This window comes from Perognathus longimembris, chromosome 8 (assembly GCF_023159225.1).
Source record: "Perognathus longimembris pacificus isolate PPM17 chromosome 8, ASM2315922v1, whole genome shotgun sequence".
In the NCBI taxonomy this organism is placed as follows: domain Eukaryota; kingdom Metazoa; phylum Chordata; class Mammalia; order Rodentia; family Heteromyidae; genus Perognathus; species Perognathus longimembris.
Window position 1 is genome coordinate 23,581,088 of NC_063168.1, and position 52,774 is coordinate 23,633,861.

A 52,774-nucleotide genomic window follows, 5' to 3' on the forward strand; every position below is an offset into this window, starting at 1 on the left:
GGGTGCATGTTGGAGTTTCTGTCTAGAATCAGTGGGGCAGTTTGCACTGGAATGCATGGAGAATGCGGTAAAGGAAGCCCTCTGACCTGTTATGCAGCAGCAGCAGCTCAGTAGCCTTAGATATGGTATATTCTCTTTAGATGATAGCTCAGATATAGAGCTGCTTTCTGGAAGGTGTCCCCAGCTCCCTATCACCAGCTTACTAGTGCAGGTGAATGGATCCAGATTTTGAGAGTTAAGAGAGAAAAGAATTTACAAAAGACAAAGGATGATTTGAGGTATGTATGTATTTATGAGATTTTATATATATATATATATACACACACACATATATAATGTCCCCTGCTGGAGTGCATATAGTATGTGCACTTGTATGCGTGCGTGCAAGTGCACAAATAAGGAACATGTGATCTATGTATCATTCCTCCTCCCCTTGTCCCCCACAGGCCTCCTTGAGTCATAGTTCTTCCTTCCCACAGAATTGTCTCACTTGGCCTATAAGGTAGTACTGAGGATCCTTTCTTCTTCTTAAGGCTACAGGAAGTTGAAACAGTAGGTGCCAAGAGGTATAGCCCATGGTTAGAGTTCCACAGTGACTCAGCTACAGTCATTCTTGAAAGCAGGCTCCAGAAGGATGTTCATTCTTCTACAAGCCTTATCATGAGATGATGGAGGAAGGGCTACCCACTGCTCCCAAGGGGCACTCTGATGCTCAGAAGCTGCCAGGTGCTGCCTGGTGCTTGCCCCAATACACTTGCCTACTCTGCTTGTCTTCAGCTATTTCAATAACACACTTGTCCTTAGAGGCTCTTCAGATGTTCCTTCTGTGTGGCTCAGAAAGAATCAAGAGAGCTGTTGTGAACATAACCTTGCTGTCCTGTCCATCAACCCACCCAAAATGCTTCTCAGGAGATTCTAGCCAGCTTTTGATGTCCTAAAAGTTTCTCACTCAAGCCAAGTTGCCCTACTCTTGGAAGGCAGCTATGCCCACCACTATACCACCAATGCCCTTACCCTATTCTTAAACAATAACTTTGTCCATTCCCATTTTCCATTCTTTGACTAATGAAATGTTTTCCCTGGTGAGGGCAGTGAATTGGATAGGGATCTGGGGGTCTTGGGTACCATCAGGAAGTGAGATGGTGTTGAGAAATAAGATGTGCCCAAAGGGAATATGCATGGGCTTTCTGACAAATTTAATATCAAATGGAGATGGGAAATGCATCAAAGGGCATGGAAAGATTTTGAATCTTGGACAAAGGTGCTGCACACATTTTCTTAGTGGTGCTTTAAACATATTTCCCATGTATTTTTGTTGTTATTGTTCCTTTCTGATAATAGAGAGTAGGTAAATGTTTGTAAGAGATGGCATAGAATCTGTATGTTCTCCATAGGGCTAAAGAAATAGCACTGTCTGTCTGGGCTTCCCTTGTCACCTATAAATGTGGAACAATGACCGCTTCAGCCATTTTGGGAAATCATATGAATGAAATGGTTTTAATTTATGCACAGTGAGATTATGCTATTAAGAACACAAAAATTTATAATCTCATTATGTCCAGCAAACTCATCTTTCATTTCCTTTTGTATCTCTTACTAGTTTCACAGAAAAGCACATTATGGGGCTTGAGTCTCACCTTCTTTGCTCCTACACCACCTGGTGGCCACTTTGTGAATGGCATACTACACTTAAAGGGTGGCAGACAGAAAGGAATTCTGAAAAACTTACTTGGAAAATTTACAAGAAAATGATTGGTTAATTTCCACCACCTTTGTTCCTAAATACATTGCATTGCTAGTCAAAAGCTCTCAGTAAGATGGTTTTGATCAAGAAAACATTAAATAAAAAATATAGAAAAATGAAGGAACAAAAAGAGACAATCAAATTTGGAAAATTAAGAAAGAGAAGAAGTAAAACAGGATAGCAACTATTATTATAGAAAGATGGCAGGTGACTGATAATCTACTTTCAGTATCTCCAATCAGGTGTCAAGAAGGAAACGCACAGCTTCGGTTAGGACATCAGGAAAAATATTGGCAGACAGAAACTACTAGAAATCAAAATCGTTGATTATTAAATTTCCAAAAGCGGGTTAAAAATACAGAGAAATCTCAAACTGAACCCAGCATGGAGGCACCTCTACAGGCACAGATACAGCCTCGAGAATGAGATGAAAGTCCTGAGTCTTCTGTGTTTTCTATTTTCTTTTTCCATTTAAGAGTTTTTTTTATCCCCTGGCATAACTCACACAACAGACACATTGACAGAAAACTGCAAGTCTGCCATCATGAAAACACAAGCAATGGAGCTGTGCCCAATGCAAAACAACATCCGGAAGTGATCACTGGAGGAGATCACTCTAGCTCCACAGTAATGCAGTAGCTCCATGAAAATAATAGCTAAGTAGCTGGGCTGAACTCCCTGATGGGTAACAGAGTAAGGCACAGCAGTAATTCCCCATGTTCCTACTGAAGCAAGCAAAAGCCTGCCAATCATTTCCATAATCCACCTCAACACTGGGAGGTTGGCCCACACTGACCCAGTGAGTCTGAGTGAGTGCAAGCAGAAGAGAAATTCAGCTAAGGCAGAGAGCGACACATGCATATGCATGAAAAGCAGTAGCTGATCAGAAGGGCACCTCTTGGCCTGGGACAATCTCAAACAGAGTGGTAGGGAAGTTTCTCCTCCCTAAAACAGTAGCATTAGAGACTTCCCAGTAATGTGTCTTATGCTGGGGTTCCATCAGGTCATGTTGCCTATGTTGCTTTGGATCTGGCTTACTTCACTTAATCTAATTTTTTCCAGGTCTTTCCATTTCCTTGTGAATGGGGCAATGTCATTTTTTCTGATGGAAGCATAGAATTCCATCGTGTATATATACCATATTTTCTTGATGCATTCATCCACTGAGGGGTATATGCCACAGAATTGATAAAAATAAGGGAAGGAATGGGTCAAAGGGGAGTGAGGGAAGATGTTGAACTGAAGACACATACACAGATCAAGATGCATTGTATGCATAAACTGCTTTGTTCAATGGAAAATAGTAAATACATCACCTAAAAATTAAGAACAGTGAGGGGAGGGTTGGGTTGGGAAGGGTGAGTGAGAATATCAAAAGGGATGACATTGGTCAAGAGGCTCTATATTCCTAAACCACTTTGTTCAGTGGCAACTCCTGTGGACAACTACTTAAAGGTAATAAAAATAGGATCAAAGTACATTGAATGCATGAAGAAAAATTAAATAATGAAATCCATTAAGTTGAGTGATTTCAAATAGAATAATTGAAAACTATTAAAGCATGATATGTATACAAATAATCTCAGCTACACAGGTGGCAGAGATCAGGAACATGAGGTCCAAGACTTGCCTGGTTAGTTCTAGGCCTTGAGATAGGGAGGCCCTATCTCAACAAACAAGCTAGGCAAAAGGTCCATATTTATAAATCCAGCTATGTGGGAAGATGTAAATAGGAGGGTCATGGCCTGAGGCCAATACTGAGCAAAAACATTAGCAAGTTTAAGGCCCAAAGTTGAAACCCTATACCACCAAAGTGCTTGTTTTTTTCCCCAGTGCTAGGGATAGAACCCATGCTTTGTCACTGAGCTACATCTCTAGTCATAAAGCAATTTTTAAAAATAAAAGGCAAGTTATTTGCATGATGTGTATTTGCCTGTCGCTGTCTATTCTTAGGCCACAGTTTTTGCCTTAAAGAGTCAAAGCTGGAAAATCTTGCCCTATAATCTGGTTTCTTCCTATTCTCTTAGAATCTGATTGTAGCAGGGAGTAAAACATGCAGGGCTAACAGAAACTTGTGTCCCTGCTCCTGTTCTCACTGCAGGGAGAGCCAGGCCTGCAATCTCCACTTCCTGGTCATGAGCATATGTCAGTTCTCATCAGCCAGATGGGTCAGCTGGCAGCTGACACCCTTGACAGTTGGTTAATCGGCAGCAGAGCTTAGCATTCGACTGTGTAATTGGGTTATTCTGTTATCTAGATTGAGGATTAACACTTCTAATGATTTGATGAAGAAAATCCCCCTTGACGAGCTCTTGATTTATCAAGAAGCCACTAGGATCTCACACACTTAGCAATTCATAGAAGTGTCTATGTTAATTTAAACCAGATAGACCCAGAGCCTATTCTTCTACCTGGCTTCAAGAGACTAAAGCAGCAATAACAACCCCCAGGCCTACCTGCATGCCCAAGTTCTGGCATGGATCTGAACACTGGTGGAACCCAGACCCCATTGTATCCCTCATCTCCTGGAAACAATAGCTTCTCTTCCTTTACACTCCCCAACTCCAACCCACCTATTTCCCACACAAGAGCAAGAAATGATTCTGCAAAGACTCTCAGGTAGCTTTTCACTGAAAAGATAATGGAAGACCTTTGCTGCCTCAGCCTGCAAGATTCTGGCCAGCTTATCTTGCTGCCTGTTCAGCAGAACACCTGCCCTTCTCCCAGCCTCGGAAAGATACTCCCTTCCCCTACCCTTCTTTTTCCTTTCCTTTCCTCCTTTCCCTTTCCCCAGAGCAACCATCTTGCATCACCTGCCACTTCCTTCTATCATTGGATGTCATATGCCTGGGAGACCCATCAGCACTGGGCAAATCCAGGTATCTTTCCAGGTATTTCTCCACCCCACTTCCACCCTGACTGACGATGCCATGCCAAGAATCTGGACGTTATTAGCCTAAGCACCTCTCCGGGAGGCCCAGCTCCTCTGCCCTCTTTACTTTCCCTCATCCCAAACTGGGTTCTGATTGCTATTCTCTCTGAAGATACTTGTTTCTTTTCTTCAGGGCTTTATTTATGTGTTCTATCATCCACAACCATTTATTATCTTCCAGTTACTATGCATTTATTGAGCTGGGAAGGAAGGAAGAAGCAACGTAGACCAGACCCCTATCTTTGTGGAATATATATCCTAGAGATATGGAAAGGCTCAACTGGTTGCTGGTTGTTCAGCAAGAAGCAGGCTGAGAACAGACCGTTGTAGTTACTGTTGAGGAGGTTATTAGATTTGTGGAATCCATAGAAGAGAGTTCCAATGGAGAGTTTGGGCTAAGTCTGATGGGTGGGTCCAAGGAACAGTCAGTACAGATCAGGCGGAATTCCCAGAGACTTCAGTGCAGACAGAAGGAAAGAATGGAATAGCACTGAGGGTGGAAAGCATTGTCTAGACAGAAGTTTGCTTTGGGGTATTTGTGTCACTGTTGTCTTTTTCTTTTGTCGGAATGTGGAAGGTGTAACAGCACAGAAATAATCTAGTAGAGAAGTGAAATTAGACCAAAGCAATGGAGACGAGTGTGTGTGAGGGAGAGAAGAAACAAGACGTAGAATCAAAGCAGGGTCACCATAAACTAGGAGCATAGAGAGCTGGTCTTTAGCAAGGGGAGAGAAGTTGGAATTCCACTCACAGAGCCTAGTAGTGAGTAGACATGGCGGTAGGAGTAACAGGAATATGGATCCCTGATCATGAGACACTTAAGTCATTATGGCACAATGGGGATGTTGTAAAGGAAATAGGAAGAGCATTAGTCCTCTTCTGTCTCCCGATTCCCTTTTGTAAGTCATCACATAGCTTTGCAAAGAGGTCAAATGTACTCCAATAAAACTACAGGGAACTTTGTGTCATCTCGTGAGTCAGATCTCCCAAGAGCCTACAAAAATAAGATTTCTGTTTGGTACATCATTAAAACTTTACCCAAATATTGACTTAGATGTCACACCACTTGGATGCATTAATGGAGACGAAAAAAATCAGATTATTTGAATTTCTAGTCATATAATAAGTATGATAATAAGATGATAAAGCTGTGTAAAATGTAAGATTGGAGACCTAGCAACATGGGGGCTTCTGGGGATGCTCGCAGTTTACTTACCTGAAATGGACTTAGAGATGCTCCTCGAAATGTGAGGAGGAGCTAGAAGACTGCATCTCCTCAGAGGTGCCTGAACGAGACTGGATAAGTATTAGAGTATGAGGTAACGGACAGGAGGAACAGACAAGGAAAGTAAGCTTGAAATAGAAGGGCTAAGAGGAGTACAGTAGGGTGAGATCCATTGATGGCCTAGGAGGTGAGATCCTGGGTTCCTGAACACATGTCCAAATGAAGGGTGTAAGGGGGTTAAGAGGAGAAAATCAGAAGGGTAGAAGCAGTCATAGAAAACAAATTATGGCTGACACACTTTGTGTCACTCTCTGTGGAAAGCATTAATTTAAAATAAAATGACAAAAAGAGAGTGTTCACAGCCATTAAAAAATTGAGTTGTTGACTTAGGTTTTATCTTTGCTTGGGAATGAGAGAAGCAGTCCAAGTAGAACATGGGCAAAGCTGAGTTGTTGTTTTTAAATCCTCAATGTGATGCCCATTGATTTCTGCAAAAGTTAAAGGAAATTAAGTACTGGTGCCATTGTAAGTATGAATGCAGAAGTCCGCATTTCAAAATGAAGCTAGAATGTATGAAATGAGAATATAGAAATTTCTGGTTTATAACAAAACGAATATGTTAAGGAGAAAATGAAAGCATGTTTAACAAACACCAAGCAGGACAAGGGATCCTGGTCAAGGAGTCTTGCTCGGGCCAAAGGCTCCAGGATGCAAGATAAAGGGCAAACAGCTGTTCAGATGTCAGGCTCTTATTTTCCTATTATTCATTTCCTACCCTCAATTCTGGAGACAAAAACACTAGTGATACCTCTGTGAACCTTAAATAAATATCAGTGGGGTTTATAAAGAAGGGTATTTTTCATTGTTTAACATACTATCCTGTTCAGATTTTGTCTTCCTCATTCATATTGCCATTGAACACTTGATAATTTTTTGCCACTATGTTTTTCAAATGTTTACTATATTCTGACTATTTACCAGACTGCTCTACGAAGTATTCCATGAGATACAGACATGAACAAGTCATCAGTGAAATATATTCATTCATTCACATGACATATTTATGTTATATAAACTCACATAATTTGCTTGATATATATGTTAAAATGCATAGTGCATTCTCTGTGTTTGGTACTCTTCTATGTATTTTATATTAGAGATGTAGCAGACAACAAAACAGTCTTTGACTTTATGGAATGTACAGTTAAATGACATATATTTACAGTATATTGGCATGATCACACAATGATATAAAGATATATATTTGTACACACAGTCACTCACAAAGACATAGTAAAGTATAAGAAGAGAACTGTGATGTTTCCAAATAAACAACACAGTGATTAGGAATGAAGGATGTGGAAGGGCAGATACCAGTCAAATTTGGCTTTAAGAAGGCACAGAAGGAAGTAGGGTAGGGAGTCTCCTGGCTTGAACCAAGCATGGGGTTAGCAAAGCCTGGGTCATATATGGGGAAGCATGGAGAGGCAGATGCAGATTTGGTTAGCATCCTGGGATAGTTTGGAAAGATGTGGAAGATTGGGAGGCAAAGTTAATTAATTGGCAGTCACATTATGGAAGGCTTGGGATAACTTTTTTTTTTATTTTTTAAAATTTGTATTGTAAAGGTGATATACAGAGGAGTTACCATTACATGAGTAAGGTCATGAGTACATTTCTTTTTGAACAGTGTTATCCCCTCCCTCATTTTCACCCATTTCTTCTCCCCACTCCCCTCATCCCTCAAGTTGTAAAGTTCAGTTCCAACATAGTAAGACTCATAATCTACAATTAACCACCAGAAACTGGAAGTGGAGCCGTCGCTCAAAGTGGTAGAGTGGCAGCCTTGAGCAAAATTGCTGGGGGACAGCACCTAGGCCCAGAGTTCAAGCCCCACAACAGATACACACACACACACACACACACACACACACACACACACACACACACACACACACTTAAAAGAAATTAGGGTTTTTCTCATTTTTTTCTTTTTTATTGTCAAAGTGATGTACAGAGAGGTTACAGTTTCATACGTTAGGCATTGGATACATTTCTTGTACTGTTTGTTACCTCCTCCCTCATTCCCCTCTCCCTCCCTCTTTCCCTCTCCCCCCATGAGTTGTTCAGTTGGTTTACACCAAGCAGTTTTGCAAGTATTGCTTTTGTAGTCATTTGTCGTTTTACCCTGTGTGTCTCGATTTTGGTGTTCCCTTTCACTTTCCTAGTTCTAATACCAGTATACACAGTTTCCAATGTACTCAGATAAGATACAGTGATAGTGCAGGTACAACCACAGGAAGGGGATACAAGAGGATCATCAACAATAGAAGCTACGTTTCACATGGGATGTTGAAAGTAATTACAACAGTGATATAACACTCGTTTCCATAACATGGAGTTAATTTCACTTAGCATTATCTTATGCATTCATGGGGAATAGCTATTAGGCTCTTGTGATCCTATGCTGTGACTAGCTAATGGAACTGGTAGCAATGGAAGAGTTTGTGAAATAGATATAAATAAATAAATAAATAAATAAATAAACCAGAAGAGTGTGTAGGGCAAAATATCAGTGTTATCTGAACTTTCTATACATGATAGGTAAAAGAAGACCTTAAAGATGACAGAGGTCAACTGGATCTTCATGGCTTTCTAATCCCTTGAGACTGCCTTCATTTCACTTTTTAGCCTGTCTCATTTATTTGCAGTCCTATCTAGATGCCCCGCTTTTACAGATCTGTCCATGATTAGAAGGTCATTTGGAGCCAGTGGCCTGTGCCTTGTCATTTCAGCTCCTTAGGAGGCTGAGATGGAAGAATCATGGTGCAAGAGCCTCTGTCTGAAAAAAAATCTAAAAGCAAAAAGTGCTGGGCATAGCTTTAGTAGAGCACTGCCTAGCAAATTCTAGGTGCATCAATACCACAAAAAAGGAAACTAAACAACTAATTTTGAATCAGCTGGGCCTCCCATCCTATGACACAGGTGCCTTGCAGGTGAACTTAGGAAAAAGGGAGTGGGGGTTGGCTGGGGCTTAAGTGACCACCAATCTATATTTGCATCGAGAGAAACTCCAACAAAATTAGTTATTCAGCACAGTTATCTGAGAACCAGAAAACTGTAAGTGCAGACAAAAAAAGCAGAACATTTGTTCCACTCAACTCTTGCACTTTTAACCTAACAGCATGAAGTCACTGACCCCTGAAGGGCAGCGCATTTATGGAAAAGATGCATGCAGTGGGAGCCTTTGGAGCCCATAGACTTAAGTTTCAGTAAATCTAAGAGAGAGATCCATGGAGGGAAAATAGGCAGCTCAGTCCTGACAGGGCTTTCTGAAAATGGGCCATGAAATATCAAATAGTTAGACTTTGTCTCTGAAAGGATTTTACTACAGATTTAAAAGATGAACATGATTGGTACTGTTGGCATGAAGAAGCAAATGAATTCCTGACCATGAAGTGATTTGTAAGTTCTAAAAATGAATGAAAGTGATTTGTAAGTTCTAAAAATGAATGAAAGTTCTAGCAGAGGATCACAATAACTCAAAAGCTATGTACATATGACCTTAGAAAATGATGCTAATCAAAATGAACTATAGATATGGAAACAAGAGGGTTTTTTTTCCAATTTTTTTCTAGTGTACTGTATAGAGTTGCTTTGTTATTGTTTTGTTTTGTTTTTCATTTTCCCACTTTGGCTTATCCTCTGTTGTCACCACTTTTGATTTTGATACCCCGTGTCCTCTATATATGTTTATCAGACTTGGAGATGGGAAGAATAATCACAGAAATGGTGATACAAAGGACAAAGTGTGAACCAATGCAACAGTGATACTCACAAGACACTGTGTTGGAAACGAACTTTACAAGTTTTGCGGGGAGGGGAGCCAGGGGAAAGGAAAGTGGGAGAAAATGAGGGAGGGTTATCACTGTTTGAAAAGAAATGCATTCATTTACCTTATTTATGTAACTATAAATCCTCTGTATATCACCTTTACTATAAAAAGTGAATGGAGGGCTGGGGATATAGCCTAGTGGCAAGAGTGCCTGCCTCGGATACACGAGGCCCTAGGTTCGATTCCCCAGCACCACATATACAGAAAACGGCCAGAAGCGGCGCTGTGGCTCAAGTGGCAGAGTGCTAGCCTTGAGCGGGAAGAAGCCAGGGACAGTGCTCAGGCCCTGAGTCCAAGGCCCAGGACTGGCCAAAAAAAAAGTGAATGGAAATGTGTTCGTATTTTTTATTTCATTTTCATGCATTTTATTGTTACTATAAAGGTGATTTAAATTTTTGTAAGATATAATCCCTCCTGGTTTTGTTTCTGCAACATTTCCATTAGAGGAGCCACATCACATTTAAAGATCCCTTCTGGTGTTCAAATTGCTTCTCAAACTCTCTGAGCTTGAACATTAAGGGCTTAGCATTGATTTCTTCCCCATTGCCACTACCTATTGAAAGACAATGCCTGTCATTTTTGTTATTATTTGAAAGTCACTCTTCCTATTTTTCATCTTCAGTCAATGACGACTGAGTCTGTTCTTAGTGGTTTTGAAGTACTGAGAACAATGCAGATGACTTTGACTTTCTCCAGGCCCTCAGTGCCTCAATGGTCTTTAAAGTCCAACTATTTGGTGTCTTCATGGCTCATTTCCTTACGCCCTGTCAGGACTGCACTGGAAAGATAGACAACTTCCTGCTACAGATCACTCTAGTGCCCAGAATTACCTTTACAACCCCTCTCTCTCAGAAGAAATGCCTGCTTAGCCTTGCCCTGCGGCATTTGGCCCATCCACTGCCAGTCCACTTTTCAGAAGAAAATTAAGATAGTACAGGAAAAGGGCTGAATCTGTTCCCTTGTGTCTCAGGGATTCCAAGGTTGTCAAAGGGTCATTTATGAAGAAAAGCACCCTGAAATGAAAGGTGGCAGGAGAGACAAGCCACACAGTGGGGACAAATCTGAAGGTCAAGTAGAGGCAGATGTTTGAGAAGCTGAGTTGGCTTGGTGGCTGGCCAGACGGCGATACAAAGACAACCATGTGGTTGGGATCTGGATGAAAAGCTGGAGAAGAATACTTGTCAGTCAGTCTAATTATACAGTTTAGTCTATGTCCTTAAGCTTTATGTGTTTGTTCTAACTACCTTCACTAGTTAAAAAATCAGAAATGAAGAGGTTGAAACAGTGAACTCATTGATTGTGTATCTGACCATTCTGTGAGATCTACTGTTTGAAATCTTTACCTTAGTGGCTAAGGTCCTGGGCATGCCAACCCACAAAGACTTGTTCATAGCTCATGTTTGTCTTGGAACCATGGAGATACTGGAAGAAAAGGAAAATACTCATAGAGGAAAAAAATGTGATAAGAGTAATTACATAAACTTGCTCTCCCCCTGAACCCCCAGCCCCCAGCTAAAAGGTATTTGGATCATGGTTAACTATTCCCAGAGTCCTTTATCATTGAAATAGCTGAAAGAACTATATAAATAGCTGAGAACCAATGCAACAGAGAAAATTCTACCATGCATGCAGTTGCATAAGGCCCTAGAGAGCAACAACATGAAATGCCTTGTAAGTACATTTTCTAATTTCCAGCATGAGTGATTATATTCTTACAGTCAACATTGCAAAGAAAAACTCACCTCTTCTTGATCTCTTTGAAGGAAACACAAAAGCAATTTTATTGGTAATTCTCTGTACGTTAGAACATCTGAATGAAAAGTCTTAGCCACAGAAACTAATAACTAATTTCTTAAAGGTCAAGAGATTTGGAGATTACATAGATACTGATATTTCAATGTCACATCTTGCAAAGTTGATCTGCAAATTACCAGTAAAGGCAAATTTCAGATATACTTTGTACATGGTATCAACTTGAATATACTAGCAAAATAGTCTTTTTAAAAATGTGTTAGTAGGGCTGGGAATATGGCTTAGCGGTAGAGTGCTCACCTTGCATGCATGAGGCCCTGGGTTTGATTCCTCAGCACCACATAAACAGAAAAGGCCGGAAGTGGAGCTGTGGCTCAAGTGGTAGAGTGCTAGCCTTGAGCAAAAAGAAGCCAGGAACAGTGCTCAGGCCCTGAGTTCAAGCCCAAGGACTGGCAAAAAAAAATGTGTTAGTAAAATGGTAACCCCTCTGTACCTTTATAACAATAAAATATTTAATAAAATATGTTAGCCTAAATTAATTGTAAGTTATCTGGTCTTGCCTTCTGCATGTCAACTATCTCCTGGGCTGACTTCACCATGTTATGTTAGGACAGTTGCTATTTCCTTTGGCTTGGAGGATGTGTCTCATCTCTTATTGTTGCAATTGCATGGGGGGTATTGCATGAGATGCTGTGAGGTTCAGGGAGATGGACAGTTCCTGTTAATTCTCACTGACCTGGCCAGTGCACTTGCACCTGGTAAGCCTTAAATACACCACAGAGTAAACCATGGGATGTGGGAAAGGGTAGGTTGCTGCACTTTTCTCCCCTAGCTTGCTTGCTCCCATCTCCAATTCTCTTATTTATTCTCTAGTGCCTGAAATTCCTTCAGTAGAAAAGGCAGGCCACACAGAGAGGAAAGGATGAACTAGAAATAATTACATTCATACTTGTTCTATTTCAAAATAAATTATAAGTAATTGACACATTATCTTTTATTCTCAGGCACAGCAAAAGAATCTGAAGGAAATGAAATAAAGAAGATGTTAGTTTCTAGAGGGGTGGTAGATGAGCAGTGGTTAGCATCAGGTCAACCATGTGATTGGGGTTTGGAGAAAGAGTTGTAATAGAAAGAATGCCCAGTAGTTATTGTTTGTTTGTTTTGTTTTTTTGCCAGTCCTGGGCCTTGGACTCAGGGCCTGAGCACTGTCCCTGGCTTCTTTTTGCTCAAGGCTAGTACTCTACCACTTGAGCCACAGCGCCACTTCTGGCCTTTTCAATATATGTGGTGCTGAGGAATCGAACCCAGGGCTTCATGTATACGAGGCAAGCACTTTGCCACCAGGCCATATTCCCAGGCCTGTCCAGTAGTTAGAAGTAAAGAGGAAGATTCAGAAAAGAAGACTAAGGACCTGAATTATGTCCGCCTTTGCATTTTGACCCAGAATGGCCCTGCAGTGTGTGCAGATTAAGTACACAGTTGGGTTTCCTAATATTTAGCCCAGTGATTGAAAGTTGAAGCCACATAAGAAATATCCTTGAATGAACCATAATGCTTATCCTTCCGAATAGCTAGCATGTTCCAGTCAACTACACCGAGCCTTCATCTCCCAAAATACATGCCCCACTTGTACCTTGTGGGCATGAGAGAAACTTAAAAACTTATAGATAACCTGAAGATGGCCATGATGTCCCTAGAGCTTTAGGCTCTGGACGCTGGGTTCATTTGAGGCTAAGAAAAAAGTGCATTGACATTTGCTCCTCTTTCAGATGGTAACTTCCATCCTTGTGATCTTCCTAACTCTGTCTCTGGCCCTGATGGTGAGTAAGGTGGGAAGAGCCCAATCTGTCTGGTCCTCTTTAAATAGAAGTATTTCAGTAGTGATGATCAAGGGTGACATCCCTGTACATTTTTTTTTTTTTTGGCCAGTCCTGGGCCTTGGACTCAGGGCCTGAGCACTGTCCCTGGCTTCTTCCCGCTCAAGGCTAGCACTCTGCCACTTGAGCCACAGCGCCGCTTCTGGCCGTTTTCTGTATATGTGGTGCTGGGGAATCGAACCTAGGGCCTCGTGTATCCGAGGCAGGCACTCTTGCCACTAGGCTATATCCCCAGCCCTCCCTGTACATTTTTATGACTACTGCTTATACCTGCAATGAATGGACAAAGTAGAGGGCTGGACTGTCAACTTTTTCACTGTTGCTTGATTCTCCAGAACACCAATGACAGTCATCCTCTGGATGGGTCTGATGGGACTCAAATCATCCATGTTGACACTTCCAGAGGTATAGTCAACATCCGAGACAACAATGCACTTAGTGAATGGGATGGAATCTTGGACTACAAGAATGTAAGATGTGCAACATATTGGTAACACTTCCAAAGAAAGCCTTTTCTGGTCCAAAACATGGCTTACTCCTTCTCCAGAGAGAAGTGGAGATTGTCTGCATTCGCCTTTAGTAAGCGTAGGTACTTGATAGCAATGCTGGTAAGGGACCAGCTTTTCTACAACTGTAGTAACTTCCTTTTGAACCAGACCCTGTACTTCTTGTGAGGTGTTGACTTCCCATAACCACCAAAGGCCTTGGCACTAAGAAGGCCTTCAGAGAACCCTATTTCCTACCACTGGGAGGTAGCATAGAAGTTGTTTTGGGTTGAGATTTTAATGTTTGTTTCTTTTAAAAGAAGTCTTTTTTAATCTTAACAAATCTATCTAGAACTTGTCCCCCTGCTTAAGTAGTAAGACATAGCTGATAGATGCAGGATCAGGAAGAGAATACCTGTGCCTCAGGCTAGCTCGCTGATAGAAATGTGCCATAATCATAAAGATATCATGCCTTTGGTTCTTCACTTGCCAATCTGAGAAACAGCACCAATACCTACCTTCCCTGCCCAACAGGACTCTGAAGGATGAAATTAAATAAAAGCCCACACCCTCTCTCTACTCCAGGTGTCCCGGGCTATACAGCTCCCCCCACCACACTAGCCCATTCTTTTTAGTCCACAGAGGAACAGACACCTCATACACAGTCATCTTTTCCACTCCTGCCTCTTCCTGTCTTGTTCTTTTCCTTAATCACCTCCCTTCCTCTTCACTAGCCTACTCAGGATTCCTCAATAAAATGTCCCCAGAATGCTCCAAGAGATTTCCAAGTCTGTTATTAAGCCAACAAAACACTCCACAGTGGGCCACAAGGTGGCAGAAGGCAGAACGTGCTGGAGAGGCTTCCCTGCAGGCAGGGGCTTGTTCAGGATCTGTGCTAGAATCTAAGTCCAGCCAGCCTGACCTAGGGATCTTTACAGACCTCTGTAACTTAGTGCATTCCCAAGCAGATAGCATTTCATCTCACTCTCTCCTCAGGACAACGCTGGGCTGGGGAAGGGGGACTAGGAGGAGTGAACCCTCTCCAGAAAGAGTAGCAGGAGATTGTGCCACAAGGGCCCAGGAAGCAGCAGGACACAGTATGCCCTGCCAGTCCATACGCTGACCTTGGCTCTGGAGTCCAGGGCAGCACAGAGCCATGGCGCTCTGCATTACAGTCAGAAGAGCAGTGCGATATCACATGCGGACAGGGGTGACTGCATACACCACATGTTTCTGCTGTGTTGCTTTAAGAATCTCTTGGCCGCTAAGCTGTTTAGCAAGATGGCCTGTGTGCTGGCAAAGATGGACCAAGCCTTCTTCCCAAGTTTGAACCACATCATCAAGGCCCTGGGCAAGAAGGTAAAGTGATGTCAGCTCACTCTGCCCCCTCCTGCTGTGGTCCCTTCCTTCTCTGGGGTTTCCCAACTCAGTCAACTTCCTATAACATAGTGGGAGGGGGAACTCTGTGTGTGTGTGTGTGTGTGTGTGTGTGTGTGTGTGTGTGTGTGCTGATAGTGGGGCTTGAACTTGGGGCATTCCTTGGCTTTCTCACTTATGGCTCATGTTTTATCACTTGACTCAGGCCTCCAACTTTAGCTTTTTGCTGGTTATTTGGAAATAAATCTCCCAGATTTGTCTTTGAACGGGCTTTGAACTTCAATCTTCAAATCTCAGGCTCCTAAGTAGCTAGGATTATAGGTAGTAGCCACGGGTACCAGAATAATGCTTATTCTTAATACCCATGAAATAAAAAGGACTCAAAAATATTAAAAATACAATTCAAGTCACCTAAAAATAAAGTAGCTTATCAACATATGTCGTTGTGCCAGTACTAGGACTTGAACTCAAAGTCTGGGCACTGTCCCTTAGCCTTTTCACTCAAGGCTAACACTCTACCACTTAAGCCACAGCTCTACTTTGATTTTTTGGTGGTTCACTGGAGGTAAAAGTCCCATGGACTTGGTGGCTTTGAATCAGGATCCTCAGATCTCAACCTCCTGAGTAGCTAGAATTCTAGGAGGGAGCTACTGGCTCCAGCACTTGTCAAATAATTTTAAGAGAGCCGTCAAGAGTGTTCCATTCATCTCACTTAACAAAAATAGCATAAATTTACCAAATAATTTGAAACTGTTTTATACAATCATCAGCAATGTGGCAGCATTAAAAGGCGAAAAGAAGGGGCTGGGGATATAGCCTAGTGGCAAGAGTGCCTGCCTCGGATACACGAGGCCCTAGGTTTGATTCCCCAGCACCACATATACAGAAAACGGCCAGAAGCGGCGCTGTGGCTCAAGTGGCGGAGTGCTAGCCTTGAGCGGGAAGAAGCCAGGGACAGTGCTCAGGCCCTGAGTTCAAGGCCCAGGACTGGCCAAAAAAAAAAAAAAAAAAGGCGTAAAGAAGGTAAGAAACGTCCTGTGAACACACAAGCCCACAGATTTTTCTAGAGTAATATCTCCCTCTGGTGGTGAGATAGGATATTGTGTTTAGAGACAGGACATTGTCACCATTTACTGCTGAGCCAGCCCCAGCAATCCATTTCTTCCTCCTCTCCAAACATCTCTCCGAGCTGTCTCAGTGTTTGTTATGGATCTGTTCCAGGCTTCCAGTCATTACCCAGCCACCCATGGCCTGGCCTACACTGTTCTACCCAACAGAGTGAAGAATTTAGCCCAGTATGGAACGCCTATCAAGGATTTGTGCAGAGCAGTCCCTGCCTACTTTGTTCAGCCGCAAAAAGAAGGTTTGCTAACAACTTAACTAGAAACCTAAGTCCACAGGCAAGTCAAAACATGAGGTGTGATTTTTAGGTCATTGGCAAGTTGCAATGAGGCTCTAGTCTTATTCATGCTTAGTGGCATACAAATAAGGTACCTTGGGTTGTATTCTCCTGACTGACAGAGGTGACTTTTTGACATGGGGGCTCCTTGAGGGCAGAATGAGCTTATCTCATTCTGGTCGAGGTCAGTCATCTCATCTGAAGGACTGGACAGTGTGTGGATAGTCCCTGCCTGAGCATCCCGGTGCCCAGCACCCCATCATTCCTCAGACTGGGCTGGGGACATGGGTCCTCAGTCTTCCTCTTTCTCAATTATTTTGAACTTGGAAGATGGGACCCTGTAGTTGTGTACTACACTGGGAATGAGACAGGAACATCTTGGCTGGCACTTGTGCTGGGGATGCGACGAGGGACTAGCCTACAAAGTTATCAGGTTAGGCCAAGATCTGTCTACTGTCCTGATCTAGTCAGTAATATCTCTCTATTCATATGTTACCAATCATTTATTTAAACCTTCATACAAACCCCAAGAAACTCAGCTTCTTGGTAACAGGAAAGCCAAGGAGAAAATCAGGAAGAACTAAAAGGGACAGAGGATAAAGGAAGATAATTGAAAACCAATCATCATCAACCCATCACTACAGGAGTCAGAAGGAGGGGATCTTCCATTTCTGACCATGGTTTCTTGCTAGTAGATGTCCTGAGTACCACATCCAGTGATGCAATAATAGATGCATCCTAGGCCATCAAGGTCTATAAATGACTGTTTTTTTATGAAATGCTTCTCTTTGTTCCTAAAGGTACTGCCTTGGCAATGGATCCTAACTCCTGTTTTGAGGTCCAGCTTTTGTCTTTTATGGGAATATCCATCTGTGGTGAGATTTCTGGACTCTGAGCCTCTTAGTCAACCATATGAAGAGTAGACTTGCCTGGCTGGGCTACTGACTGAGCTGGAGTAGATGTCCAGGAACCTGACCTGCCTCCTGACCATGAGAAGCTGCTCACCTCAGACCTCTCCCTTCTGCCTTTCCAACCCAATGCTTGCTTCTGTAGTCTGGAAAAACTGGATGGCCTTTCTCCCTCCAAGAGAGAGCAATAAACCTTCATCCATCATTGGTGTCACAGTTTCTCCCTGCCCTCCCTGTCCTCTCTCAGCACAGACAGCCATGTGCACCCCAGAAACAACACACACACAGCATGGCACAAATGAGAAGATATCTCCCCTAGTATGTCTCCTTTTTAAGAGTTTATTGAGGCCATCCCTTGGGGAATCTCCTGAGAACTTTGACAATAAGTAGATAAACCACTGAAGACATTACTCAGAGGACAGACTTGACTGTCCAGGCTAAGGCTGCCACTTCGTCTTCCCAGAACTGAGGCTGAGATTCCCAGGAAGTCCTTTCCCTGGGTTGACCCAGTTTGAAGGTTTCAAAAACCTGCCAGTTAAAACTGATGATACCCTAGTAATTGTCCTTGTTGCAAATTAATCAAGGGCCTGCGTGTTTAGTCCTCATTCTTTATCTGTTCCCCTTCCCGTTTATGGGCAAAGTCTGGTTCCCTTCCCTACTTCTTCCACCCTGTGTAGTTACTTTGTGTCTCTGTGATCAAAATACCTGAAAAAACAATGTAAAGAGAGGAAGGGTTTATTCTGGCTTCTGGTTTCAGAGGGTTCAGTCTATGGTCACTTGGCTTCATGTGCTAAATAGAGCATCCTGGCTGTGGAAAGTTCCTCACCTCGTGGTGGACAGGAAGCGGGGGCCAGAAAAGATACCAGTGACCCAGTTCCTCCAGCTAGACACTACCTCCTAGAGTTTCATAGCCACCTAAAATCAGTGTCACCAGCTGGGGGCCAAGTAGTCAATGCATGAACTCGTCAGAGATGTTTTATATCCAATCTGTTGTCACCCCTCACCTCTTCAAAACTCCCACGGCTTACCAGCCTCAAAGAAGAAGTAGCTGGCCCTGAGCTAGCTCATCTGCCCCATATAGGGCTTCCCAGTGTCTATTTTTCTGCATACTACATCTTATTACTTTTCCAAGGTATTAGGTGCAAGGCTGTTTAACCTGCTTTGAACATATTCCTTGTTTGTGTTCTGCCTCACCCTTGAAATGCAGATCACCCACCCCCACAGATTAGCCTGTGTCCCAGGGGTTAGTCTTGGATAGCCTGTCTTTGTCCTCTGTCAGTGTAGGAAGTGCTTGGTACACAAGCAGTCCCTCTGCCATCCACAACGAGGGTCTTCCAGGCTGGCTCCAGATACAAGACTTCATGGGCTACCACAATCACCAGTTGTGTGTCTGTGTTTCTTAGGATTGCTATAGATGGGACAGACCTTCTTTCTATTCAATTGTCTTTCAAATGTTATAAATGTATCAGTCCTTTTACTGAGGTGTATAACACAGAATGAAGATGTTAAGAACACAGCTCTGTGACTTTTATATAAACATCTATTCCCATGGAGCCATCACTCAAATGAAGATAAAGATAAGCTGAGAAAGTTCCTGGGTGCCACCCGCAGGCAAAACCCTAGCTACACTCCTCAGCTCCAAGGAATGGAGGAAGGAGTTCGGAACATGTGAGGTTCTCTCCACAAAGATCAAACACAGGATTCTTGAGGTGGAATCACCTTCTGACGATGGGGACTAGATTCCTTCACTGTAGTGATAAGTTTGGACCAACAGGAAAACAGAAGCTAGCAAAGGTAATTTTTTTTAAAGGACAAGGTAGTTAGCTGGGGGCAAGGCATCGTGTGACAGGGGACTGCACCATTAAAGGCAGTGACAGGTAAATTCTCTTGAGTCCCTTCTCAAGGGACCTTCCCTTATACGGGCTACAGAATAAGTGGAAAGAACCCACTTTGAACCCAAGGACTCTTTTCCTACTACTTAAACTCATGCTGAGGAATAGGCTTACCATCTTGAATGGAGATGGGCCTCACTACTCCAAATAACTCTGTTTTTCTGCTTCTGTGGTGAGTCCTTCATGCCAGCATTGCTGAAGCCTCAGGTATTTCTTGTGAGGTGAGAGATCTCTGGACATTTGTGTCTAGCTGGTAGAAGGAGCAGCATGCCAACCAGAGCTAGACAGGAGGCATCAAGTAACACTCAGTCCTTCTAAGACTGACCACAGTCATGAATTTCTGAATGAAGGACAGGAATGTGGAGATGCTGGGATTGGCAGAGGCCATAGGACTGAGAGGAATGGAGGTAGCCAATGCACAGTGGGTCCTAAGGCATGTGTGCTCACTGAGTTAGCTCTGGCCTTATACAGACACAGCTCTATAAGAAATGCTTTATAGGAAATAAAAACCCTGTTCACCAGCCTCACCCGGATTCCTACAAAACCACCCTTGGCAGACTCCTCCTTGACAGAACTCATCTCTCAAGCCAGCTTAGCAACACAACCAGCTCTTCTAGCAGCTCAGATGGGTTGCTGACAATCCATGGCAAGGCCTGAGCATCCAGTGAGCTGACATAATTGATACTTACTTTCCTCAACCTTTAAGAAAGGTCTGATGACAAGAGAGGTGGAGGCCTGGCCTCTTGTGGCCCCCATTTGGACATGGTCCTTTTAGGCACCTGTCTGATATATTTTCCTTAACATTCTTATGAGTATTCAACCTAAACAGCAGCATGGATGAGTTAACTGATTGAGAAGGGGAAAAAAAGGTAGCCCAAACCTCTGTTTCCAAAATGGAACAAATATTATAAAATACTATTAAAATCAATAAGGATAACACATCTCTAAGCATTAAATGTTGAAGGACGTTGCTAGTCTTAACACCCCTACTGTTCTGCACCTCAGCTCCACCACCCTGACCAAAATAGTCAGAAGGTGACTCACGTGAGACAATGGGGTCTTTCCTAGAGACATTTTAGGTTAAACTGAACTTGAAATTAGATCCTTTCCGTCTAGTGATGAAGTGGGAGATGGAGGACACCTTGGCATTGACAGGTGGGTTGGCACTTGCCTCTTAGGCAAGACCCAATGTAAGATGCTGAGACGGACGGGCAGACAGGAAAGCTAAGATGAGGGAAAATAGAGCTGGCCACCATCAAGTGTCTGGTTCCAGCTACATAAAGCAGAACATCCCTTTTCATTTGTGGCTACTTACATGGGGCAGTAAACCCTCCTCTGCCTCAGCAAATTGGATTTGGGTTTCAACACTTGCAAGCAACAAGGTCCCAGTTACAATATGTTATCATTTGCTTGTCACTTAATTATACATTATTTATGGTTGCTATAAAATGTTTTTCTATAAATGCCTAATTTTTCCCACTACTTTGGGGGGAAAGGAAATAGAGAATGGAACTGAAGGCCTCAGCTACCTTGGCAAGTATTCTACCACTCAAATAATTCCTCCAGTGCTTTTTGCTTTTCCTTTGTCTTTGCCCAAGCTGACTTCAGACCATGATCTTCCAACCGCTCCCACCCCAAACCAGTAGCCAATATGAAAGGTGTGAACCTCCATGCACACTGTTTTTTAGATAATATCACTGTAGTTTTATGGCCTGAATGGTTTAGAATCACAGTCCTCCTATCCCAAGTAGCTGGAATTAGAAGGTATGCACCATCACACCCAGCTAAAAATAACTTTTAGGATTGTAGTAGCTTTGCCTTCGCCTTCTTTCCTCAGCACAACTGTCCTGGTGCTGAGAACACAATACACACTTTAACTGTACTCACTGATGCCTATCAAGAAGTAGACAAACAGAAGCTGGTTGTTGATGGCTTACACCATCATACTAGCTGTTATGTTGGGAGAAGCACAGTTCCAGGCCAGACTGGGCATATATGCAAAATCTTTTCTCGGCTAGTAATTGGACACAGGAGCATGAGGCTGTCATCCTAGCTACCATGGAAAACCTTAAATAGGGATGATGTATTTCAGCTATATAGCTGAGAAAGAAAGTGAGACTCTATTTCAAAAATAGCTAATACAGAAAGGTTGGGGGTATGATTCAGCACCTGTCTAGCAAGCATGAAACCGTGAGTTTAAATCCCAGGACTTCTAAACCAACCAAACACACACACACACACACACACACACACACACACACACATGCGTGCACACACACACACACACACACACACAAAATGATAAATAGTGTTTGGAATCAAAGTAGTTGATGGCAGACATGAGTTCTTGTTAAAATGTGCCTTTGTTCTGAACTTGAAGGCAGTTAGGCAAACTCCATTGAGACCCAGTGATTTAATCTGGGAAATTTCCCACCTAGTATAACTTCTTTTAGATCTTGGATGTTGCTTTTTTGCGTATATTTACTTAGCTTCTCAGTTAGGTTGTCATTCCTATTAGGCTTTCCAGTCAAGGCATCTTTCCTGGATGTTAAATGTTCCTTCCTCCTTCCCTGCTTGCTCCAGGTCAGCATATATCTTAGTAGTGTTTAGTTAGGTTGAGTCTACTGCTTTGGTGAATTAAATTTGCCTAAAAAAGCCTATGAGTGGCCTGAGTGTCTCGTTACAGGAGACAGCTCCCCCTCTCCCATTGGACAGTCAGGTTATTTGCTTTAAGGACATAAATCTTCTTCCCTCTTGCCAGTCAAAGTCATTACCACCTGAACCCCTGCTGCACTTGTAAGGTTCACCAGAAATGAAACCTGCCACAAGGTTCAGGCAGAAAGGAGTTTATTGAGGGGAAAGCAAACTGACAGCCCACATAAGATGGAGGTGTAGGGAGACAGAGGGGAAGGAAGAAGGGGAAAAGAGAGGCAAGAGCAAGAGAAAGAGAGAAAAGGAAAGAGAGCAGGGACTGTGTTGAGCAGATTATATAGGGAAAGGTGGGAGAAATGGCCAGGTGGATTGGATGTGACCTCAGAGAAGGAGGTGGTAACTGCCTCTAGGTGTACCAGTTACCTAGGTAACTCAGGTACTGGGTGCAGACTTAAACAGGTGGAGGGCATCTGCATGGAGCCCTCCAGGGGTGGTCCTTACAGCACCCAGGCTGCCCAGGGCATTGAGACAGAGAGATGGGAAGCAGGTTTGGTGAGAAAATGCAAACAGGAATGGAGACTCATGCCTAGATAGCTCCTCTGCAGGTGACCCAGCTACACTGACAGAATTTACAGACATTATACACTTATTTGGAATTTGGCGATTGTTTTCTATGCATCAACATAAAGATTGCTTGGCTTCCCTCTGTTGCTTACAAAAAGAACAAAAATACTCATGTGTCTGTAAATATAGTCTTTATGCTTTATTATTGAGTCTCATAATTAGCTGGGATATTGAGAAAAAATTTCATTTGGCCTCTGAGTAGAAACCAGATGAAAATCACCTAAACATGAAGGCCTGCACAGATGGAAATTCCAAAGATGCCCAGCAGCCCAGCCTTTGCACAAGCTCCGGCACCAGTTTTATCTAGAAAGGAGAAAAGGTTTTTGTGAAAGGCTTACAAATTTACCAGGGGCAATGGGCCAATGCTTTCTGTGAATGCATTGACACTACCAAAGATTTTAGTTATATTTTCATTACACAGAATCATAACATATTAACCAAGATTGACAAGTTCCTGGAAGAGTGGCAGTGTTGGCTAGCTAAATGCTGGTTAATGCTATGATATTCTGTGTAGGTGGCATAGCTTTGTGCCTTTAGAAGTGATCATGAACACTTAATTAGTGGGGAGCAAAAATAAAAACAGTGATAATCTTTTATCTCTTCATCTACTTTCAACTATTCTGGAGGGTTCCATTTGTGGTCCTCCTCATCTGTTGCCTCTGGCTACCCTTCTACATTTAAGGACTTTGTAAAATTCAGTAATGACTCCAGTGTTCCATGCTACCTGGAAAAAACAAGGCTTTTTGTCCCTTGTAGTACACTTGGCTTATTCCTGCCTGGATTAATTCAATCCTAGATTCTGAGAGCCTTTCTTAATGATTGCATCTTCAAAAGATGCTGTTCTAAAGACTTGGAATTTTTTTTTATTTTCCTTGATACCAAGAATGTTTTGCTATTTTATCTTTCGTTTTGACCCATCAACTTTTCCATTAGATTATGGGTCCAAGGAGGCAGACCTTTGCTCATTCTGGTATCCCTAACAATTAGCACAAGCACCATTCTAAATAGGTACTTATTCTTCCAGTCAACTACCTTGAGTCACGTTTCAATTTCTTGTGTGTTTTCACATCGTACCTAGCAGAGTGCTAGATACATAGGAGCTTTCAGAAAAGATCTGTGGAAGGAGTGATTTATTAGTACTCACGTGATTTTTCAACCACTTTCCCCTCATACAAGGGGATGTGTTTGCAGAGTTGCTCAATGGGCGACCCAAACAGGAACCAGTCCACTTTGGTGAACAGAGACTTCAGTGGGTTGTACTTGACCCAGGTATACTCACTGGAAGTCATGGTTTTCATCATCTATAGCAGCATAACAAAGGACAGCATAAAAAAGTTGGTAACTCTGACAGACCTTATATTAAATTATGAAGGTTTTCCTCCTTCTGTTTTTTCCCTAAACAGAAGACAGCCAAAGATCTCAAGTCACCCTTTTTCTGTGGACCACGTTTACCATGTGCCAGTGTTATTTTACTGCTATTGGCAATGAAGCCCAAAGTCCATCTCAAAAGGTGACAAAGGTGAGAATCTGGAAGGGAAGCTAAACCTCAGATGTCGTGTTCATATATTCTCACACAATTGTGTGAATTCTCTTTTCATCATTGAGTCATTGACTATGATTATACATTTACTCCTATTTCTGCCAAATCTTCCAGTGTAGATCAAACACTGGACTTTATTGAAAGCTTGGGGAGTTAAGATTATGAGGATGGAAATCCAGCTGACATATAGCCCTGCTCTTTCATAGATAGATGGGTAGAAAGACAGACAGATCCTTTAATGTGAGTACCCAATCCATGGCAAAGCATAATAGGTTCTCTCTCCTTCATTTCTCCACAGGCACCCATATTGCTTGGCTCAAGAACAGAGAAGTTTTAAGGATGCCCCAAATTACCTGCTTCTCATAGATGTACCGTTGGAGTTTATCCAGAGCCGGGATGGCTGCATGGTCCATCTTTACAATGTAGCAGGCTCTTCGGGAGAGCACCCTGGAGGCGATGTAACCCTGAGGAAGTGAGAGCACAGTTACTAGCCCTCCACAGTTCCCTGGGTTCTGAACTCAGTGAGGGTGATGATAGCTGAGCATTGGGGAGAGACTTGAGCATGCACAGCAAATGAGTGTCATTGTTTTTCAATCTTCAATCAGCTCTGCCCATTCCTCTTGGACATAGTATTCTAATTTTTTAACTTGACCTTTCCACCTCCTTTGAAATTGTGTCAGTTTACACCTATGCTTGATGTTACAGATCAAGATCAGAAGTTGAGGATTTGAAAGGCTGAGACATGGCAACTGTCTCTTTCAAGTGACTTTATTCAGCCTCATCTGAAATTGGAAGTCATGAATATTTGTTTGAAGGTACTAGAGCTTGAATTCAGGGACTCATGCTTGATCAGCAGGCCTTCTGCCACTCGAGCCACTGTGCCAGCTCTGAGAAATGAAACCTTTAACTGTGCTGTATGTCCTATAAAGTAGTCATTGTACAGTGATTTAAATTTAAATGCAATTCAATTCCATAAAAATATAATATAAATGAAATAAAAATACAAGAATATCTCATCAGACATTCCCAGTGCTCAGTAACAACAAGTGGCTCAGCATTCCCTTATTAGAAAGCACAGATATAGAACATTTGCACCCTGGAACTCTCTAGAACTCTTTAGAACTCTATACCTATTGTACCCTCACCCCACACATGCATGCTTCATCTATTCTCCCTTCTTTACTCACTTCTCCCCATCTCCTTTCTGCTCTATCCATTCTCCACTGCAAACTCAAGCAGGCTGGAGAGGGACAAGCTGGAGGGGAGCTGGGATTTGAAGAGGAGTGGGGGGAGGGGGAGAGTTTAACTCTGTCCACTAACGTTTCATTTTGAATAAAAGTAGTCTCTTCAGAGTTTCAAATAATTATACACCATCTGTTGTATCTAACAGAAACCTTCCTCGCTCCTAATTTTCAACTCTCACAGCTTCCAGATCTGAAAAAGGAAGTAGTCCAAAATGAAGGCTGAAAGTGGCTTAAGCCAAATCCTTACCATTTGATTTTTTATGCCACCTTTTGGAATTTCTAGGCAAACTGCTTTAAATAACTTCACTACCATTTCTGTGTTTTTTTTTTTTTTTTTTTTTTTTTTTTTTTTTTTTGCCAGTCCTGGGCCGTGAACTTAGGGCCTGAGCACTGTCCCTGGCTTCTTTTTTGCTCAAGGCTAGCACCTGCCACTTGAGCCACAGCGCCACTTCTGATCATTTTCTGTATATGTGGTGCTGAGGAATCGAACCCAGGGCCTCATGTATACGAGGCAAGCACTCTTGCCACTAGGCCATATTCCCAGCCCTACCATTTCCTTTTTAAACTGTGTCTTTCAAAGATTCACTTTTTTTTTATACCCACAATTGAGTTTTATTCAGCCATAAAGAAGAATGAGATTACATTGTTTGCAGGAATATGAATGGGACTGGAAGTCATCATGTTAAGTAAAATAAGCCAGGCTAAGAAAGACAAATGTCACCTGTCTTCTTTCATATGTGGAATCTAGATAAACATATGCACACATATAAAAGAACTGTTACAGGAGGAAAGAAGGAAGGGAGATAGGAAAAGACAGAACTATGGGGGTGCATATGACTGAAGTACATTACAGGATATATGAAAACAGCACAATGAAGTTCTTTTTTATATGAAAAAATCTATATAATCAGAAATTTTAATTAATGGAAAGATCAGACAAAATCTTGGTTTTCTGTCTTAATTTTTTTTTAAAGAACCAACAGCCCCCTCAACAAGTGGGCTAAAGTTTAAAAAAGAGACTTCTCTGATGAGGAAATGAGATTGGCCAAGAGACATATGAAAAAGTGCTCTACTTCACTGGCCATAAAAGAAATGCAAATCAAAACAACATTGAGATTCCACCTCACCCTAGTAAGAATGTCCTATATCAAGAAAACTAACAATAATAAATGTTGTAGGGGATGTGGCCAAAAGGGAACCCTACTTCATTGTTGGTGGGAATGTAAACTGGTTCAGCCACTCTGGAAAGCGGTATGGAGATTCCGCAGAAGGCAAAACATAGAGCTCCCCTACGACCCAGCAGCCCCACTTTTAGGCATCTACCCCAAAGACCACAAACAAGAACACACTAAAGCCACCAGCACAACAATGTTCATCGCAGTACAATTTGTCATAGCTAAAATATGGAACCAACCCAGATGCCCCTCAGTAGACAAATGGATCAGGAAAATGTGGTACATATACACAATGGAATTTTATGCCTCTATCAGAAAGAATGACATTGCCCCATTCGTAAGGAAATGGAAGGACTTGGGAAAAAATTATACTAAGTGAAGTGATCCAGACCCAAAGAAACAAAGATTCACTTCTTAAAAAGTGTAGGGAACTCCCTTCCACTTTCCTAGTTCTAATACCAGTATACACAGTTTCCAATGTACTCAGATAAGATACAGTGATAGTGTAGGTACAACCACAGGAAGAGGATACAAGAAGATCATCAACAATAGAAGCTATGGTTTCACATGGGATGTTGAAAGTAATTACAACAGTGATATAACACTCATTTCCATAACATGGAGTTCATTTCACTTAGCATCATCTTATGTGTTCATAAGGGCATAGCTATTGGGCTCTTGTGATCCTCTGCTGTGACTAGCCTAAACCTGTGCTAATTATTATTATGGGAGGCCATAGAGTCCATGTTTCTTTGGGTCTGGCTCACTTCACGTAGTAACAACTCATGGAGGGAGTGGGAAAGGGGTGGGGGAAGGGAGGAATTAGGGAGGAGGTAACAAACAGTAGAAGAAATGTATCCAATGCCTAGCATATGAAACTGTAACCTCTCTGTACACCAGTTTGACAAGAAAAAATAAATAAAATAAAACCAAAAAAGAAAGAAAGAAAGAATGGCATTGGCCCATTTGTAAAGAAATGGAAGGACTTGCAAAAAATTATACTAAGTGAAGTGAGCCAGACCCAAAGAAACATTGACTCTATGGTTTTCCTCATAGGGAATAATTTGTACAGGTTTAGGCTAGTCACAGCAGAAGATCACAAGAGTCCAATTGCTATGCCTTTATGAACACATAAGATGATGCTAAGTGAAATGAACTTCATGTTATGGAAACGCCTGTTATATCACTGTTATAATTATTTTCAACATGCCATGTGAAACCCTAGCTTTTTTTTTTTTTTTTTTGGTTGTTCCTTTTGTATCCCCTTCCTGTGATTGTCCCTGCGCTATCACTGTATCTCATCTGAGTACCCTGGATACTTTATATACTTGTATTAGAAAATATTTCTTGGAGTAAATTATTTCCTTCAAAATACTTTTAAAAGTAGTATAATTTAAACTCTGAATAAATTTCCATGAAAATAAATTGAATTTTTACTTAAAAAAAGTAAATAAAAAAAGTGTAGGGAACTTCTAACACTAGTGGGAGATAGCCTCTAAAGACTCTACTAGAAAAAAAAGGGACAAGAAAATCAAGTTTCAGCACTGAGTGACATAAGCAACAACATACTAGTATCCATAGTAGTTAGTGCTGGCAGGGCAAATGAGTAAATTCTCCCAAATTAGAAGTGGATGAAAGACAAGTTTCTTAAACTTTTGGTTAATGCTAGTAACTAAATCTTAGAAATTCCTCTTAGAAAGAAGTACAAAATTGACTGTCATATATACAAAGTTAATGTATATGTATATATGATAATAGGTATATTCCTCTGGATTTCTGCTATTTTATGACTGTTCTTTTTCTGCACAACATTTCATATTAGAAGCTCTTATTTATTTATTCATTCATTCATTCTGTCAACAAATTTTGTCAGAATCTATATGATAGTCATTGCTTTGGTCATTCTCCTACTTACTTTCTGAGTCTGTAATAAGACAACATAATCACCTTTCCAATTTCTACCTCAAAAGAGCATGCAAATGAACATTTTTCTTGTCTTTTTTTCCCCTTAGAAATAGCTACATTAATCAATTGCTTGGTTACTTAGAAGGAAAAGCAGAAGTGTGAAAGTGGGTTGTATTTTTTTAGTGGTGAAGATCTTAGAATTTAAATATATGGTAAATAACTGTCCCTGTTTTTCAGTAAACCTGTCTTGAAAAGTATAAAACAATCCCTTAGCTGCTTACATGTTTATAGTCAAAAATCGTGGTAGAAGAGCAGGATCCTGCATGGATGTCCACAGTGGCAGTGTTTTCTTGATTGTCAATCGTCACTGTCTCTTGAATGTTGCCCCCGTTGTTGCTTGGGCTGAAGATGTTATAAACCTAGAGTGGACACCAAAGATACCACTTTTTCATAAACTACACACATTGAAAGGCAGCCTTTCCCCCAAAATAAAACCTTCTATTTGCTATAAACTCTACTGAAGGCTCACTTTTCCACTGGGATCTCAGTCCAAAGCCCACACTACCACAAGAGTTCAAAGCTTTTCCTCCCAGTTCATTATGCCAAATTAAGAAGAAGCGAGACATCAGAAGAGAAATCAGATGCACCACCCTGTAAAGACGTGGCTCCATATGGGAAGGAGTCACAGTGAGAGAGAAATAACTACTCCATCAACTCCATCGTTTGTGATCCGTGGAATTCCACCCCCTACAAGGTTTTGAGGACTCTCTGTAGCCTTTCAGATTATTTTCATCTCTCCCAACATCTGTAAGGAACCAGCTCACCTCATATCCATGAGATTGTAGCCCACAGATGGTCAGCACCACCAGAAATGCCACCTGAAAAACAGACCAAGTACCTCCATTCCCCATGGGGTAGTCACTGAGCGCAGGAACAGCATGGGACATTGGAAGCCCAGGGACGCCTGTGAGTGGCCGTGGAGGATCCCGTGGAAAACATATGCATTCATTCGCTTAACAGACAATTTTTAGTTCATGCCATCAGTCAGACCTGTGGCTCCCTCTGCCACTATTTCCTAACTCTTCCACATCATCTCCATCTAGATAAGAGGAAAAACTTGGGGACAGATGAGCAGAGAGGAAGAATTCATTTTACAATTGTATACTTGTGGGACTCATAGTGACTTTGGATTACAGTGAATGTCATGTGTTCTGTTGGGAAATTCAAAGTTTTAATTCCTTAAGGCAGAGAGTAAAACATTTAAGAGACTCGTGAGAGATACAGACACAAGGAGTTTTTAAGAGCTATTATGAAAGTATGATTCTGGGCAGCATGGTTGACAGAGAAATCCTCCATGTTCTGCTACAACCTACTACTGAGTAATTCTGTCTAGATGAGCTGGGCTAATAGACTATGAGATGAAGCGCAGGTACTTTGGATATTTTTCTGTGAGAGTGACACTGGTTTTGCATTCTCTCTTTCCAATATTGTACTGAACTGCTCTCTCATTGCTAGCTACTGAAGGAGGAGGACTGATACTTTTAAGAACTGCCAATGGGATATTTCTAATTTCTTTTCTGTTCCTCTCCCAAAGTTTCTCTTCTGGTGCATGGGGTTAGGAACATCTAATTAAATCCTGTTTGCAATTATCCAGCATGATAACTTATGCAGGAACATGTTTTCTCTACCCTACACCACCAGCTCTAGGAACCTCTGATGCTCTTCTTTGTTTACTCAATAGGAATAGGGGTTTGAATAGGATTATGGAATAACCACTTCCATAGATGACCAGAAAGGGCTTTTTTTTGGTCAGTCCTGGGGCTTGGACTCAGGACCTGAGCACTATTCCTGACTTCTTTTTGCTCAAGGCTAGCACTACTCTACCTCTTGAGCCACAGCACCACTTCCGGCTTTTTCTGTTTATGTGGTGCTGAAGAATTGAACTCAGGGCTTCATGCATGTTAGGCAAGCACTCTACCACTAAGCCACATTCCCAGCCAGAAAGGGCATTGCTACCCCAAATATCCCACACAACACCATGAATTATAACACATTGTGGTTATAAATTTGTACTTTAGGATTGCCTTCTCTTGAAACACTAAGAGATCCCTAAGATTTTGCTTTCTCTCTTATCAGATGAAGAGGTGGAAACTGGGGAAGAGATTGCATTCTAGATCAGATCATGGGCAATCTAGTATGGAACCACGGAAGAGAGTAAGGCGGCCTTACAGGGAATTTTAGCACAATGACATTATGATGACTCCCTGCTTAAATTTTACTTGATGTTCCTATTAAGTAGGGCCTAAGATAGATAAATTGCATACTAAATCCCACAGTGGGAAAATGACATTCTTCTGTGCCTCAGTCTACTCAGTCATAAAATGAAGATAATACTGCTTGGCATTTAAGGTGAATGCAACAAACAAATCATACTGTCCATGTGGAATTCTTAGTTTAGGGCTTAAAATGTATTTGGGAAACCATATCTGCTATTATTACTATTACTAACATTGTTTCTTTCAATACTGTCATTCAAATGGAGATCATAAACACAATTTTTCTAAAGTGCCTACACTCCTCACAAAGCTAAGAGAAATTATTCCTCAAATAAAAATTTTCTATTTCTGGGCTGGGAATATGGCCTAGTGGCAAGAGTGCTTGCGTCGCATACATGAAGCCCTGGGTTCGATTCCTCAGCACTACATATATAGAAAATGGCCAGAAGTGGCGCTGTGGCTCAAGTGGCAGAAGGCTAGCCTTGAGCAAAAAGAAGCCAGGGACAGTGTTCAGGCCCTGAGTCCAAGCTCCAGGACTGACAAAAAAAAAAAATATTTTTCTATTTCCAAAATGTTTTCTTTATACTCTCTTAGTAAGCATCTCAGTAAAACTAATAGCTGGCACACAATATCCAAATTAATTTTCAGCTCTATTCCTGCCTAACACATAAAGCTTAGAAATATGTACAGCATTTGCCTAAGGCCTCTGAACTCCATGTCATACTGAACATGAGCATTCACTGCAAGCATCCGCCACAAGAAAAGAAACACAACCAATACTCACAAGGATTTTCATTTTGCCTGCAGGGAAGAAGGTGCTGGAGCAACTGAAGCTACGCACTGGCTTCTACCCTTTATATTGTTTTTAAGACATGGAAATTTCTTTTCCAAATGATGACATCAGAAAGATCATGACACACACACACCCTAGCAAACTCTGTTATCAGAACTGTGCTCCAACCACACACCTGATATCAATGAAGTTCATTAGTAATGAAAATTCACGGCTTGGTCACTCTACAAATATTCCTTGCTTATCTATTCTATACGTGAGGTTCCTACTTCCACCCTTTAAAAATATTGCAAGATACTCATTCTAAACACAGAGGCAAGTCAGCACATATTCCTAGAGTCTCCTTCAGAATATAAGTCCTTTCATAATACCTGGGTTGTGCCTCCACTCCACATCTTTTCACCTCTGTCCTGTTTGTTCATCAATCTCAAAGGGATGACATGGATCAAGATATAGTGTATTCATAAACTACTTTGGTAAATAGCAACTCCTTTGTGTAACTACTTAAAGATAATAATTTAAAAAGAAAAGAAGATGTTAGAGCAGAAGTGGACAATGTTTGGGAACTCTGCTTCGAAAACAGCCTCTGACAATTTCTTTTTCCCTTTTAGAGTTGGTGACAATTTCCAAGGATTTACAAGGAACAAGACTCAGAATTGCCAGGACTAACCAAATGTTTACACTGAGCTTTGAACAGAACTCCATGGAACCCATGTGCTTTATATCTCCAGTTATCTTGGGGGAACTTTGAGAAATTCTCAGATTTAAAAGAAGAGAGATAAGCTTTGCTTTATATAAACTATTTAGCACTACAGTTAGAAAGATCTAATTAAGATTCAGATGAGATGAAGAATGCAAAGGCAAGGAAAAAATGTTAATGCTACAGTAAGTTGTAAAATATTGAGAATTGCCAGCATGAGTGAAGAGACAGCACAAACAATATTGTTCCCCAATGACTGAAATAACTTCCTCACTGCTACCCCTCAGAAATACAAGAGTAATTTTAAGAGATGGACATCTTGAGGTGGAGGGAGGGGTATCTAGTTCACTGGAATTCACCTACACTGAGTGCTCCCTTGGGGTAGATATAAAAGGTGCAGCTTTATTAAACCTTTCTGAGATCAAAGTAGCACAAAGTATCTCAGTTTTATAGCACACCTACAATTGTTCTGCCATATGTGACTCCAGAGACTTAAAAAAATAAAAGTAAGAAAGAAAAGCAGGCTGGCAAGTCCTAGGCATGAGTGCTAATGGAGGTATTCTGCCTTCTTCTCTGCTTATTTCCTTCCTGCCTTAATAGTTCTGAGTCTACAGATCTAGCGACGATAACAGTTTTTATAGAGCATGTGATCTGTTCCAGCCTTTTCTAAGCACTGCATATATTGATTTATTTGATCCTCGCAGCCCTTCAGGTCACCTTCTATTCTGCTGTTTTACAGATAGAAAAACAAAACTACAGAGAAGTTAAAGAATCCCTCCCGCCAAGGTCACACAACTTCGAAGGCAGGAGTTGAGATTGGATCCTAATCTGACTCCACTGTGCACCCTTTCATATGTCTTTTCTGTTTAGTTGCTGGGTAACTGTAACTTCTTGCCTTGCCAAAATGGAGGCATTTTCCAGGAGGCTTCTGTCTCCAGAATGTTCCTTGACTGAAGGACAAATTAGGAAATTGTCAGACCTAACTACCAGCAACTCAATAGTGAACACTTTACCACAATGAGATGAGAAGTTGTCTGTGTAAACATTTCTATAAAGGACTCATCTCAAAGCTGCCCACTCCTGTTCACACATGGACTTTTTTCCAGGATGTAATATTTTCAGACTTCTTAATTTTGGTGAATATGATGTGATATCCATCAAGATGCTAATTTGTACCTACCTAATGAGTGCAATTTAAACCCTTCAGTTATTCTTCTTTGTAATTTACTGATTTCTAGCCTGTGCTCATTTTTTCTAATACTTAGGTATTTCAATTGTTATGTAGGAATTCTCTTCATATTCTGAATAAGAATTCTCAATTAGATAATTTCTTACTCCATAGTTTATCAGGCAACCTTGTTTACAATGTGATTTATTATTTAGAAATTTTTTATCTTAATATCAGAATGAGCAATATATTATTCTATAGTTTGTGTTTTTAGTTTTTCGTTAGAAATGTTTCCAAAGTCTTTAATATATTTTCCTACATTTTCTTGCAGTATTTCTTCTCATACTGTTATCATTAGATACAGTATGTGGTTGCGATCCAATATTTTTTCTATTTAGGTATCCAGTGGTCTCTGCATTTATTACTGAATAGTTTATCTTTTTCCAGGAACTTATAATTAATTGTAATCACGTTGTTTCTCTGTAAATAGAAGCTTGATTATTGTCTATTTCATTGGTATATTTAATTATCCAAATTACAATGATGTCTTAATTTCATTCTCCCTAAAAGTAAATTTGATCTCCAGTAGATCAACCTCCCAGCCTTACTGTTTTTCAAAATTATCATGAATATTCTTGTGAGTTTTTCCTATTACTTATTGTTTTCCTTTGTATTGACTATATCCTGGTCCCTTTAGATTGCTATTATTTTTCTAACTTCTTGAGATTCAACACATCGCTCTTGAATATCTTGCTATCCTTATTTTCTTGGTTTTTTTAAATTTAATTTTATTGTCAAGGTGATGTACAGAGGGGTTACAGTTACATACATAAGGTAGTGAGTACATTTCTTGTCAAACTTGTTACCTCTTCCCTCATTTTTCTCCCACTTTCCCTCCACCTTCATCCCCCTCACAATTGTACAGTTAATTTCCAACACATTGTCTTGTCAGCATTGCTGTGGCATTGGTTCACCATTTGTTCTTTGTCTCACCAGTTTGTTGTTCCCTTTCCCTAATTCAGATAAATGTATATAAAATACCCAGGTACCAAAATCAAATACAGTGACCATAGGGAAAAAACTAAAGAAATAACTTCACATAGTACATTAAAAGCAACAGCAATAAAGAAAAACTTCTTGTTTCTATATCTTGGAGCTCATTTTACTTAGCATCATCTTGCATGATCATATGTACAAAGCTATTGAGCTATTGTGATCCTCTGCTAGGATGATCCTATACACATACTAATTATTACCAAAGAAGGAAACCATAGAGTCTATGTTTCTTTGGGTCTGGCTCACTTCACTTAGTATGATTTTTTCCAAGTCTTTCTGTTTCTTTATGAATGGGGCAATGCTATTCTTTCTGATGGAAGCATAGAATTCCTTTGTGTGTATATACCACATTTTCTTGATCAATTCATCCACTGAGGAGCATCTGGGTTAGTTCCATGTCTTAGCTCTGAGAATAATACTGCAATGAACATGGTTGTACTGGTAGCTTTAGTGTGTCCTCATTTGTGGTCATTTGGGTAAATGCCCAGAAGTGGGATTACTGGGTCATAGGAGAGCTCTATGTTGTCTTTTGAGGAGCCTGCAAAAAAAAATGCATATTTTAAAATTCATCAAAACCTAATACATTGGTCTCACAGAGAAAATATTTCCAAAACATATATTTGATAAAGAACTTACTACACCAGAATAGGTAAAGAATTTTCAAATTCAGTAACAAAAAAAAAAAATTTTTTTTTTTTTTGGCCAGTCCTGGGCCTTGGACTCAGGGCCTGAACACTGTCCCTGGCTTCTTCCCGCTCAAGGCTAGCACTCTGCCACTTGAGCCACAGCGCCGCTTCTGGCCGTTTTCTGTATATGTGGTGCTGGGGAATCGAACCTAGGGCCTCGTGTATCCGAGGCAGGCACTCTTGCCACTAGGCTATATCCCCAGCCCAACAAAAATTTTTTTAAACAAGCAAAAGACTTGAGAAATGATTTGTAAACAAAGATACACCGATGGCAAAAGTCACATTGAAAGATTCTCCGCTTCACTGGTGATTAGGAACACAATAGAGGGTAATTACATTTCTAAAATACTAATAATTATGAACCTCCTTAAATGCATTCCTGATATTCATTTAGGAAGAAATTATATCAAATTTGAAGGTGTGTCGATTATGGAAAAGCTAATTGAGATTACTTTTGTAGACAAACACCAATGATCACCAACTGAAATATTAATTTACTGGGAGGAGCTCAAGGGTACTGGAACATATGGGTGGAGAAAAGAGAAATGAACTCCCAAACATGCAGAGTACTGCTGGACCAAAGAAAAAGGGCAGTTATAAGTAGCAATTGGTCAAGATTAAATCCCTATTATATCTCCAGCTTGTTGTGTAACAAATTGAATGTTCTTGATAAGTTGGATAAATCTGACTCACTTGTTCTCTATCTGTTATTAACTGAGATATTTAATGATTATAAAGTGAATCTGAACAAATGCTCTAAGATCTCCTCGCAGACACTGAACCCCTCCCCTCATGTATACCACCTATATCAGCTTCTCCCAGGATGGGGGTGGGGCATGGCCCTTCCACCAGATGTCCATGCCAGCCTGTCCTAGAATGCTCAGCTTATGTGTGGCATGAAGCTCTGCAACCACTCCAGCTTGAAGTGGCTGCCCTTTTCTGTACATGTGTCTCTATGGTGTCTGCACCAGCAAAGGATCAAGCACAGGCTCCAGAGTAAATTCGTCATGCCTCTCTGCCTTCCACATAACTTGAATGGGTTACAAGTCCTTTCAGAACCTCACTTTTTCATACTTTGCTTTGGTATTCATACTATGTTGTATCTTGCCATCCAATAGGTCCCAGTGCAAAATAGACACCTGGTTAAAAAATAAGGAAAGTTCTTTCTTAATTCATAGATCCTCACTTTCCTGCAACCTACAACAATATTGTTATTTAATGTCCCTAAAGGTCATCTGGGCCTGCCCCTACCTAACAGGCAAATATAAGTGTCAAGGTTTAATGTTTTCTGTGCTAGAGCCTTAGAGCACTCCACGCCCATATAGCCAGCACAGCCTTTCATGGAAATTTCAGGATCTTGTAGAGAGCATTACTTCTTTCACATCTATAAATCATACATAGCACTTATTCTTAAGTGGAGCATTGCATTAGCTGTAGTATAATGAATTGCTATTACTTAATTGGATTCAATATGAGGAAATGGGTAGCAGATTGCAGGCCCAATAATTCACTGCAGAGCAATAAGTATGCCTGGATAAGATGAGGGAAGTTGGTTTCTATTCAAACCCCATGGAACTTGGAAGAAAATATTGCTGAGTAAGTCACAAGGGCTGTGTTTTTGCTAAGCACTTCCATGAGTGTGTGGCATAGCTATATAATCATGGAAGCGCAGCCCTCCTGAGCAGCTGTGGGGATCCAATTTCTTCATCTGAGGATGTGTTTCCCAAAAGTCAAAAGATGCATATATATGTACATATGTATGTATGTATGTATGTATGTATGTATGTATGTATGTATGTATGTATACATACATACATATGTGGGGCATGCCCATCCCAGATGCCTTGCAGCTTTAAGAGATGGTTCTAGCTAGCCCACCTACTTTCCCAGCCCCTGGAGCTGCGTGGCTGTTAGCCCCGCCTGCCTTCTGGGTCTGGAAAGGAGGCTCTAACCAGCCCCGCCTCCCAGCCTCAGACCGCGTGTTAGCCAAGATGGCCGCTGGTGGTGAACCCAGAGGCGGTCCTGTGGGCCAGTATGTAGATTTACACCGCCCTTAGGGGGAGGTCCCTCGGCGCCCCACCCTTGATGGACAGCCCAGGCAGCCAATCACAACGCCTAGCTAGGTACGCTACATCCCTCCTCTTCCTGCCACCATTCGGCCTTTATAAGTGTGGTTCCTCCTTATTAAAACCAGAAGACTGCGTGACATTTCCTCAGAATCGTCTTCGGTGTCCTTCTTAAACTTAAGGGGGGTGGGGGTGGGCAGTTTTGCGACTACCTCATCTTGACTCGTCCTGCGGGGTACGCTGCCCGCCTCTCCCGCTGGCTAGGAGAGCACTGGGAGGCGAAGGACCCCAACATACATATGCAATGTGAGAAGAAAACAGGAAACCAGTTCACTGTGCAGAAAACTAATTGTTCTTCACTTCTCAGTGGGGTTACTTTGGTCTCTTTTCCCAAAGAAGCCATGGAAGACAGAGGTGAATTTCTCAAGTCACATTTACAATTCTTAAACACTCATGGGAACTACTATTCCAGGTATTGTGTACTGTTGCTACCCTCTCAACAAATCCAGGTTTGGCAAATGAAACCAGACCAATTTATTCAGTCAACAACAGAATGTCAGAGTCCTATGTACATTTGAAAGCTGATGGTCCAGAGGAAATGACAAAAATTAAACAGCTCCCTTGTTGGTAGAAACGTGAGGTAAAGCAAAGGAAGAGGTGACGTGGACCAAAAGACTTATACTCATTACCTGACTTATTAACTAGTAACCTCCTCTGTACTACACTTTGATAACCATAAAATTGTATTTTTTGAAATGAAACAGCTCATTCAAATTTGTTGTAATTTGAAAATAATTAGAATTAGAAGCTTTCTAATAATTATTACAAAAATATTTATATGGTCCATAAATTAGGATTGTTTGGACTTAGAAGCTTTCCAATAATTATTATCACTCATATTATTACCACTTATAAATCACTTATATGGTGCTGTGGTGAGTTTACATCTATTATTCCTGGCCACAAGTACAGATGGAAGCTTTGATGAAAGCCTGCCATCTTCCAGGCACCAGGACTTCAGCAGCCATCACTGCAGTCTGAGCTGCAAGACACAAGAGAGCAGATGTTTTCCCAGACTGTGTGATCACATCTCATAGTGAACCACCTGACTCAAGGCCACTATGAATGAGAACATCCAGTTCTCAGAGAAGCAATAAAAGCAAAGAGGCTGAGACCATCTCTGCATGAAGAGGTTTCCCACACAAACAAATGACAGTATGAGGGCTAATGAACCAAATACAGGAATTCCTAAGTACCACAAAAACAGAGCAAGGAGAAGATGAGATTGCTAAGGCATAGGTGATCATACCTTCTGGCCAGTTCCGTGGCCTACACAGAAGACAGAAACTCGAATAGGAGTACCAAAGAGTATATAACTAATATACACATGGAAATGTGTCCAGTACATAAACAATCCTTCCACTCAGAAGGAAACAATGAATGTAAACAGCCTGATTTCTGTGGGAAATCTCCCTTGGGATCCTGAGCTGAGCAGGTTGCATGGGGAATGCATCTTGTTTATTCCAGACAAAGGCTCGATATGTCAGGATGTGGAGTAAAATCAAGTCTTGGTGTGTGTGTGTGTGTGTGTGTGTGTGTGTGTGTGTGTGTGTGTGTACTGGGAGGTTAACTACTGATAGGGGCTTCTGCATGGCAGGGCTCAGAACTCACATTTGGGCAGGGCAGACCCTATTTACCCAGGGTAAATAGGGTAAAATACCCATGGTTTGACTCACACTCACCCCAGGGCACATGCTACTACTACCTGGGACTCTCTCAGTGTGTCACCAGAGACAGGGCAGGGCAGGCCTCTCCAGCACACATCGACACCAGAATAGATATATCAGCATCATGAACTTTGTAACTTCTAGCTCGATCTTCTTTGTGATCTAGTTCTCAAAATTTTTAGAAAGAACTAGTAAGCATCCAGCTAGTGCTCTAGTTTGCAAGTAAGATGACAAAAGCATCTACGTGTTCTGGGTTCTTCCTGGAGAGGACACACAATGTGTGAACCAGCTCTCAGGATGAGAGGGGGCAAGGGACCTGCTCATGCTTGTTCAGGACATTGGACAGGATTGAGGTGAAAGGAGCCACCAACACAGACACACACATATACATCTACTTGCACACATACTCACACATCTACTCATACATTTTATCACACACACACACACACACATCTAGTCACATACCACACATCTATGCAGAGACTCTCTACCCACTCAGACATAGTCACACACCTGATTACACAGACACTCACATACCATACAAAACACAAGAGAATAGGATTTCATTATGGAGCTATTGAAATAACAATATTGTATGAAGAAGAATTGTCTTATCTTTCACCTATGGAAACCTTAAAACCAGGAGGAAAAACTGACTTTGTGAAAGAAGGCAGAACAGAATATGGGTTGTGGGAATCCTAGATCCAACCAGCAGCTCCTGAAAGGGATTTTCAAATGTAAGGACCATTCTCGGAGGTACCATGGTTACTGTTCCCTAAAAAAGGAAGAAAAAAAAAACCCAAAAACAGATCTCAAGAAAAATAAGGCCACTAAGAAAAAAATCAGGTAATGTAAAGAAACACAACTAGGTTTTGTGCTCATTTAAATTGAGGAAAATCTATACAACATGTGTGGATTTCTTAGACAGCCAGACATGTGAATGTGAATTGTCCAGCTCCAAGAGAGATATCCTGAATTAATTTGATCTGCCTATTTATCTACCTACCTATCTACCTGTGATAGAGCATGTACCCCATAAGCATTGCACAGATCCACTATAGAAAATGTCAACTGTGAGACCTTGCGAATGTATGCTGGGCATTACCTGTGGTGTGAACCAAGATGACCACTCAAGGCTGAGCCTAAAGGCAGAGCCTGTGCTGTTTCCTGTTGACTTCATTGTGCTCTGACGGTTCCGAAAGCTGATGAAGACTTCTTCACACATGCCTGAGGCTTACTCATGTTGTGCAACTAGAGTAGTTCTAAACTTATTTGTAGATGGATTTTCTTTAAATCCATATCTTAGTGTTAACCATCCTCCTCTATTTATATCAATGTTTTGGAAGTGATGTTGATTTTGTGCCAAGTCATAGAAACCTGCAACTTCCAAGGGCACTTTGATTGGCCAAATGATTATTGGGCACTTGCTAGACTGGCCTAGTGATAATGTACCTTCTTCTGGTGAAAGTTTTTACATTTTAATATAATGTAATTTTTGAAAAATAGATACCAAAGAGACAAATAAAAAAGACAGGTATGTCAGTTTAAATTAGAAGAGAAATTGAAGGAAGCATCCAACTAAAAGATGGGGAGAAACTGAGAGAAAGGGCAGTATCTGAGCTAGGCTTTTGAAAAGTGAAATGCAATTTTCCAGTTATAGAAAGGTCAGGCAACAAAACCAGAAGTAACAGCAGGTGGAATGACACAACAGTGTAAGGCCTCCTGAATATTGCAGGAATGTGGAAATTGATTAGCTGGAGTATAATGCACAGCATACAGAACTGACTCGCCTGGGAAGCTGGGAACTTCTCTCCAGAGGACCCTGGGTGCTGTTCCTGTGAGTTTCAGCCTTATCTTTAGGGTTTCCAGTGGACAGTTGAAAGCATAGTACAGCCATGTGCATTTATATAACATGCTTTAGGAAGACCGACCTAGGGGAAAAGGAGAGAATGCACTGAAATATCAAATATCCATGAATTGACTGATCAAGTCTGGCCTGAGCTGTTAGCTAAGGCCAGAACTGAGAGGCATTTCTGATGCGTATTGACAGGACTGAATATTGACGGGGGTTGGAGGTGGTGCTAACAGTAACTCCAAGGTTTGCCAATGAGATAAGTAGTAATATTATTGAGAGATCTCAGAAATCCAGAAAATAGGATGTATTTAGTGAAAGAAAGTAATAAATCATATTTAACCAAACAGAAGCATTACAATAGGATCAGAAACAGCTCCTATAGAAACTGCTATCTGGGAAACCTGGCATACTTAGAAGCTTTAGCTGTTGTCTTGTTTGATTTTAGGGATTATTCTTTTCCTCAATCTTTGTAGTATCAATCTATAGAACCCCCACACCCACACTTTTCAATTGGACCAGCAAATCCTGTCGAATTGGATGTGATGTTTGAGTTTAACAGGTGAGGAGTCAAGTCAACTGCATGTCAAAGGCTTTGATAACCAGGTCGCTGTTTCCAGGCTTCCTGATACGTGAGGTACAGATACAGGAAAAGAAGAGATAAGTCTTGACTCCACCTGAGCACACCTATTTTAAGTAAAGACGGTCAAGTACAAATAGGACAGGGCAGCCTGGCTGAGTCCAGGCCCGCCTGCTTCCCTGCTCCGCTGCACTGCTGAAGACTTGAAGGCCACAGTAAGTCCATGTTTTTCTTTTGAAGGTTTGAACATAACATTGGAAAACATTAATATTCTGAGACGAGTCTGCTTCTAATGGTGATATTTTCATCGTGGGAAAACTTGAAAAAACTCTTCTCTTGCCTTTTCTCTGGAATCATAGCATTCACAAATATCTCTGCTGCAAAAGAACACAACACTGCAAGTAGACATATATCTGAGCATCTTATTTCAAGTTATTTGGTTAAATTGCTTGTCATACCCCTGACTTTTCCCCATTGTCATTTCCTCCTTTACCTAACTCTTGATCGTGTTCATGACATATTAAAAGCTTATTAAGAGAAGTGAGGGAGAAGCTTATCACATTTTTTGTTGTACACTCAATCTACAAGTGAGGAAGTCTTGTTGTGGATCATTTCTGGGCATTTCTGCAGGAAAGCTTCCAAACCCTGATGTTAGTGCAGCTCCTCCCCCAGAAACAACGGGGGGCCACCCTAAACTTCCATCAAAGGTTTTGGTGATAATAAGTTCCTTACAAAAGGATGTAAAGAGATTAGCATCAGATGAACATTTTTCTGCTTCAATATATTACACAACGTCATATATGACAACAACACTGTTTCATAAGGAGGGTGCCAGTCTAAAATAATTATCTAGAAATGTCTTCTTAGTAGCAGCATGGCTGGGGAAGGCAAAGCAGTGACAACATTGGACACATGTCAGATTTGCTTTTTCCTCTAGCTCTGCCATAAACAAGATGGCAGCCACTGGCCCACTCATTTCCTGTCTGCATCTCAGCATCTCCAGTTGTACAAGGCTCACATCCGAGACCTGCTTCTACTTCTGATATTTTGTAGAATAATTGTAACTGCTTCTTAAACTAATAAGAAACAGTAATAGAAAATTCTTAAACTCATAAGAAGAAAAATATCCCTTCTATAAGAGGAAATTACTCAAGATCAAATAGGAAGAGTAGCCCAAATTGTTTACACTATGTATGTCTTCGTTTTAATGTTTATGCCTTATTCATTATGCATGTCTACATTCAAATTGGTGAATCTGTATGCCATATTAATAAAATTACTTACAATGAATCAACAATTCTCTATTAGCCTTAATACTTTCTAAGCTGTTAAAAATACAAAGTCAAAGAAGAAACATAGATCACTGACGCATTGGTAGAAGGGGTAAAGATTTTCCTCAGTTGGACAGAAGAGGGAAAGGGAGGTGCTGCTAGCTGGTGTAACAGCAGGACAATGTTATCTGTGATTCCAGATGATCTTCCTTGGATTCCTTGGACTCTTCATAGCTCCTGGATTGGCTAGCTATGTAAGTCTCACTTCTAAATGTTTGTTGCTAAAATGCATAATGCAAACGAGCATGATGTTGAGTCACTCTTCATTTCTTATAAACTTCAGAATATCAACGTCAATGACGATGACAACGTGGCTAGAAGTGGGCAGCAGAGAGTGAGCATCAACAATGCACACAATGTGGCCAACATTGACAACAACAACGGATGGAACTCCTGGAACTCCATCTGGGATTATGAAAATGTAAGTGGCCAGCATGCACTTGCTAGTTATGGAAAATAGTGCTGTTACAAAGAAAGAAAATAATATGCCAGCTAGCCATAGTTGTTTTTTTTTGTAAATTCGATATGTGCTTATAAATATTTATAAGTACCTGCTTTGCTCACCTAATTTTATTCCCTAGATATAAATACTATGAATAAAGGTTACCTAAAAAGTTAAAATTCAAACCAACAAACATTCACATGGCACTGGATTTAACAATTGTAACAATACAAAACAAATAAGACACGTTTTTTTTCCTTGCCTAGAGAAGCCAAAATAATGATGAAAGACATCTACAGCATCACCACTGACAAAGCATGTCCTATCATAAAAATCAACGATTTCTATGTCATCACAACTTTCCAATTATACTACACGTATCATTTCCCCTAAAGCCTGTCTCACTCCTTCTGAAAAGACAGAACTGGATGTTTCACTTGCAACTCAAAGGGATTGAAGGAAAAAGAAATGACAACAGTAAATGGTATAAGAAGGAAAAGGAAAACAAAAAAACTAGATACTACATAAAAGATGACATTCTGCCATTAAAAAAGCAGTCTTTCCTTTCAGTTTTATTATCTGATCAATTAGGAAATTATTCTATCTTATCTGCCTCCTTCAGATGTTGAAAAGATCAAAGAAAAATATAACATTACATCAATAAAACAGAAAGATGTGAAATAATATCTATAATTCTAGAACTAAGGATAATCCTTGAGTTAAATGATGCATCTCTGCCCTCAAATAGCCTCTTCCCTACACTCACACACGTTGATAATATGTGTGATTCCAAACAACATCATATCAAGGCTCCTGTTCCACTTCCGCATGATCCTGGAGTTCCATTTCCCTCTACTGATAGGAAGGAAGTCTGATCAGAAAGAACTTGGGCTGAAGAACATAGACTTCCCAGTCTCCTCTTTCCTTTAACAGAGCTTTGCTGCAACCAGACTCTTTGCCAAGAAGTCATGCATTGTGCACAGAATGAACAAGGAAGTTATGCCCTCCATTGAAACCTTTGATGCACTGGTCAAGGAGAAAAAGGTAACTGTAAGTCGTGTGCTTTTTGGTGAAAGGAGGTACTGTCATAGCTGGGTTATAATGTCTGTATCTACTCATATGTTGTAATATCAGGCACAAAGTTGGCAGAGTGGTTGATCATTCTCTGAGGCAAAGATGCATCCACCGTATCAGCTGCTGGGCTCACATTTATCTCCAGGGGGTCAGCAGACATGTGATAACCTTGACTGTTGGAAGAGCAGAGCTCTGTTTACATCAATGAAATCTCAATAAGTCTTCAAGCACATTTTTTTCTGCCAAATTTACTTATAGTCAATACATTTAGCAATGTTCAGTTAAGTTTGAGAATATCCAGTTAAGTCTGAATTTCAGATCAATCTCAGATATTTCCTTTGTAATATTGGGATTTTTTCTTTTAAATAATTTGTCAATTATCTGAAAATCAGATGTAACTGAGTGTCCAATGTTTTATCTCATAATCATAGTTGAAGTAATAGGAAGAGGGGACCCAGTGTGGTTACATTTATTTCAGTTTATCTGAATTCATATGTTTATAACTGATAAATGCATAACTTTTATCGAGAGAATGGATTATGCTAATAGTCTGTATAGATTTTACCCCCAGACATCGGTCATCACAAGGCACCTAAGTTTACCAAAACAATGCAAGCTTCAGAATAAATTTAGCTTCTGTTTGTATGAGAAGCTGAGGCTCATAACATCCAACTAACTTGAGACACTTCAAGATGACACAGAGCTACAGTTCGCCCTCCATCATCTTAATTATGAGAAAATTGTAGCCAGACAAACTCTGTTTTTATTTCAATCCATCCATCAACAAACCACTCACCCTGTCACTTGCTGTCTTTTTCACTTCCACATTCTTCCATACTCAGCTTCAAGGTAAAGGGCCAGGGGGACCACCTCCCAAGACCATGACCTTCTCCATCAACCCTAACCAAGTTGATGACCTAAGCCAGTTTGGAGCAAACATTGCTGGCATGTGCCAAGGAATGCCAACATACATTGCTGAGGAGATTCCAGGTGGGTTTTCTTTCCACCATACATTCCATGTTACTCTTGGTAGAATTACTAGATAGTCCTGAGCACTGATCGTGTGGGGTTGGTTATCAAGGCTAACTCTTGTAGAGCACTTACGTAGAGCACTAGGCACTATCCCAAGAACATTCACTATGTTGACTCCTTTGCTTCTCACAATAGTCCTTTAGAATGTGTATTTGTTTTGTGTGCCAGTTCTGAGGCTTAAACTCAGGATCTGAGCACTGTCCCTGTGCTCAAGGCTAGTGCTCTATCACCTGAGCCACAGCTATACTTCTGGCTTTTTGGTATAAATTGGAGAGAAGCGTCTAATGGTTTCCTGAATGGGCTGGCTTCAAAGTATAATCCTCACATCTCAATCTCCTGAGTAAGGTTACAGGTGTGAACCACCAGCGCTCAGCTTTACAACAATCTCTGTTGCAGGCACAAGAGTTAGTCTCACTTTATGGATGAAATACAGAAGCAGTTGCAAGGCACTCACTTAAGTCACTGCAACATGTCACAGATTCTGTGCACTAACCTTCATAGTATTTTCAGGGGTAGATGTAGGGGAAAACTCCAGGTATATTCAAAGGAATGCATGAGATACTAAATGAAAAAAGAATGCTAATAAGCAAGCCATTAAATTTCTGAGCCTTTTCAACCACCATTAAAAAAAATAACTTAAGAAAATGTTCAACTGATATTCTAATCCCAATAATAACTTTCCAGAACTAGATGATAGATAGGTAGCAGATAGATTGATCTTAAATTAACACAAATAGTTTGGAAATTGTATTGTACTCCCTAACCCTCCTCCAAATTGTCCTTAAATTGTCATTGGTATGGACTTCTTTTTTTTTTATCAGGAATAATCCCACCTTTGGAATCTAAAAAGTGCTACAGTGCTAATATACTGTGGGTTCTGAACATCTCCTTCTGTCGAACAACGGAGGAACAATTTTAAAACGTCTATGAATTTCATCATTGGAGGATTTGATATATTAAAACATGTGTTCTAATTATTTTAGCAAGTCACTCTTAAAATCTTTTCCTGTTAGGTTTTATTTCTTTAAGATTCAATAAACTGATCTAGCACTGAATTCTGTTTATATGACCATCGTATTATTTTGATTTACATTGCACTCACTCCACAAACTGCAGCCTGGGAATGGTTCCAAGAGCATCTAACTGCTATGAAGGCTGCTCTATAGTTAGTGTGTGAGTAGCAGTTTTGGTCAGGAAAGACAAAGGTGAGCTAAAAATATAGTGTAAGCCAGGAAGGGAGGTTTACTTGCAAGTATATATGAAATAATTCAAGGCAAGACAAGCAGAGACTGTGACTGGGAGCTCTATTGACACCAAGACCCAAGACCACTTCTCTCTCTGAAGCTGTGTGTTATTTTATCTCTAAAGAGAAGTCCCCACTCTGAACTCTATTTCTATCTTCTTTCCATTTTGTTTGCGAGCCTATAGCAAGAGATGGCTAAACCAAAATATCAGCCATATTGTGCTTACATTTTTGCAGTCCAAGAGGTAATATCTAATGTTGAATTCCAATTCTAATTTCCCACCAGCATTATAAGGGGCACCTTGTTTAGCTCAAGAATCCATATCTCCATTCATTGATGGACAGGAGAGTAAAGTGTCTTTGTACCTATGGCACAAGGGTCTCCAATGAAGGTGAAAGTGCTCAGAGAAAAGAGATTCCAAATGTTGTGGGTTCTGATATAAACCTAGTTTATTGTTCTTCCTATATATGGTTTTTGGTTTTTGGTTTTGGTTTTGGTGCGGATTCTGAGACTTGAACTCTGGGCATGGGTGCTGTCCCTGAGCTCATGTGCTCAAGGCTAGAGTTCTACCAGTTGAGCTAGATCCACTTCTGGCATTTTGTGGTTAATTGAAGATAAGAGTTTCATGGACTTTTCCAGTCTGGCTGGCTTTGAACTATGATCCTTAGATCTCAGCTTCCTGAATAACTAGGATTATAGGCATGAGCCAACATGCCATAACATGCTATCCAATCCACTCCCATGTCTTTCAGTATCTTTCATAACAAAAACCAGACATTCCATTACTTGGAATATTCTAATATAGGTCACTATTAGTGGGAGAAAATTATAATTTTCTTCATTTTGATTCAGGTGCATTGTTTTCATATGAAGTATATTACCAAATCAGCACTATTTTTTAAATGTTCTGAAACCATGGAAAGTGGTCACATACTCTGCCTTATGGGGACACAAAAGAAAGAAAGCTTTCTAAACTGTAGAATCCTTTGTACTTGACTTTTGAGAAACAGTGACTCCTAATTTGTAGTAGCATCTAGTCACAATTTAATGATTAAAAAATTAAATTCACTGCCAGGTTCCAGTGGCTCACATCTATAATCCTATCTACTCAGGAAGCTTAGATCTGAGGGTCACAGTTCAAAGTCAGCACAAGCAGAAAAGTCTGTGAGAATCTTATCCTCAATTAAGCCCCAAAAAGCCATAAGTGGAGCAGTGGCTCAAGTGGTACAGTACTAGCCTTGAGCAAAAAAGGCTCAGGAACAGCACCCAGGCCCTGAGTTCAAGCCGCAGGACCAGCTCAAAAGAAAATTACATTCACATAAGAACTAAAAAGAAAAAAATCAGGATCGGGCTGGGAATGTGGCTTAGTGGTAGAGTGCTTGCCTAGCATGCATGAAGCCCTGGGTTCAATTCCTCAGTACCACATAAACAGAAAAAGATGGAAGTGGTTCTGTGGCTCAAGTGGTAGAGCACTAGCCTTGAGGACAGAGAGGCTCAGAGACGGAGCCCAGACTCTGAGTTCAAGCCCCAGGACTAGCAAAAAAAAAAAAATCAGGATCAAAATAGAATACACATTAGAACTGTGAAATACTGAAAACATTGCATAGAAAATCTGTAAGTAGGATGTAGTGTGTTATGTAGTGAAAATTTCATAGCTGCTCCATTCTGTAAAAGACGAATGGCTGAATATTGAGTCAGGTCTCCATCTTTAGAAATGAGCTAAAAGAATAGTCTCTTCAAAGAAAGATGAAAGTTACTTATTAATATTACTTGTTTCATTCATTATTAATATACATGTTTTAATAAAATTATAAGAAATTAATTTTAAAAAAGTGCTAGGTGCAGCAGCTCATATCAGTAATCTTAATGTATTTGAAAACCTAGGTCAAAACTAAATTTCTAAAACAGTAATTTGGTAAAGCCGAGTCCAGAATAATTAGACAAATGGAACAGTTCCACTACAATCAGTAAAAGAATAGGTTCAGAAATTATAAAACTTCATATAAGAAAGTTATAGGTCAATATTTTTATGGGAGATGTAACAATTGAAGATACATGTTTTACTAATACCATACAAACTATTAAGTATTATAAGAAAAAAGAGCCAAGACTGTGTCTAATTTATTTCACAAGAGTATTCCTAAAAGAGGAAAAAGAAAATTATCTTTCTAGGTTGTTGACACATATAAACAATTTATACCCCCAAAACTACATGGATTTGCTTTCCCAGCACATGCTCCATGAAGAGGTGTACTTTTCCACTAGAGCACTAATTGTTCCTGGTGGGAGGGAGTTTCCTAGCCACAATGATTTGGTGTGGAAATTGAGTTTAGCAAGGTACAGGAGTCACTCGAAACCACAGAAATTAAAATGCTGAAGTACAGGACTGTGGGTTATTTTTTGACTTTCTGAGTCCATTGTTTTTCTGTCTGGCATTTAGTCAACCCATATTCATTTTGAAAGCAAGCATGAATCATGGCGAAGAAAGAAAACTATCATCTGTATCAATATCAAAAGTATGTCATAGATGAAGGCTTAGCATTTCTCTGTGTGTTCAGTATGAAGAATGTCAGAGGGTAAAGTTTTAGGGCCCACATGCATATAGTACACACACACACACACACACACACACACACACACACACACACACACACACACAGTTAATCTCAACTAGACCCACCCACCCATCTAGGACCTTTGGAGTTCTTGAGCTAACAACATGAGGCAGTCAAATCAACAATGCTGTCTTTCATGCTTACAGAAAGCAGGAAGGCCCACCCATCTTTTCAGTGAAAATTTCTTAAGAAACAGTGAAACTCAGCATAGCCATCTCCCTTCCAACCCACATGCATGCCCAGATCAAAATCCTTTGCAATGTCTAAGAACTTCATTGAGAAGAAATGCAGAAATTAGATGCTGAGAAACTTGCAGAGCAGTGTAGGATCTTGGCTATGTTGTCTTAAACTATCTGCTATAGTACCAGTAAATCATACGATGTGGGATAGGGGGTTAAGCAGAGCTGGATTCAAACACTGCTCTATGACTAAAATAATTAACCACTCATGGCCTCATGGTGGGAGGGAAGAGATGAAGCAGAGCTAATAGTACCTACTCTCTTAGTCAATTACCACAAATAACCATGGACGCTCAGTAAAATTCAGTATAGTCATTTCCACTTAACATAGTGGTACATGCTTGGAAATATAGCACTTGGAAAGTGGGCAGGAAGATCGAGTTCAATGCCAACTGCATAGTAAGTTGTAGGCCAGCTTGAGTTATTACAGTGTTTCCCAACCTCAAAACACAAACTAGGGAGAACTAAAGAAAGGGCAGCATTGACCAAGAAGTATTAACTTATAACCTGACTTAAGAAATTATAACCTGGAGTTGGTTATTTAGCTCAGTGGTAGAGCTTGCCTGGCAAGTGCAAGGCCCTGAGTTCGGTCCTCAGCTTTACAAACAGACAGACAAAATGAAAGAAATTGTAACCCCTTTGTATGCTACATCGAGAGAGAGAGAGAGAGAGAGAGAGAGAGAGAGAGAGAGAGAGAGATAAACACAAGAAAATAATTTTCATTTTCGACTCAGTTGTGGTTGGATAAGCTGGTCACCGACTGAGTGGATTTAGCTTAACATTTTTGCTTTCAGTCTCCATCTGGGCTCCAGGAAAAAGAGGTATGCTATCATGTCCCAGAGAGAAGCCTGTCTGAGGATGAGAATGAAAGTTCCAGAAGGCCTACTCCACCATATAAGCACAGTTCTAATCCTTCTTGCATCATATCTATTATCTCATTAGCCACAGTTAAGTCAAATGGTCAAGCTAAAGTCAAGCCGTAGGGAGGAAGTGCTCTTGTGCTCCTCTCATGTGAGAGGCACTGAGCAAACTGACTCTACCGCAAAGATATGGATCCAGAGAGCAGTGATGAATTGGAGGTGAACATTCAATCTGCCAGCCTACTTTAGGTGATGGTAACAAGTAAATGTAATAATGTATGCAATGGTGTTGATGCATGGTCAGCATTTAATAACCACTTATTTTCATCTTTTATGTACAGTCCTGACCCATCACTGTCATGCTCTGAACAAAGTCCATCCAGACTATTGTAGATAATCAAATATGGTTTCCATTATTTCCTTACAGGAATACTTGTCTTTATATGAATACTTTCATATGGGAATACTTTTCCTCCAAACAACAAGTAGTCTTATTTTCTCCTTTAACTCTAAGCTGACCTAAGCGACTTTTTTTTGATCATGGAGAGATGCAGAAGTGACATTCTGACACCTCCAGGGGCAAGGTGAGAGAAGTCTTAAAACCTCTGCCCATGTCCCTTGAAACACTCACACTTGGGCCATTGCTTTAGGGAAACAGTTGCCAATTGTAGGACACTCAAGTCATCTGTTCCTGTTAAGATGTATCAGCACAGCTGACCTCACAGCTGACCAGTGGTGTCAACAGTCATCAGACATCCAGCCAATTTGATCTTTAATATGACTATAGAGAGCTCGTTCTTGTCTTCTGCAACCACAAAGGTGACCCCCAAATCAACCCAGAGAATCATGTGAAATAATATAAACTTATTTTCTGGTATTGTATTTGAGAATGATGTATTTCATAGCATAAGTTGATAACAAGCTAGCCGATGCTAACATGTCCAGTGTCACTGAAGCCAAGCATGGACCCACGTGGACAGGGAATCACATTTGGTTCAGCCTTACCTTTCAAGGACTGTCAAAGCCCTTTCATAAGTATAAAGGCATTAGCATACCTCTTCTCCATTTTCTTTCATTTCAGTTGGGTCCATGATGTGAAACGCATCATGGACATGGCAGCAGCTCAGTGAAAAGCAGATACATACCAGTTTAAGTTCTTCTAGGGGCTGAAAGGCAGTGATAGCAGTTTCAAGTTCAATATGCAAGTACATTTTCCAACTTTCCTCAAAGGACTCGAAGATTTAAACAATTCAGATCAGACTGACTCCAATTTTCAACTAGAAAGTAATCCTTTCTTTTGACCCTAAATGTGCCTGATGCCATATTAAAGAGATATCTGAGAATCTGCTTCCCCAGAATTCTGTGTGGACCTCTCCTACTTTATCTGTTCTGAGGCCTATGGACAGACACATGTGGCTGGAGAGAAGGCCTGAGTACTGCTGAAAAGTCTGGTTGATCTGGGTCTGGCTCAGCTACCCCTGAGACCATATCTATATTAACTTGTGAAGTGTTTACAGCAGTCACTCAGCATTGTAGGAAACTAAGTGCAGTGAATTTCTTATTAATTCATGTTTGCTTGCTCGGCACATTGGTCCTGTAAAAGCAATGCTGTAGTAAATGAAGTGGTAATCCTGTGTTTGAATTTGAGGATCATTCACCCTCATGGAACACAACAATTACAGTATTGTTTAAGGGATTTAGAACATTAGATAGATAATAAATTCACAATACAACCCAACTTCCTGGAAGTAGAGTGAAAAATGACAAAGCTAAGCAGAGTGCTATAACCCTACCCAGAAAATCTAGTTCCCTGGAATTCTAGTAGCAGGAGACATTTCCAAAATGAAAAACAACATCATCACATTATCTTTTAAAACTTCAACTCCTCCCCTTCCACTTCCAGACTTGTCAACAGCCTCCCCTCCATCTCTCATCAATCTTAGTCATTACCCATTGCCCTTCTAAGGTTCTTTCATGTCAACAGTATTAAGATTGCTATTCCCTCATCTTTCCTCCTTTAAAAAGGCTTAATTTTCCTATGTGAATGTACTGCACTGCAGACCACTTGTATAGCTATCATTCTGGGACAGGCTTCGACTACAAACCTGACTCTGTTACCTGTCTTTATATTGGTAAATCAGTCAGGGTTCTTCAAGGAAAGAGAAATAGTAGAATGCATATATACAATTCTGATAAGGGCTCATGGATCATATATTTAAGAGAGTGGAGATAAAGGGAGGAGAAGAAAGGAGAGGGAAGGGAAAAGAAGGGACAGGAAGGAAAAGGATGGAGAGATCCCAAGGCACATGAGGCTGGTCTGGGACTTTTCCCACCATGTTTATGTAGTTTCCCAGTTCCTACACTTAAGGACGGTGTTCCCTCATCCTCCTTTTCTGTTCTTATTGTT

General features: G+C 40.8%; 3 protein-coding genes across 3 annotated transcripts; 2 read left to right on the top strand and 1 right to left on the bottom strand.

The window, feature by feature from the left end:
- The first annotated feature begins 11,422 nt into the window (after positions 1 to 11,422).
- On the top strand, positions 11,423 to 17,581 carry LOC125356024 (gastrokine-3-like). The gene is made up of 6 exons (XM_048352245.1): positions 11,423 to 11,467; positions 13,318 to 13,368; positions 13,761 to 13,895; positions 15,162 to 15,269; positions 16,509 to 16,650; positions 17,487 to 17,581. The coding sequence occupies exons 1-6, from the start codon at positions 11,423 to 11,425 to the stop codon at positions 17,579 to 17,581; spliced, it is 576 nt and encodes a 191-aa protein (XP_048208202.1).
- Positions 17,582 to 22,982: 5,401 nt separating this feature from the next.
- Gkn2 (gastrokine 2) lies at positions 22,983 to 31,698 on the bottom strand. Its single transcript, XM_048353561.1, has 6 exons — positions 31,687 to 31,698; positions 29,451 to 29,504; positions 28,908 to 29,045; positions 24,656 to 24,766; positions 23,907 to 24,063; positions 22,983 to 23,065 (listed from the first exon to the last, which is right to left on the bottom strand). The coding sequence occupies exons 1-6, from the start codon at positions 31,696 to 31,698 to the stop codon at positions 22,983 to 22,985; spliced, it is 555 nt and encodes a 184-aa protein (XP_048209518.1).
- Positions 31,699 to 42,995: 11,297 nt separating this feature from the next.
- LOC125356859 (gastrokine-1-like) lies at positions 42,996 to 46,328 on the top strand (the record flags this gene model as incomplete). The annotated part of the gene is made up of 5 exons (XM_048353562.1): positions 42,996 to 43,055; positions 43,145 to 43,282; positions 44,237 to 44,347; positions 45,220 to 45,367; positions 46,231 to 46,328. Coding segments are annotated over 5 exons (555 nt in total), but the record flags the coding sequence as incomplete, so codon positions are not given.
- Between the last annotated feature and the right edge of the window lie 6,446 nt (positions 46,329 to 52,774).

Excerpts from the sequence above, each read along its gene's own strand:
- LOC125356024 (XM_048352245.1), top strand. The coding sequence starts at position 11,423 with ATGCAGTTGCATAAGGCCCTAGAGAGCAACAACATGAAATGCCTT. Across the intron at positions 13,369-13,760 it reads CTCTGTCTCTGGCCCTGATG|AACACCAATGACAGTCATCC; the intron begins GTGAGTAAGGTG and ends TTGATTCTCCAG. Across the intron at positions 16,651-17,486 it reads TGTTCAGCCGCAAAAAGAAG|GTACTGCCTTGGCAATGGAT; the intron begins GTTTGCTAACAA and ends TTGTTCCTAAAG.
- Gkn2 (XM_048353561.1), bottom strand. Across the intron at positions 29,046-29,450 it reads TACAATCTCATGGATATGAG|GTTTATAACATCTTCAGCCC; the intron begins GTGAGCTGGTTC and ends TGTCCACTCTAG. Across the intron at positions 24,767-28,907 it reads CGATTTTTGACTATAAACAT|GGTTACATCGCCTCCAGGGT; the intron begins GTAAGCAGCTAA and ends TCACTTCCTCAG.